Here is a 62,750-nt window from a genome sequence, read left to right on the forward strand (position 1 = left end):
TTATATTAGTTGGGGAAAAGTAAAGGCGGTTGGTCGTTGTGTTGGCTACATGACATCCTCGTTAACCGTAGGCCACAAAAACAGATGAACTTTACATCATCTGCCCTATAGACCACAAAGTCTGAAAGGGGAACTAGTTAGGCCAGGTTCACATCTAACTTTGAATTCACTTGCACCTATCCTTTGATCTGCTGTACCGTTGGGGCACTACACAAGATCTGTCAATCTTCTTTCTCCATTCTTATCTCTCATTTGTCTTTGATATAATTTCATTTGGATGTTTTTTCTGAAAATATTGAAGCCTGCCTGAGTGGACCACTCGGGGGGCCGATTTTGAGTTTGTGTTTCCACACAAACTGTCTTTGTAATCTTGTTTTATATTGAAGAGGTATATTTTAGCTTCAAACTCTACTGGAGAAATGGGGGGGGTGTAAACTCAAAACCTCTTTGGCTACGCTCATAGAATTTGCTTTTTTTATATTGAAGAGGGGGTTTCTCGTAAATTTTAGAGGGGGTTTTAAAATCAAAATCTTCTTTAACTCTGCTCTTGGAATTTGGGGATTGTCGTTTGCATTTTTTTTTTGTTTTATTTTATTGAAGAGGGGGATTTAAATGTAAAATCCCCTGTTAGGGGGTTTTAAACTCAAACCCCCCTGGTAGAGGGTTTTTAACTCGAACCCCCTGGTAGAGTGTTTTCAACTCAAAACTCCCTAGGTTGTGCTGGGGCAAGTGATGGTTTACTTTTAAAATCTCACCTAAAATAAACAAAATCAAAGCAAAAAATCAGTCACTAAAGTCCGTCCATCCTCCCTTCGGGGGGAGGGGAAATTCATTTCGGGGGGGGGGGGTTGAACCCCCGACTCCCCCCCCCCTGGCTACACCCATGACGTTTTGTGTTTTGTTACTTTCTAATTCACAATAGCAAAGCACATTTTTTCAAGGCTAATAAAGATTATTATTATTATTATGTTAGAAACGAACCAGTATTCATTCTCTGTCGCTGCCAGGGTTGAGTTTCGTTAAAGGGAAACAAAATTGATCGTAGTCCCTTTATCGGTTTCCACAGAGGAATTTTCTGGTGATCTGGCAGGTCTGCTGCAGTACCGCCCCATGACAGGCAACGAGAATGTTCCTAGGAATGTTAAGGGCCTTGAAAGTATCTGTGAGGTCAGTAGTCATTATCCCCTCAGTTTATATAACGATTGTTATTTTAGACAACTTTCCTAACCGTTTGATCTCCAAGCTTAGGTTCCCATATTTCCTTTGTTTTTCCTTTTCGGTTTTTCTTATATTATAGGGATAGTGGTACGGTGATGTCAATGATGGTAAGTTTTTTTTTTTTTCTTGTTTTTTTTTTTTTATGAACAGCAGATCGGCCATTAAAAATATATCGTTTTGTCAATCAAAATAGGCCCATCTCAGTACAACAGATGATCGGTTAACTTGAGAACCTCTTGTTGCGAGTATTTGCTCTAATGATGAGTATGACTATGAATTAAATTAGGTGTTAAAGACAGGTGTTGGTGTATTAGTTTTGCAACTTGGCTATGGCGACCTGGGTAGGCAGATTATCATAAGGATGAACATCCTGCCAGCATTTGTTCAAGTGACTATACCGCATTTTTGCATTTTCGACATTTGACAACAACATACAGTTTTAGGTTAATATTATTCTTCACATTATTATTTTTAACCCTTAAAACGCGTGTGGTAGTTTATTTATTGTAATTCCATTTTGTATGCACTCATTTTAAAACAGCTCAGCACTTTAAGGGTTAATACTATTATGAATTAAGTACTTTATAATCTAGAACAAAAAGCGTATTTACTTAGTTATGTTTAGGCAAAGATTGATGATGACTGCTTTATGATAAAGATAAGATAAAAATCGTCCTAAGTAAACAGTCAAACCTGACAGATTTTCCATGTACGGACTAAACCTTTTGCCAGGCTAACAAGGATTAGTTTTAAATTCTATTCTATCTCTTGATACCACAGTTTCTTGAGCTCGTAGGATTGTAGATCTAGCATAACAATAGTCAGCCTTTGAATTGTGTGCGTTCAATTCAATAGGAATTTTCAGCTGAAGGTAGGCTGCACTGTTAAAGTAAGAGTGTTAAAGTACTTGTTCTAAGCCTACAATTAAACCACTTTTAACTAAATTAGACACATAGAGTGTAATAGGAATAAGTTTTATCCACTACTACTTCAGCGTAAACATAGGAACTAATAATCGTCCTAAAAAAAATAATAAACTGGATGGACAACGTAAAAGAATGGGGCCGGCCTATTTCTTGATATCCCGTTAAGAACAGCTGCTGAGCGGGAAACGTGTAGGAAATGGATATATATATATATGGATACTTGCAAAGAAACAATTCGGAGTTTAAATTAGATAGAAAATCAATAAAGGGTTATTTGACGTGACATCCTTAGCTCATCGCGCCCTAAGACTCGTGACCTAGCGACGCCTCTGTTCTCAGATATATATAAAATTTGAGTAAATTAAATTACTATTCTTTTTCTAGTCAGCTTTTTTCTGCTGAGCTGTCAGCTTTTTTGCAGACTGTCCCAATGAAAAATAGTGTGCTGTTCTCTTCCATTTTTCAGCACTGCTGTACAGGGTGTTGGTTATTTTGGGCTGTAGTGATAATAGGGTCTGCCTAAGGTGGATAAGAATGGGGCATTCAAAAAGGATGTGGGTTATTGTTTCATAAGAGTGGATGGGCGCATTGGGTACAAAGGGTTAGGTGTATGGGATTTATTTTGTTAAGGTGGTAATTTAACAGAAGTGTGTGTCCTGTTCTTAGTTGGAAGATTGTTGATTGCTCGTTGCGTGGGAGGAAGTTAATACTGTCCACTTTGTTTCCCAGTAGTAATTAGTAATAAAATGGTTTTATATAATTCCAGATTAATGGCAGCGTCTGCTAAAGTGAGTGGACATTTTATTTTCTTAATTGTGGCGTACGGAGCAGTGACTGTTTTACTTTTCTTTAATACATATGGTTTAAGCAAGAAAAAGTATGCAGAGAAAGGGAACTTCTCCGAGCCTAACACTCGCTCTGCCTACTTAGAGTTCAGTGACAGACCTAGCAGCCTAGACTTCAATGAAGGGCCTAGCAGCCTAGACGTCGATCCCCGAGACTTAAAAAGTGTATTTCTTCAAATGGATACCATTCTAAATGAGGAGAAAAGATCGATCCTGTCGTTTCTATCTCAGCCAATAATCAACAATCATAACTTCACTTACCTACATAACCCTGAGAGAAAATGTATCGATACTAGGACTGAAACATTAATTGTCGTGCCGTCTGCTCCGGAAAATTTTCAAAACCGTGAAAATATACGAAACGGTGATTACGGTAATTTCACCAGAAATAGTGGAAATCAAGCCCAGCTTTTGTTTTTCATCGGGCAGACGAAATCAAATGAGACGCAGCATAAGATCAACAATGAATCGCAAACGCATAACGACATCGTGCAAGTGTCGTTTGATGACATCTACCACAATATTCGATTAAAAGCGGTATCGATGCTTAAATGGACCAGCACGTTTTGCCGCCAGGCGAATTACGTCGTAAGAGTCGACGACGACATACACGTTAATCTGACGTCAGTCCTGGAGGCTACGAAGAAAGCGCATTCAAACTATTTCAATTTCATTCTAGGCCGTCTGAGGTTCAACGATTCGCCTTTGAGAAAAAAAGGAAAAGTATATCTGTCACGTGAGGAATATCCAGACGCGTTCTTCCCGCCTTTTGCGCTGGGTGGGCTTTTGAGCTACCCGATACTGACCGTGCAACTTCTGTACCAGGCAGCACTGAGAGTGAAGCCTATTTGGTTGGATGACGTGTTTATCACGGGATTGTGTGCGCAAAAAATGGGAGTAAAGCTGTTAAGTGATCCTGCCTTTGCATTTAAACATAACGGTCAGTGGGCACACTAGTTAGGTCAGTGACCTTTGATATGATTCGTAGAGAGTATATCAACAAAATATCTGTACAATTATAGTAGCAGCCCTTTCTGTTTAACAACCGTTCTGGTTAGAACATGTTTTCAATTTTAAAGAATACTGAGATTTGAAACAATCATACCTGTTGGGAATCAAGGTATAAAAAAAGTGAAGTTCCCCTTTCAGACCTTGTGGCAGGCGATGTAAAGGTCAGATGTTTCTGTGGCCTACGGATAACGAGAGTAGCATGTGGCCAGCACAACGACCAACCGCCTTTACTTTTCCTCAACTAATGTCAAGTACCCATTCGAGCTGAGTGGACTCAGAGGCGCCGAAAGATCTCAAAATTTAAAAAAAAGTCTTCATCTGGATTCAAACCCTAGAATTCCGGTTCGGAAGCCTAGCACTTTACCGCTCGGCTTAAGGGAATCAAGGTCTAAAGAGAGCTAAATATTCGAGTAGCTTTAAAAAAAAGACGTAACAATTTCCTTCTCTGGGAGGACTTATTTTCTTACCACCTTGTCGTCATCAATTGTGTATTGTTTTGTTTTTTTTGTTTTGTTTTTTGCACATTGTAGATAACTTAGTAAATCAACATTTTCAACCACCTTAAACCGTAGATTCCGTTTGGTCTACATTTACAACGATATTTAAATTAAATGTATGTATACTTTCAAGAAATAGGGTAATCATTTTAGGATTGTAGAGACGGTATGAGATCATCGTTCGGAACCCAGGATGATCTGCTAACTACTGTCAAACAACGCAAACAAAAACTCTAAGGCCATATCACAAGGTTCTCAGGGCTCGCAAAAAAATTCCTTCAGGGAGAGGTACCAGGAAAAAGAGGAAGAAGCAGACAGAGAAAGTGATGGAAAGACAACATAAAGACAACATAAAAAAAATTGACATGCCTGCCATTGAAAGAGATTCTATCAAAATTAAAAGATAAAGAGGGATGGAGAAAGACGGTCAAAGGATCTTGTGTGGTGCCCCAATGGTCCAACAGACTAAGGGATAGGTGAAGCTGAAGGATACATTTCATACTGCAAATCTAGAACACTTGCATTTGATTTGATTTCATTGTTTCTAACATAAATTCAGAAATAAAGATCATTACGTCCAAGCCCAAAACCTCCCCGTAGGAAGGCAAGGGGTGTCAGCAGCCAGGGTTTAAATTCAGGTCCATCATGATCATTGAAGTAGCAACCATGGCTGGAAGGGGTTATGCTCTGATGCATTTCACGTCTCGATAGACCAGCGGTTCTCAACCTTTTGAGCTCGGCGACCCCTTTTTATAATCCCCCACTCTGTCGCGACCCCCCAGCCGACACACACATACAACAATAGAAGAGTAGGCAATAATAATCCATATTTTCGATGGTCTTAGGCGACCCTAGGCAAATGGTCAATCGACCCCCAAGGGGGTCGCGACCCACAGGTTGAGAACCCCTGCGATAGACAACTTTTTCCCTGTACAGCTTCTTGTATGACTAAGAGGCCAATCCTTCATACACAGCTTCGGTCACAGGTTGGGCATCTGTAATCACCAGGCAGTTTTTTTTTCACCCTTCTTTCTTCTTCTGTTGTGTAAGATTTCTAAAGACATGGAAAGGTTTTTATTAGTGCCTCTGTATGTTCGCACACACTTTGAACACTCATTATGAAAACTTTTCCCCTCACCATATGTGACTTATTAGTTCCTCGCAGGGGCGGGCTGGCTATATGGGCATTCGGGCAAATGCCCGGTGTGCCGGTACCCAAATGGGCTGGTAGGGCCACGAAAGGGCCGCATGGATGCCATTATACCAGGCATCCAATTGTTAAACCCTTATACACACTTTATAAAAGGGCCCTCTGAGTGTTGTGTTAAACATAACGTTCGCAGACTCTACAGTGTAATACTATTTTGTTGTAACACATGTACCTGATATTGTGATACACTACATCCGTAGACAGTGCTATTAGTAGGCTTCATCCTTTTAGGGCCTACACATTTAGCGATTAAAAAGCAACATAAGGCATATATTTGTATAAAGATTTAGAGTTCACTGTATGCATGGCATATCAACACATTATCAAAATTAACATAATGACTTAGAGGTCAGGTAGGCTAGGTCTAGAATGCCATCATGTGATATACAAGTTATGGGCCGGATTGTATAGAAATGCCCGGGGGCCAATTTCGACACCCAGTCCGCCCTTCGTTCCTCGTCAGAATGAAACCTAAGTTAAAACTACAAGACACAAAAGCTTTTCAATCAAAAGGTCAAGTTTCCACCAATAGATTAATTCAGTGTAATAAAATGTACCTATTGAAAGATCTAGCTAATCAAAAACTTAAAAACCTAACTTCCTGAACCTAAAAACATAATTTCACACATATTTTTTTTTTGGTTGGGGTGGGGGGAATAACAATAATAATTATTTTGTTAAATCCTGTCTTGAAGCGAGTTGTGTCCGTGTAATGTCACACTATCACAGTGACGTTCTATGACTATCGATTAATAAATAAAATTTTCCAATTAGCCAGGAAAACCTGTTTGCACTGGTGTTCAAGGTCAAACGGAAAGGTACGTATAGAGCCGTCAAGGTCTACCCACTTTATGTCCGGCAATTAAACTCCGTTAATCTCTAAAAGACAGTGTCGTGGAAATTATAGGCCTATATCTATATTGGGGGCGCGGTGGCTGAGTGGTTTAGCGCTTGGCTTCCGAACCTGGGGTCCTGTGTTCGAATCTCGGTGAAGACTGGGATTTTGAATTTCGGGACTTTTTAGGGCGCCCCTGAGTCCACCCAAATCTAGTGGGTACCTGACTTACTTGGGGGAAGTAAAGGCGGTTGGTCGTTGTGCTGGCCACATGACACCCTGCTCGTTAACCGTTGGCCAAAGAAACAGATGACCTTAACATCATCTGCCCTATAGATCGCAAGGTCTGTAAGGGGAAATTTACTTACTTTTATATATATATCTATACTAGACAGATATTACCTGCTGCCCATATAGTCACTGATATTGTGCATTAGAAACATATAAAGAAAATAATAATGTTATAAGTAAAGCGAATGCATGAATTCATGAATAAAAAAAACACTGTCACTGTCAGTATCATATGGCTGCCCGCGGGTCTCAACTCGCGTATTGCTGATATAGTCACTGACACTGCAGTGTCAGGATTTTGTGATTTTACCATCACAAAAGAGATACAAGACACCGATAGCAAAGACAAACAGACACAAACACTCTTTTGTTCCTCTGGCAATCAAATCATTTAATAAGAACAATCTGGTATAAACTTTGTCACATGTAAATTATGAGTGAGTCTGGTGTGAATGTACATTTTGGTTTCTTATAGTTATGTTTTTTGTTTAGTGTAATGCACAAATTGTAAGACAAATTTCCTTACGGATAATAAAGATTATTATTATTATTATTATTATTATTATATTGTGTATTAGAAACATATATAGAAAATAATAATGTTATAAGTAAAGCGAATAAATGAATTCATGAATAAAATATATTACGAATTCAGCAAAAATAGCTAATTGACCTGAATTCAATTTTTTATGAAAACATTGGCGAACGAATGTAGATCTGTGTAAAAATGCTTTAGAAAAAACACATTTAAATGTTAATTTGATTAAAATAGGAAATGAATGGACTATAATTAGCATGTTCATGTGTTTTATTATAAAACTATCTTTAAGAAGAGAAGTTGTATCATCTTAGAGTGGAATTAGAGTTTTAGACCTAGGAATAGAGAGATGTGTAACATTTCGCGTAATGTCTAATGAAAGAATGTTCGTCAGGAATTCTAAATTCGCAGATATAAGGAACGAATTTATGTAAAAATGCATTTGAATACACATTTGAAGATTAATTTTATTAAATAATAAAATCAATAGACTATATTTTGTATTTTCATGTGCCAAAGTAAAAAACTGTCTGCGCAAAGTGTAGTTTCTAAAATTAGATCTAGATCTAGATCCTTTCGATCTTGTCATGTAAATATGGTAAACATAGCCTAGATCGATGAAGTTATAATGCTTTCATAGAGTTGGTCAACTTATTTTTTAGGGTCTGAAGATTGTTTTAGGGCTACAATACATACACTACGGTCTATGTTAGTACCCAAGGAACATTTCGGCCAAGTTTTATCAAGATTGGTCAAACGGTTTTGATTTCTATTCGTAACATACATACACTCATACATACATACGCCTTACTTTCTACTTTATAGTATAGATGTATATATATATATATATATATATATATATATATATATATATATATATATATACAGATAGATAGATAGATAGATTTAGATAGATAGATAGATAGATAGATAGATAGATAGATAGATAGATAGATAGATAGATAGATAGATAGATAGATTTAGATAGATAGATAGATAGATAGATAGATAGATAGATAGATAGATAGATTTAGATAGATAGATAGATAGATAGATAGATAGATAGATAGATAGATAGATAGATAGATAGATAGATTTAGATAGATAGAAAGATAGATAGATAGAAAAATAGATAGATAGATATGTCTTCGATTCCGAAGACTAAGGATGATTGCAGTGCTTTACATGACTACGCAAAACCAATTGCGACCTACATATTTTTCTGCATCTCACGCAGACAAACGATCTCTTTAAACTTTCTTTCCATCTTCTGCTCCTGTCTTTAATGTGTCATAAATTGGGTACCCGCGGACTTTGTGAGAGCGCTCCGTCTTGTGATATAAGTCGGTAATCAATTCATTTTTTTTTTTATTTTTTTTTTTTTTGTTTTATTGTCTTCCAAAAAAAAATGTGTTCACCAAGAATTAATGACATTTATCCTTTCATAAATATTTTCCACGGTCATCAACGGATCGAATTACCAGGAACCGAGTGAAAGAGAAGCATAACAATATAGGTTGTTACAGAGGAGCATTGGACCGTTTCCCCCGACCCACTTACATAAAAGAGTCAGAAATTTTACAGACGTAAGTGGGATAATATTACTTCTTCTGTCACGTGACTCAAGTCAGGCATTAACTGATATCACAATGCCAGTTATTACACAAGCACCTATCAAGTTTAAAATATCTACTGTCTATCACCCATGCGTGACAGGTTGCTTAACCTTGTATGCGATGCCTATGTGGCTGCCTCTCGATGCGGTGTGAAAGAAATGTGGGTCTAAAAGTTGAATAATTTAAAATGTCTCATATACAGTACACATTCTATTAATAAAGTTTGTCTTCGAGTCAGGAGATTAACGAGGAATGTAGTATTTCTATTGGCTACGCAGCTCCAGCTGCGACCTACATATTTTGCTACATCCAGCGCTGGCATACATATTGTCCGCCGGTGGTCGATTTAGATTTTCTTTTTACCGTCTACGTCTGACCTCGGCAGCGGATTTTCTTGTGGTTTCAAATATGATGTCTGGTTGTGAACCCGCATGGACCCATGTGCTCGCTTCTATGTCAGTTAAAGCTAAATGGGGGCCTTAGATGGTCTTAAAAGCGTTGCCGTGGGGCTTCTCTGCTCACACCAAAAAAAACACTGCTTTTGACATACGTTCGTCCCCCATACGAGATGGGACCGTAAGATGTCCCTCTATACCAGCGGTTCTCAACCTTTTAAGCTCGGCGACCCCTTTTTATAACCCCTCACTCTTGCGTGACCCCCACCAACCCACACACACATAGCAATAGAAGAATTGACAAAAACAATCCATTTATCGATGGTCCTAAGGGAGTCGCGACCCAAAGGTTGAGAACCCCTGCTCTATACTGTCCATACCGGCGTTCACCAGGACATTGCATTTTGTAATTAGTGCACACATATTAGCATGTCATTAACAGTCAATTTGCTTTATTATTATTTTTTTTTTATACTTTCAGTCGCAGAAAAATGTTCCTCGTCAACGATTACTTTTAGTCTCCAAACGGGCCGACGGTTATTGTGACCGGTTCCGAAACCCGAATGAGAAAGTTTGGGTTGGGCGTGGGGTCTGTAATACTTGAATTGCTACAGAAACATCAAACCTCGAACATAGAGATAATCCAAAAAGCGATGGGGGTGGCCAATGCAAAGAAACTGAATTCTGGGGAATCAGCTAGCAGCCCAATTGCGCCGAACGACGTAGGAGGATGTAAGCCTAAATAGAGAAAGTAAAATTCCCCTTTCAGACCTTGCTATCTATAGGCCAGATGATGTTAAGGTCATCTGTTTCTTCGGCCAACGGTTAACGAGCAGGGTGTCATGTGGTCAGCGCAATTACCGCCTTTACTTTCTTCAACTTAGGGGCGCCCTAAAAATCCCGAAATTCAAAATCCCAGTCATCACCGAAATTCGAACCCCCGAACCCAGGTTCGGAAGCCAAGCCTCAACCACTCAGCCGACGAGTCCTCCTACGTCTAAATAAGTAAAATCAAATCTTTTATTAGTTATGTTCTTGATTTATTCTGTTGTTTTTGGCAATAGTATGGCCTATACCAGAAGGTCACATAATCAAATGTATTGAATTCAAATCCTTATTTCACAATGTGAACAGATATATAGGCCACTTTGATATAAATACCAGTATATAGGTACACAGGTATATAGATAGGTAAACAGGTATATGAATAGGTACACAGGTATATTTATAGATACATGGTATATGGATGTTATCAGGCAAATTAATTGGTACACAAGTTAATGATAGGTGCACTCATATATTGATAGGTACACAGGTATACAGACAGGTATGCCGGTATATAGATAGGTACACACTTATTTGATAGGTACATGGGCATATAGATAGGTTCATGAGTTATTGATATATATATTGAGAGGTGTGAATGTATATAGATAGATAGACAGGTATAAAGATAGGTATATAGTTCGGTACATAGGCTATATTAATAGGTACATGGGTATATGGATAGGTACACATTTATTTGTACAGGTACACAGGTATCTGGCAGATTACCTATGCTTTATAGTATTTCAAGTAAGCAATATAGATTATTTGACATTGGAGAAGGTAACCATTTGAAAACTGATTTTTTAAAAAATATTTATTATTATAAAACAGATCTGTGATTGAATGTGCAAAGATTCTGTGGACACAAAGCTGTATAACGACACCTTGTTTAGTCATCTTTTTTTTTCTGGAGTTCTCTCCCATCTGGTACTATCAGTGTCGGAATATTTCTATCATTTCCCTCCATCTGAAACAAACAGAAAGAAAAAATATTTCTTTGTCATTAAATTCTTTTATTAATTATTAGATCATTGCTACTCTTGTTACTCTAATGATAATTTCCTGCAAAATGAGTGGTGCTTTTCGAAATTCACACGTCACGTTGAGATGTCCATTAGGTTCCAGATTAATCCCCTTTGTGAACCTTTGACCCGGGAAAGGATTCTATCGCGTGACCAGGATGAAGGATTGATTCTTCACCGACCCTTCTGTCTGAAGACCCCTGTCACCTAGTTGATCATTTAATCACATACATTTGTTCATGGGTCACGGTACCTTGAGCCAATGCATTCGGTTTCTACCATCCCATGCGAGGCCGGAGGCCAAGCCCACTAGGGGACACTTCATATGCCTATATTGTACTATTGCGTTCGGTGGGAGCCCGTCACAGCACGTCTGGACACCGCTGCGGAACGGTGCGATGGAAGTGGACCGACTAGAAAGCCTTTCTCACATCCCCACCACGTGCAAGTACAGTCGCTAGAGCATAACTGTGGTAGCCCACTGGAGACCTTGTTTGCTCTCGTTCTTAGACATTCCCCTTCCCCGGGCGGACGTTTCCACTGAGGCGCCACGATGAGGCGTAGGGAGCTTTTTTTCTCCTCGAGGCTCCATCAAACTCGATGTATTCCAATGGTGAGCACTTTGTTTTCGACCATAATGTTTTACACTGGAGACGGGACACGAACCCAACTTTCAAACTTCAGGTTCGCTTCGGTTCCATAACAAGTGTAGTTCGGGGTCGGGTTCGCTTCGGTTCCATAACAAGTGTAGTATGGGGTTGGGTTCGCTTCGGTTCCATAACAAGTGTAGTTCGTGGTGGGGTTCGCTTCGGTTCCATAACAAGTGTAGTTCGGGGTCGGGTTTGGTTCGGTTCCGTAACAAGTGTAGTTCGGGGTCGGGTTCACTTCGATTCCATTACAAATGTAGTTCGGGGTCGGGTTCGCTTCGGTTCCATAACAAGTGTAGCTCGGGGTTGGGTTAGCTTCGGTTCCATAACAAGTGTAGTTCGGGGTCGGGTTCGGTTCGGTTCCATAACAAGTGTAGTTCGGGTTCGGTTCGGTCGTTAGTGAGGTTCGAGTAGTGTTCGTTCCAGTGGCGTAGCTAGTGATTTGGGACCTTGGGGGATTGACCTTTCCATGGGACCCCGGCATTTTGACATTCGACGTCATGACATGAGGTAATTTACTTCATAAATATATAAATCTAAATTCCGATTGGTACAGTGAATGGAAAGATTACATGGCAGTGGCGTAATATTTAATGTTTAATGTAAAACAACAACAACAGAACATTCATTTGGGGGACCCCTTAATTGGGGCTAAAATTTGGACCACCTCCTCCGCCCAGCCTAGCTACGCCACTGGTTCGTTCGGTTCGTTTCCCATCTTTATTTTACATACGTCATTATAGAAGAACAGGCACAGAAGTAAAAAAAAATAGACCGACACTCCCCCCCCCCTCGACCGACAATGGCTTTGTCTGCATCACTTGCTACAAAATATTTGGGTCTCAAGAAATTCTGCGCTCATCTTAAATCTTCCGATTAGTAAACGATGCAGTCAGTAGGAGAGCATTCTGTTTACGTTATACATTACAAACTTCCATTCGAAAGAGAAGAGAACGTATAATCCACGAGTTAATCTTACTCGTGCATGTTAATCAGAGACTTAAAACTCTGCTATCTTTGACGTTCCTTGCTTATTTAGGCAAGACGTTCCATGCTCTAACGGCATTTAGGAAAATAAAGAGCGCTTGTATGAATTTGTCCTAGCATATGGAATAAGACATTTTAAGACCAGCAGCAATATATGCAAGTGAGACCTGGACACTGACAAAGACAACCGAAAATCTACTAAATACTTGAAAACGAAAAATTCATAGGAAAATCTAAAAAGCTATAAATGGGCGTAGCCAGGATTTTTTTTTTCGGGGGAGGGGGCCCTAAATATAAATTATATATATATATACATTGTGTGTGTATATAATTAATCTTTATTACATTCTGACCCTTCATTCTTTCGGAAGATGTTTATTGCACCCGAGAATAGATTATTCCTGGAGTTAGTGTAAAAATTGTAGACTCCCCTATGCCAACAAGGGGGCCTGGGGGATGGCTGAAGCCCCGCTGCCAATATTGAAGAGATTTTTTACCTTCAAAGCTTCAAACCTAAAACCCCCTTGGCTGCACTGTATAAAAATCTCACCTAAAATAAACAAAATCAAAGCAAAATATCAGTCACTAAATTCTGACCCCCCCCCCACCCTGCGGGGGGAGATTTCATTTCGGGGAGGGGGTTGAACCCCAACCCCCCCCCCTGCGCTCCCTGGCTACGCCCATGGTGCTATATAAGATGAAATGGGGTGTAGACACGGACTAACCAAGATATATATTAATTGTATGAAGACCAACCGATAGTGGCAGCAATAAAAAAAAAGAACAGACTACGTTGGGCAGGTCCCCTTGAAAGAATGTCAGATAATAGAGGAGAGCAAATTTTATACCTGCAAAAACCGAAAGGCAGGCGACTCAAAGGCAGACCCCGAATGCGATGGATTGATGATGTAAGGCATATCTATAACAGCTTGGGATTCGGGCATGGAGACGAAAGGCTCAGGAGAGATCTCAATGAAGGATATGTTGAGGCAGGCCAGAGCCCCTTTACAGGCTGTAGCCCCACTTGGATGGATGAATGTGGAATAAGAAATGCCTTTATTTATTAAGTATTAAGTATTTTATAAGGTCGTGCACTAACTTAAGTATAGCCACTAAAGTACAAATGTTACCAATCAGCCCAGTTCCAAGCTCACATGTCCTCAGAGCTCCCTGCAGTGCTGCTACGCTCATGAGGCACTGTGATGTTTGGTTTCGAAGGGCATCAGCTTCCAAACGCCATTCTTCGAAGGACTGTGTCAGATTCTGTTCTGCTTCTTTGAGCTGACTTAGACATTGGCAGTACATGTGTTTGAGGTCATGTTTCCCTGTGCTGACATTCTGAAGACAGTTGCTTGTGTCGTTTTGTTTGCGGTGCCCGTAAGTTCTTTCTTCAAGAAGGGAGAGAGAGAGAGAGAACACGTAACATAGAGAGGTGGATTGGGAGCACGAGAGAACGAGAGAGCGAGAGAAAGAATAAAAATAGGACAAGCAAAATATTATTTAAAAAATAATGTTTAAACAAACAAAGCTTATATTAGGTATGTCAATTAGTTTGGAATTGGAATCATGTAATTAAATTTTCTGGAAGAAAAACGTACAATGCGAAAAATGGCCATCTCCTCTACCAAGGAAGCGGAAGCCACCTTAACCTGCGATATTTGCGGACGGGAGTGTCTCTCCAAAATAGGGCTCCACGGCCACATGAAAAAGTGTGCGAGATGAACCATAGTCTGGACCAGTTAGAATGGGGGAGAAAGAACGGGGCTTCTGGGTGATAGCTTTTGAATGTATTTTTAAAACAAGGGGAACGACCTGAATTTGAACTTGTACAAACCGGTTTTAAAAACTACAAAACCCGTAGTACAGTCCATCCAGTCATGGTCTGACGACACTGTTTAATAGCTAGAAAGTTGTCTGGAGCAAACAGGTAGGAACGTGACCTAGATGAACTTACAACAACCGTTAATTCGTATATCCAGTTCTGTGAAAACATGATTGTACCAAAGAAGAAAATTAAAACATTTAGTAATAATAGACCCTGGATGACCAAAGAAATAAAGGAAGCGATTCTATACACAAAAAAAAAGAATGTTCAAGAGCAGTTCTTCTGAATTCATCTCAGCCAAAAAAGCCCTTAAAAAGAAATTATTTGAAAGAAAAGAGAGATTCAAGGAAAAAATTGAAAGCTCTTTCAAGAAAAATAACTCTAAACTTGTTGGAGTGGCTTGAAACAAATTACTGGCTACGTATCCAAGCGCAAACCAATGTGCGTCGCTGACAATAACAAATTTGTCAATGAATTAAATTATTTCTACAGCCGATTAGACTGCCACAACTCTGAAAAAGACCACCATGATTTATTGGCATCATTTGAAAACAGTAATATAAACCAGTCTCAAGAACTGTTCAATAAACAAGAAGTGATTAAAATATTTAAACAAGTAAACATTGCCAAAGCCCCGGGACCCGACAAATTAAGTGGCAAACTTGTAAAGCTATGTGTGGAACAACTGGCTTATATCTTTTGTGATATATTCAACAAGGCCTGGCAAACGCACAAAATACCTTCCATTTGGAAGACATCTGAAATAATTCCAGTACCCAAAAAGAAGATCATTGCTTCCAACAACGACCTACGTCCCTTAGCACTTACATCAATTCCAATGAAGTGCCTGGAGAAAATGATTTTAAAACATCTACTGAAAGAAGTCGAACCACGTCTTGACCCGCACCAGTTCGTTTACAAGCCGTCAAGAAGTACAGAAGATGCAATACTATTCATTTTTATTCATGCTGAATTATCTGGTTGTGAATGTGTATGTGTTTCGTGTGTGAATGTTGTTCGAAGTTTTCATCTATACTGTTATTGTACAGTAGTTACGCTGATGTTGTCAACTGAATTTCCATTTGATTGGATCAATAAAATTATCTTATCTTATCTCTCTTATCTTATCTTAAAGCCTTCTCAGTCAAGTACAATTTATTTCTTTTGTTTGAAGTACCAAATAAAATATTTTTTTTTACCAATAGTTAATTAACAAGTTCGTTTTTTTTTTAAATTCATTCTTGTGTTGTCAGGTAGAAGAAAGGATTTCGTAAAATTTTAGATTGATCCGAGATTGAGTGTGGGAGAAATAACGTGTACAAACTTTTGGCCAGACAGAGTGAGTTGATATAAGCATTGTAAGTAGGCATCGTAAGTTGGCATTTTAAGTGAAAGAAAAGGGAAAAAAAGTATAAACGTCTCATTCGGAGTCTCATAACAGGTAGAATGAAAAAACAACAAGCACTACTCACTCGAGGCTATTTCGTGACAGGTGAGCACAGTAACACTGAAAAACATTACGAACATTCTCAGTCGCTCAAGGCTCCACATCCTCATCGTAAATGTGACCAACTGTCTCAGCCAGCAGTCCCTCCTGGTTGTATTGATCAATGAGCTCGATCATAAGGCCAAAGTTGCTATCCACTTTTTTAATGCTGACAATTATGATAACCGAATCCTTTACCTCGCTCCATCATTCTGTCTGGTGAAATGTGTGTGCACATTATTTCTCCCAAACCCATTATCGGATCAAGTTGAAACTTGGCAAAGGTTGTCCGTTGGCATAGACAAGGCATGAATACATTTTAAAAAGTAACCCAGTAGTAACTTAATTACTGTTAATTAATTATTTTGTTTGATATCAACAAGGGAAACTAGTCTTTCAGTATGCACAGTCCCCTAAAATAATTGTTAATGCTAATTCTGTCTAAAGCATTCTTCCACCAATTTCATACTTTAAACAATTTTTTTTATTGTAACTAACAGTACATGAATCAATTTAAAAAATACCCAATAAGTCAATTAATTATTGATAATTAATTATTTTGTTTGATATCGAATAAGGGAAATAACTTGTACATTATTGATAGATATAGTTTTAAGGGCGGAGTTTTTCTCTTTAGATAAGCTTTCTTTTTTTTTAAAGGATATTTTTAATATCTTGCTAGTTTTTTAATCGATTAGACATTTTAAATAAAACACTTTGATCTGCGGTGTTTTTGTAAAAACTTTTCTCACCTATTTTATAACAGGATTTATTTCTTAACTCTCATGTTCTTTTCTCATTTTCTCAAGAGTCAGAAACCGTAATTACTACCAACATGAATCAGATCCTATATATTATGAGATAAACCGCGTAAAGGTTTCCAGATTACGCAGTTCTCCACAAAGATATTCTTCAAAGGAGAAGTGGACCAGCATCTTGTTCAGGCATTTCGGTAGAGCATTAGATTTCGTTTTTGTATTTGAAGATTATGGTTCAGTGTTTTATGTATAATTGCTGCCTTACTTTTGAGTCCTCTATCCTGAAGGCTTTCTAAATTTAGTGATTTATTAAACGGGTTACTCTAGTCAAATGGGAATATTCGTTTGTTATGAATCTCACTGCTCTATTTAGTGTCTGTTCCAGTTTCTTAATGTTTTTTTGAGTTGAGGGGTCCCAAACGGAGGATGCATATTCTATTACTGGCCACACAGTAAAACTCTGAAGCGTCAAGCTCTCTACCTTGCGTTATCCTCAGTGGATACCAATTTCTCATTCTACTTATTTATTTTTCATCCTTCATCATTGCAAGAAAGACACAAAGATAGAGGCGAAACTTTTTTTTCCCATACGCTAGAACAAATCATCGCACAAGTGCTCCATCTTTCCTAGTGCCATTAGAGAATGGAATGGGTTGCCTGAATCAGCCAGGAAAACCAACGACTTGGCAGAGTTTAAGGTCATTGATTAACAAGCATGGCTAGATTGACACGTAAAATGCATAGGACGTAATTATCTTCTTTTTTCAAAGTAACGTCTGTAATAGATAAGCAGAAGTCTTTCCAGTGACCTTTCTGTTCTCTCATGTAGGTCCTGTGTCTATATATTTAGTCAACTCGTTATTGAATAAAAAGAAACATTTGAGCTGGGTGCGGGAATTCCCTTTAAAAGGCCGGTTTAAAATAAAAAGACGAATGCCAAATTCAATTTGAAGATGAATATATTTTTACAAAACTATAATGGTCAAACCAGAGTTTTCCCTATGTGGTCAATTGAGTAGTTTTTCAGGAGATGTTCATTAACGGTTTGTTTTCGAAATACCTGTACAGTTTCCAGTCAGTTATTTTATATTTTTTGTTACCCTTTTAATTTTCAAAGAGAAAAAAAAAGAAAGCTCATTTTTCTACTAGGATAGATATAAACAGCTAAGTTAAAAATATGAGAAACATTTTTAAGCGAAACAAACAAAGCGGCTAGCAATGGTTAGGTTACAATAGTGACATTAATGTCACCACACAGTAAAAGTATTGTAACTCTTGTTGACACATAAATCAAGAGTTCTTTGTTCTTTCCAGTGGTTTACAATCACGGGTGACAGCATTGTATTTGTTAATTTTCTTTTGAACTTTGTTCTCATCTCTACGTACTAGAAATCAATTCGATCGTTAAAAAAAGGTTTCTTAGCAATTCATCTTTTATTTTTGGACACTTTAAATATTCCATTAACCTTTGATCTTTCGAAATGGGTTTCAATCTTGTATCAAAAGATCCGAAATATTACGTTTCTTTCTATAAAACTTCTTTTGTATGGCGGAACTTTCATGTTTTTAGCATGCTCAGTACGCTGGGGTTGTTGCTGAACGCTCCGTTGACTTCTTGCGCTAAACTTCTGGTAGACAATAACACCGCTGGAGATGTATCAGATTGTAACTGGTAAAGCTTGAATAACTTCGTGTGTGAACGAAACTACATGTAACTTTTGTTATATAGACATTTCAACTTCTGATGAAATGCAATAAGAATAGCAGACTTTAGTGAAAATATAAAAAAAAAGATAACTCACTACAATAACACATCCTTTCAGTCTCACGTTCTGGGGTCGTCTGCCCTAACTGAAACAGCTGACGACAATGCTACTTATCTAGCGTCAATCACAACCAATGGCTAACCTCTTCCCACCATCACCATAGAAACACACATTCCATAACAATGGTCCAATCTCTTGTGTGGATCAGTGGAGGCGGGTGCATCTGGGAAATATGTGAGGACCAGTGGGGGGAGGGGTAACTGAGACAAGGTTTTCGTGATGCATTTAGACCAGCGGTTCTCAACCTTTTAGGCTCGGTGACCCCTTTTTACAATCCCCCACTCTGCCGCGGACCCCCCCCTCCCCCCAACAGCAATAAAAGAATAGACCTAAAAAAATCCATTTTTTCGATGGTCTTAGGCGACCCCTGGCAAATCGTCAATCGACCCCCAAAGGGGTCGCTACCCACAGGTTGAGAACCCCTGATTTAGACGCTAACCAAAAACTATCCTGCGAGACTGGGGAATTCCAACTTGTACCAAAGACGTAAGCAAGACTTTGTACAATACTAAATAGAGGACCATGAGCTACCTATCGGGGGTCAGTGTTATGTATTCTATGATGGATTGATCGTCCGTATTTCAACGTGCTTAATTTATTGTAAGTTCAGTCAAATTAATATTCAATTTTCAGAAATGGTGCATATTTGCGGTTTCTTCATCGCTTGATGACTAGTCTATTAAACTGAGTTTCACAGAATTTAACTCCAGGACAATGTATTCAACTCTTTGTCTCGTCAGTGTGATCAAGCAGAGGTATAGAGACACGGACTTGGATGCTAGATAAGTTCATGCAACTTGGGAAGACTATACTGCTCTCCAGAATACAATTGTGACTACTAGCATAATAAACAATGGAGTCAATGCTTTGAGAAAAAAAAAGTAACAATTTCTATTTGACTTCATTGTGGTTTATTGATACTAAATATTTAATTCACACACGCATGAAAACTCTGTCAGGGAAACATTATGAGATGTGGCGAGAAATGATGTTAAGGTCATCTGTTTCTATGACCAACAGTTAACGAGCAGGGTGTCATGTGGGCAGCACAACGACCAACCGCCTTTACTTTCCCCAACTAAAGTCAGGTACCCATTAGAGACTCAGGGGTACCCTAAAAATCCCAAAATTCAAAATCCCAGCCTTCACTAAGATTTGAACCCAGGACCCCAAGGTTTGGAAGCTAAGCGCTTAACCACTCTGCCACCGCGCCCCCTGGCGAGTGAATTGTGGGATTGTTTAATGTCTTTTTTTTTTACATTGAAACTTAGCAGCGACTGTGACGGAAGTATAAAAAGTGGACTTTCAAATAGATAGGAAACAAATTTTAGTTGATCGAATAGCGTCTTGTTAGGCAGTTTTATTCAATAGTGTAATACAAATATGTTTGTTCTGTTCTACCACCAGCGACAACAGTGAACAGATTTCCCCATTGTTGATAAATTAAATGTATTCAACATGCAACCAGTGTTAATCTACTCATTGAGTTAACCAACGCATTGCTGTTTTACTTGCATTCTGGTAATTGCGCTAGTTTGTAGTTACAAGTTAACTCAGAGTTTTTTTTTACTCAACACTTTACATTGAACTGAGTATAAGTTTACAAACAAGTTAAACTTACATATACAATTCACCCGGTACATAACAGCAGTAGAAATATGTGTATACCTTAGGACTCATAAACGAAAATCTCATATCATCAACATTTCACTAATAACACAATACATAAATTACTAAAATAAGTAATAAGACAAGTGTACAAAGCTTGACTAAAACAAAATTTCAACACATTAGTAATATCACATTATACTGTCCTAAAATTACACAAAAAGAATTATTATATAATATATGTAATGAAACATATGAGCTACATTAGTCATTATTGTCAATATGTAAGGTCACGATAATGAATCTATCGAGATGATAGTATATTGAACAATGTTCCCAGGTTTGAGACCCGCTCACCACCATCCCTAAGGAGGTTTAGGCTAGGGTGTCCTTTACAGTAGTATAATTTCTCAACAAGACTGACCCAAGAAAAACGATAAAATCTTTTGATGCGGAAATCTCTGTGCAGATCATCTTCAATATTTGTCCTGTTCAAATACAAGCTACTCAACCAGTCCAGTGGTGCAGGTAAGCTACTTAACCAGTCCAGTGGTGCAGGTAAGCTACTTAACCAGTCCAGTGGTGCAGGTAAGCTACTTAACCAGTCCAGTGGTGCAGGTAAGCTACTCAACCAGTCCAGTGGTGCAGGTAAGCTACTCAACCAGTCCAGTGGTGCAGGTAAGCTACTCAACCAGTCCAGTGGTGCAGGTAAGCTACTCAACCAGTCCAGTGGTGCAGGTAAGCTACTCAACCAGTCCAGTGGTGCAGGTAAGCTACTCAACCAGTCCAGTGGTGCAGGTAAGCTACTTAACCAGTCCAGTGGTGCAGGTAAGCTACTCAACCAGTCCAGTGGTGCAGGTAATCTACTCAACCAGTCCAGTGGTGCAGGTAAGCTACTCAACCAGTCCAGTGGTGCAGGTAAGCTACTCAACCAGTCCAGTGGTGCAGGTAAGCTACTCAACCAGTCCAGTGGTGCAGGTAAGCTACTCAACCAGTCCAGTGGTGCAGGTAAGCTACTCAACCAGTCCAGTGGTGCAGGTAAGCTACTCAACCAGTCCAGTGGTGCAGGTAAGCTACTCAACCAGTCCAGTGGTGCAGGTAAGCTACTCAACCAGTCCAGTGGTGCAGGTAAGCTACTCAACCAGTCCAGTGGTGCAGGTAAGCTACTCAACCAGTCCAGTGGTGCAGGTAAGCTACTCAACCAGTCCAGTGGTGCAGGTAAGCTACTCAACCAGTCCAGTGGTGCAGGTAAGCTACTTAACCAGTCCAGTGGTGCAGGTAAGCTACTCAACCAGTCCAGTGGTGCAGGTAAGCTACTTAACCAGTCCAGTGGTGCAGGTAAGCTACTTAACCAGTCCAGTGGTGCAGGTAAGAAGAAAAAGGAAGAACAAAATCTGAAAAGGTTTCACTGTGTTGTTCTAGAGGATTTAAATAGAGTAAGCTACAATAATATAACAGCAGACAGAAAATACAAAAAAAAAAAAAAAAAAAAGATCTAGCAAGTTGTAATTTTTAGAAAATATTTTCATTCCTTGTATATTCCCACAACATTTCAATACTTGGTCTGTCATAGGCGTTAACACTTAAACAATCATGGATCAATTTTCTAAAGTCATCAGGCAGGATGGCTTCATTTTCCATAATGGGTTTTAATCCTTTCTCTCCAACATGTTGCCTTAACTGTGGGACATCTAGGTCCTCGAAGGGCACCTCCTCCAGTACCAGCTCAATCAGCGTGAGGGCCAAGGAGTAAATATCAGCCCTCTTCATTTCGTCAACGTCCAGAAGCTCACCTCTAAGCACTTCCGGGGCAGAGTATCTTGGCGTCCCGACATTCCTCATGGCCTGAAAGTTGGAGGTGGTGCTCTCCATTTCAGCTTTTAGCATGCTCAAGCCAAAGTCTGTCAGCTTGGCCAGGACAGCCTCCTCTGGAACAAATGTCGGCCCTCCAGGTACATTATTCAGTAAAATGTTGCTGGGTTTCAAATCACAGTGAGCGATGTTCTCAAGGTGAAGATAGTACAAGCCACTGGAAATGTCAATCGCAATGTTTTGTTTGTCGTGATCCCCAAAATCAATCTGCAAATGGATTAAAGAAAAAAGTAAAAGGATCCCCTTTCAGACCTAGTGGTCAATAGGGCAGATGATGTAAAGGTCATCTGTTTCTGTGGCCTACGGTTAATAAGTGCGTCATGTGGCCAGCACGACGACCAACCGCCTTTACTTTTCCCAAACTAATGTCAGGTACCCACTAATGACTCAGGGGGCACCCTTAAAATCCCGAAATTCAAAATCCCAGTCTTCACTAAGATTTGAACAGCGGACCCTGGTTTGGAAGGCAAGTGCTTAACAGCCCAGCCACAGCGCCTCCCAGAGCTGTGACTTGGCAACTATTGTTCTAAACTGCCCACAAGTTGCGACATCACAGGTCAGTATTGAGGCCTACTATAATGATTGATCTTGAATCAAATCTTCTGGTAAGCCACATTTTCCCCTAAAAACTTAGTTTACAGGCATTTTCAGTACATGGACCCCTTATCTTTTCAAAAAAAGCATTTAGTTTAGTTTTAAGTGTAAGGAGTATTTTTTTAAAATATCTGTTATAGTCTCACTGTGCCTTGAGACTACATTTTATGTGTTAATAGGGGTTTATAAATTTAATAATTACTATTCCCACAATTTATGTTTTATTTATTCGTCAAAGAAGGTGAAAGGACACACTGCTAAGGGAGCAGTAAAAGTGGACAAAAATAATTTGATCATTGCTGATGCTAGTGATTTTAATAAGAGGCAGTTTAATCATCTAAAGAGTTTTTAATAAAATCCTTCATCTAGTTCAGATTCAAAACTGATAAGTAAATATTTCCAGTGCATTTTTTTACAGAAAGAAAAAGAGGGCCTGGTATGAATGAGGTTGCTTTATTTATGTTTTGACTTACTTCCTTTATATGCAGCGCCTCATGTAAGCTCAGCTCCATGTACTCCATCACGATGGCGAGGTAAGGCCGAGTCATACAAGCTCCGATGAACCTCACTATGTTAGGGTGCTCCAGCTTGCAGTAGAGCGAGATCTCCCTCTCAAACTGCCTCACTCTCTTGTTGGACATTTGCTGATGCCTGAGGACCTTCACCGCCACCAGCTCTCCCTCTACCCATTCTCCAGCATACACATCTCCGAAGCTTCCGTGGCCGATTTTCTGTGAGCTTAGCTTCAGCTCATCCACGCTGATGACACTCCCTTTGTATCTTTCAGCCGTTGGGTTCCTGTCGAATCCAGAATCATCAGCACCACCATCTTTCACGTCTTCATCTTGATCATCGTCCTCATTTTCTTCTTCTTCTTCTTGTTGGTGAATCTTAAATTGGATCATGTCATCTTTGTGCCTGTCAATGACATCGTGAGACGTGTGCTGGTGGGCATCAAAGTCATCGCAGCTCTCGTCCTCGGCTCTTCTTCGTATCTCATTCTCTCTGTTGACCATTTCCAGGAAAGCGTCAAAGAGCTCTTGGCATGAAGAATCCTTGACATACTGGTCGGCAAAGTCATCTGGTATGTCATCATTCTGTAGAAGAAATGGTTGCAAAAAAAAAGATAAAGGTGACAGTAAATAATTTTTTTGAAAAACCTCATCAAGAGAGAGAGAGAGAGGGAGAGAAACTAGAGAGGGGGTATATATAGAAACAAAACAATATACTGCCAACTTTAACATACATAATATAATTAGAATTTGTTAGTTTCTCTAGTGTAGAGGTTCTCAAACCTTTTTGACCTGAGGACCCCCTAGTCAAAACTTATCCATGGACCCCTAAGTGAAAAATCTACATAATTGCTTAGTATACAAATTAATTAGTCAACAAACACATGATAAATATATAAAACAGCCATGAGGGGCTTTTTCATCAGTCTTAAAATTATCTGATAGGATAAACTGGCTTTTAGCAAAGAAGTTATTTTAATTGTATACAATTTTCATGTTTCTGTCCACACACCCTGGGGATCCGAGGACCACAGTTTGAGAACCACTGCTTTAGTGCATATTAGTATAATGTGTTAAAAATTTAAATATTACTTGGGCACAGCATGGCCTACATTGTGCCGATGTGCCGTAAATCCAAAATATCAAAGATATTTAAATATTACTCATAATACTTACCATATCTAACTCATTCAACTTGGCCAGAAACTCGCCATGTGGTTTAGCAGAGAAGGATCCCCAGGGTTGACCGACTCTTCCCAACAGTTGGTTCAGGGGTGTATCTTTGTATACTTGCTCTTCTTTAGGGATGGGCATGCTGCCCAGAGGCATGCCCACTCTATTATGTCTTCTGTTGTAATCATTATCAGCATAGACTTTCCTTTTTTAAAAAAAAAAGGTACAACTTGATAGGTTCTAATTATTTACATATAGAAGTAACATAAGTAAGAAGCTTCATGTTGAGACAAAAGATGCTTACATATGCAGATAAAATTATAATACAACAGAAGAACTAATCTGAGACTGGTACTGTTGCAGTACATGTATTGACTTTGGAATATGTGAATGGCTGGAAGTCTATTGGGTTAGTTATGTGCTTCCAACAGTAGCCACAATTGTCTAGCGTTATAACCCCTGCCCTTCTGTCATTTGATGCACATATTGTGCGGTGGTTTGACAGCCTGCATGCCTCAATGACCCTCAGAGTTATATCAGTGGGAGCTCATCACTCCTGGCAGGTACTACCAAGCTGGACAAGTCTGTTAGGAAAGAGGCCAGATATAATGTGCACCACCCACTCCAGGACATAGGGGTTGTGCGATAGGCTCACAACCTGTCCATGAAAAAAAATACTATTACAGAAACCATAGCGAAATCACAAACACTAAACATAGTCAAAGGCAAAAGTAGATCTCCACAAAGGAGATTTATGAAACTGTGCAGATATACTCAAACTAATGCTGTAGAACTTTACTTATATATGGCTCCTTTTGTCTCGAAAGGCAATGGATGCGCCCAAGTGAGTCACTGGTTTTGGCTTAATCTTGAGACGGGCAGAATCTGGTGTGGCTAATCAAGCCAATTCTAGAACGGCAGACTTTGCCACAATTCATACATGTGTATGCCTCTGATTTAGGGCTAGCAGACAGGGCAGCTTTCTTTTTTTCCCTCTTGATTAAAGCCGCTTCAATTCTTTTGTTCTCAGCAAGGGTTGTCCCAGCACGCACAGTCTGTCTCCATGCACTCCGGTCTTTGGCTATGTTTTCCCACATACTTTCACTGATGCCTGAGGCTCTCATGTCTCGCTTGCAGACATCTCTATATGTTAGTCTTGGGCGGCCCTTGGGTCTGACTCCTTCCACAAGCTCAGCATATAAGATATCTTTCGGGATTCTACCATCTGGCATGCGGGTGACATGTCCGAGCCAGCGTAATCTCCTTTGTGTCAGGAGAGCATACATGCTGTTCATATTGGCCAATCTCAAAACTTCCTGATTGGAGACATGGTCCCTCCAAGAGATGCCCATTATGCGTCACAGGCAGCGCAAGTGGAAACTATTCAATCTGTGCTCTTGGTACATGTATGTTGACCAGCTTTCACTGCCATAAAGGAGAGTGCTCACAACACAGGCGTTGTAGACTAGGATTTTGGTCGCTGTGGTCAATTTACCATTTTCCCAGACGCGCTTGGAGAGTTTTGCCAATGCTGTGGTAGCTTTTCCTATCCTTTTTGTCAGCTCGATGTCTAAGTCTAGGTTACTGACAATTTTTGAACCCAAGTAGGTAAATTCCTGCACCACTGAAAGGGTGTGGTTCCCAATTTGTATTATAGGTATTTCTGCGACGTCTTGTGCCAGGATTTCGGTCTTGGAGAGACTTATAGTAAGGCTAAACTCTTGACAAGCAGCTGCTAAGACGTTCACTGCTTCTGTAGACCTCCTTGTGAGTGAGATACAAGTGCCGCGTCATCGGCAAACAGCAGCTCCCTTATCAAGATACGACGCCTTTTCGTTTTGGCTTTAAGACGTGCCAGGTTAAAGAGCCTTCCATCGGATCTGCTATGGATGTATATTCTGTCTTCCAGGGATTTAAAAGCACTGGATAGTACGACTGAGAAGAAGATGCCAAATAGTGTAGGGGCCAGTACACATCCTTGTTTTACACCGCTCTTAATGGAGAATGGCCTGGAGGAAGAACTTTCAAACTGAACGGTGCCCTGCATATTTTCGTGAAAAGCTGACACTAGTTTTCTTAACTTATTTGGGCAGCCGATTCTCTCTAGTACAGCAAACAGACCGCTTCTGCTAACAAGGTCAAAGGCCTTGGTCAAATCAATAAAAGCTATGAAGAGGGGCTGCTTTTGTTCTCTGCTCTTCTCCTGTAGCTGCCGCAGAGAGAAAATCATATCTGTTGTAGATCTACCTGCCCTAAAGCCACACTGCGACTCTGGATAAACACGATCTGCCAGGATCTGTAATCGCTTTAGTAATACTCTAGCAAAAGCCTTTCCGACTATGCTAAGCAGTGAGATGCCTCTGTAATTGTTACAATCAGAGCGGTCGCCTTTAGTTTTATAAATTGTAACAATGTTGGAGTCTTTCAATTCCTGGGGGACCATTCCTTGTTCCCAGCACAAGCTTAGCAGTTCATGGAGTGGTTTGATTAGGGCATGTTTTCCAGCCTGAATTACTTCAGCAGGAATGCCATCTCCTCCGGGTGTTTTCCCATGTGCAAGCATGTCAATGGCAATGCTCAGCTCCTTTACTGAGGGCGTTTCGTCTAATTTCGTCAAAACTGGAAGTGATGGGAAGTTGGAAACAGCATTTGGTGAGATGGCGTTTTCAATCTGGTAGAGTTCTGCATAGTGTTCTACCCATCGTTCCATTTGCAGCGCACGATCGCTGATGATTGAGCCATCTTTTGACTTGAGCGGAGCACACTTGCTGGTGTGAGGTCCAAAGGCTTTTCTCACAGTCCTCTTATGTTACCACAGTCGGCACAAGATTGAATATCTTCGCATAGCTCCTGCCAGTATTTGTTAGCACATTGTCTCACTACTCTTTGGGCATTGTTACGTGCAGCTCTGAGCCTTTTTAAGTTGCTTGGGGTGGGATCCTTCTTGTAGATTAGCATGTCTGCTCTCTTGTTCGTAGTGGCAGTTTCCATTTCTGGTAGACTAGCTTCAAACCAGTCTTCGCTTTTCTTGGTTTTGTTTCCAAAGACCAGTGATGATGTTTGGTAGATTGTATCACGCATAAACGTCCAGCTTTTTTCTACCTCAGTCACAGAGAAGTTTTTAAAAGCTTCCTCTAATTTGTTCTCAGATTCGGTGAAAGATCAGGATTTTTTGTGCTAGTAGTATTCAGGCATGATTTTCTTTTTCCCTGTGAAGTGTGGATCTTAGTTGGCAGCAGTCTTGTCCGGCAGGACACTAAAGTATGATCAGTATCACAATCCGTGCTTTGGTAGCTACGTGTCAGCAGTATATTTCCAATGTCCTTTTTTCGTGTCATTATCATATCCAGCTGGTGCCAGTGCCCAGACCTAGGGTGCCTCCATGAGACACAGTGCTGTGGTTTTGTTCTGAAGTATGTGTTGGTAATGCAGAGCTTATGGTATGTGCAGAATTCAAGCAGTCTTTGTCCGTTCTCATTCATCTTTCCGATTCCAAAAAGCCCAAGACAGTCTGGCCAGGTAGTGTGATCTGATCCTACTCTGGCATTGAAGTCACCTAGAAGGATCATATGTTCTTTTTGAGGAATGTTTGCAATGGCTTCTTTGAGGTCTTCATAGAACTTGTCTTTGTCCTCCTGAAGCGAGCATAGTGTGGGGGCATAGGCACTAATTAGAGTGACTTTTCCAGATGCTGTCATCATACTTATGCTTAGTAGCCGTTCCGAGCCATCAACTGGAGGGACTATCATGGGAAGAAGACTGTTCTTGACAGCAAAGCCCACACCATGTATTTGAGTCTCATCCTGTGCTTTCCCTTTCCAAAAGAAAGTGTAGTCAGTCTCGCGGAGCATGCCGTTTTCAGCCAGTCGGGTTTCTTGCAGGGCTGCAATGTCAATATGTAGCCTTTTTAGCTCGTTGTTTATAACTGCCGTCTTCCTTGCATCGTCGATCTGCCTTAGATCATCAGTGAGACCAGGACACATTGTCCTGACATTCCAAGTGGCCAGTCGCATGACAGGGATTTTCTTTTTCAGTTTAATTTTTCTTCTTTTGTTGCTTGGTGCAAGTTTCCAGCCTACTTGTTGTTTTAAACTAAGCTCTAAGCACCCATTAGAGCAGGCAGGCTGTGGCGGATCAGCACCTAACTGACTGGGGGCTGCCCAGGTTGAGGCGGGCGGTAGCTGATCAGTGAGGCGCGAAGACCTCTCCCACCGTCAGAGACAACCCGTGGCGTCCATACATTACGCCAATCAAGTTGGACTTATAACCCTTAACTGTTGTCTCCCGTGTTGTTTTAGCCGCTTTGCAGCAGCACCAGAGTTTCCTCTCCGGGGTGCATTCCTGGGCCTTGGATAAAGGGGTCATGGGTGGCCCATGCGTCATGATCCCTCTCTCGACCTTGCTGATGTGATCCATAGGAACGCATCGCATTACATTTGGCACCAACTCAGTTGCAGAAGCTGCTGGAGGGAATTTCGTAGCTGATACTCCCAACGCCTAAGGGGCTTCACTCCTGATTTTTCCTCGAGGTTGTCTCCTGAAGCCTCAGTACCGCAAGGCAGCGGGGGTTTGAAGTCAGAGTACCCCTCTCCTAGATGAACTGCCTTACTAGGCTGACGAGCTCCATCTGCCCGAAGCTCCCGGTTTCGTGGCGCCAGGTATCCGCCTTCACCCCTTCACCTGTTAGTAAGAGCAGTTTCGCCAGGCTTAATATCTAAGCCACACGAGCAGGCCAGGTGCTGGACTTAGTTGTCAGAGGCTATTTGAGACGCATGCCATTAGGAGTACTTTATAGACAATGGGAACTTAACCCCATTGACACCCCTGGCCATGACAACCCGAACTCTACTTAAACCAATGAAAAAGCAGATCTTAGAAAGAAAGTGAGATGAATTGGTCTAACCCTAAGAAAAGATGCCAACAACAGAGCTAGACAGGTCCTAGAGAGGGGCACCCCCAGCTAAAACAGAGAGAAAGATGAAGCAAGAGGACAGAACGGATCAGAGACAAGCCAGACACTGTGGAGAGTGATGTGCTTTTACTGAGTGATGGTACAAACTTCGCCGAATGCAAAAGAAGCGAAGCTGCGTCAGCCAAGAGAAAGAAAAAGAAAGCTGCCCTGTCAGCTTGCCCTAGCACAGATGCATATACATGCACGAAATGTGACAAACTCTGCTATTCCAGAATTGGCTTGATTAGTCACTCCAGATTCTGCCCCATCTCAAGAGATAAACAAAGCCAGTGACTCATCTGGGCGCATCCAATGTCTTCCGAGACAGAAGGAGCCACATTATGAATGTTCCATGATTATCCTCAATTGTTGTCGTATTCATCCTATACTAAACACAGGCATGTCCTAAATTGTAGTCATGAACACTGTCCTACAATAAACAAAGTTATACTTTCTAAATCTTTCATAAATACTTACAATAAAAATTTTAAAGACGCAAAAATTATTATGAAATAATAAGCAGCCTACTTCTTAAGAATAGTATGAATTACTTTAAACCTTTGTTGGTGTAACTTTAAACCATGTGCCCCCCCCCCCCCCCCATAAATAAATAAGTATGTGAAATCTTAAATAGAAATAAACTAACTTATCCTCGCGCTGACGTACAATGGGCTTGCCAACTCTTCCTAGCTTACGATTTAAATAGTTGTCTTTGTAGCATCTGAAACAAAATTGAAGAATGAAAAACACATTGAAAAATAAGTTTAAATACAAATTAACAGCTTCTGTAAACAAAAACAAAAAAATATTTTGTACTTTTTAAATGTATTTATTTTTAAGCATTCTACCTTGTGTTCTGTGAATTCTGGTAAATGGCTGAGCGATTATTTCTGAAAAAAAAAAAGGCAATTTTTTTTTCAAGAAAGTTAAAGCAATTATTCTCCCTAGTAAAGTTTTATGTCAAGTAACCTAGTTGTCCTAGAGATAATGCACATGACATATGAACAACTTTAAAATGTGCAAAAGATAACACATATCTTAAAAGACGTTACTTCAAAAAAGAAGATGATTGCGTCCTAGGTGTGTCATTAGATCAATCTAGTCTTTCATGGTAAAAAATGGACTTCATGGACTTAAAATCTACAAAGTTGCCAAAGATATGAAACCATCTTAACCATCTTACCCTTTACTGTCATCACCAAGTCTGTGTACAGCAGTTCCCTTCTCTAGACCCACACGACCCAGACGTCGATTAAGAGCGTTGTCGGCATAAACATTAGAAGTACCAGCCTCCTTAGCACTTGACCTGAATGTTTTGGAATTGATAAAGGCAGTTCAAAATTGTTATATAGCTATAATAAAATTGCAAACAAAGACACAACTTCAAAAAATGTTAATTTATTATTATAAGCAATATAACTTTTAAAAAAATCAATTCCTACTTTAAGTTTAAATACAAGTAGATCAATTCTGATCTGATAGAATAGAACTGGATCTGACTAGATCGTTATTGAAAAAAAAAAGTCCAGTATAAGGATCGAACCCACGACATTCACATTATCAGCACAAGCTGGATCAACTTTGCTGCAGGCTTCAGGGGATTCCAGTCTTATAACAATTGACCAGCGTTTGAGATTAGCCGTAGTACATTGATATGTAAGTTTAAGATTGTGAAAGAACATTTCCCTGTGAGGAAATCTCAGCTTATAATTTTTAAGAACCAAACATTTTTTTTTAAGCCTTTGCCATTTCGATTAAGAGATAAGAATATTACAATTCTTTTTTTTTTTTATGGTGGTGGTGGTGGAATTAATATTGATTAATAAATAGGATTTCAATGACTACATTTAAAAGATAAAGAGAGAAAAAAAAATTGTTTACCCTCGGCTCTCATTGACTTGACTGTGTACAGCAGTTCCTTTTTCTAGGCCAACTCGACCCAAACTTCGATTGAGGGCATTATCGACATAAACATTAGAACTAAAACTGTTGGCACTGGATCTATATGTGAACACACAAAAAAATAATCCTTAAGTCTTTCTAAGTTCTTTAAAAAGAACAAAATAAGTTTTATTCAAAATCTCTTTCATACCATTTCTCTAATGTTGTCAATATCTAATTAGTAGGGTTTAAAAAGGTTGTTTTTTTTTTAAGTCTTTCTAAGTTCTTTAAAAGAACAAAATAAGTTTTATTCAAAATCTCTTTTATACAATTTCTCTAATGCTGTCAATATCTAATTAGTAGGGTTTAAAAAATGTTTTTTTTTCTATATGCCCAATAGAGGCTACTCCAAACCACATTTTTTTGTACTTTTTGCTATGTTAACGCATTAAAGAGATACTTATGCAAAAAGTTTTGAGACTTTAACTCATCTTTGTATTGTTCTACATTTAGCCTCTTGCCTCAATTTATTTCTAAGTTAAAAATTGTTATCATTAGTTTTAGATGTAATAATTGGTTGGGTTAGTTCCAATCAGGAATCTTTTTATGCAGTTTTAGTTCAGGAATTTTTTAGGTGAAGCAGTCTCTCGTCATATTTACCTTTCAAAGGTAAAGAAACTGCAAAGGTAAAGAACTGCAAAGGTAATTGGATTCATGTTGTAATTACAACAGTCTATATTCATTTCACTTCATGAAATTCTATTTGAGGCCGTAAAGATGATCTCACAGACTACAGGATATACCAGAAAAGGTCATGGCTTTCAGTGAAGCAGGAAATAAAAGCAGACCTCAAAGTAAACCACCCAAAAAACAAAAATACTTAAAGTAAACAACAAACCAAATGGAGACATATAACTGGATTCTCAGACCATAGACCAACTAATAGTTTTATTTACCAAAGTCAGCATGTCAGGTGGAACAGATGGAGACATTAGATGTCGAATAATCTAGAACATTAGACATTCACCCACCTGAGGACAATATGGATATCTTCCCACATTTCTAAGAAAACTAAAATAAGAATCCTTAACTCTTATGTCAAGGCAGTACTACTATATCAGGGGTTCTCAACCTGTGGGTCGCGACCCCCTTGGGGATCGATTGACGATATGCCAGGGGGTCGCCAAAGACCATTGAAAAAATGGATTGTTATTGTCTATGCATCTATTGCTGTATGTGTGTGTGTGTGTGGGGGGGGGGGGGGGGTCGCGGCAGAGTGGTGGATTGTAAAAAGGGGTCGCCGAGCATAAAAGGTATAGAACCGCTGTACTATATTGTCTGAAACATGGAGACAGACCAAACAAACAACATATCTTGAAAATACAGTGGTGTGACAAAATAGAAAACACAGAACTATGTCATATGGGCAGACAGAGAAATATAGAGGAACAGATCTAGATCTTAGAAAAAAAAGTGGAGAGGGATTGGTCACACCCTAAAAAAAACATGCCAACAACAGAGCTAGAGAGGTATTAGATTGGAACTTTCAGGGCACAAGAGGCAGAGGAAGACCAAAAAAAACATGGCGATACAGTCTAATAGATGAAACTGAGAGAGCTGGGACAGATTGAAAAGACTAGCTTTTCTCAGAATGTGTGAAGTGGTTGTTAAGGAAAAACTGGTATAGAGTTCAAGCTTTGGTGGAGACCCTGAAGTGTAAGAATAAATTTTAATGTCTTCACCTTGTCTTATTAGAAGCATGGTGGCCATTCAGTAAAGCACTTCGCTTTGGAACTGCTGAGCATCGGATTTTAATACAGTCCAGTTGAGGACAGAGTCCACATAACTCAAACTTAGTTGGGAAAATGTAAAAGGCGATTGGTCATTGTGCTGGCCACACGACACCCTCATTAACCGTGGGCAGTAGAAACAGATGCCCTTTACATCACAGATAGATTGCAAGGTCTGATAGGGTACTTTACTTTATCTTGTTTCATTTAACATTATATATGAATTTCTTTACAATATATTCATACTAACAAATTTTGGGATATTTTGGATATTTGGCACTATTTCCACTACAAAATATAAAAGATGTACATTTTATTTACTTAAACTTATGTTGTGGCAATCTACTGAAAGTTCAGAAAAAAAAATGTGTATATTTACCTATGACTTGTGTCACCTTTACTATGAACAGCTGATCCCAGTTCCTTGCCTACTCTACCAAGGCTTCTGTTGAGAGCATTGTCCACGTAAGTTTTAGAAACAGAGCCGGACCCACTGGATCTGAAATTAAATAAAAGTTAAATACAAAGTTACTTTAAAGTTTTACTATTCTTTTGACTATATCTGAAGTAGATCAGCTAAAGGTCAATTATACTTTTTTAATTCTTATAAATTATAGCGACATTACTGCAAAAGAGAAAAAGGTAATATTTAAATATTACGCTGTACCATAGATCTAAGTTTTAAAACTATCTTTAACTTTTGACAGGTTTTGTAGCCAATGATGAAATTAAAAATTAAACAAAAATAAATTAAATAGATATCTAGCATAAAAATGTGATATTTTGGGTTTTTGGCACATTGGCGCAATTAGTTAAACTAGATATATTACCAAAATGAAAATAACTAGATCTATTCTAGGTCTTGAATAAAACTGGAGCATTTTTTTCCACCAAAATAATCCCAATTGGATTATATATTATATATATATAGAGAGAGAGAGAGTGAGAAAAAATTATTTAAAAACAAAATATCATAATAGTAATATAGATCAAAGAGGTGTCATAATAAATAAAAAGTTATGAGGAATCCTCATATTCATTAAAAAATCAAAGAATTTAAAAAATTTTAATGCTAGATCTATCTTTTGTAGTAAAAAATGAATGCAAAAATTACAACAAAATAAATAACTTTTTATTAAATCTAGATCTTTAGGAACAAAAACCTTTCTAGATCTAAGTAGAATTACAGATTTATGTGAATCAAAATGGAGCATCTTTCCACTCAGTAAAATGCTAATAGTTAAAAACTTAAAAATGAAAAGTTATCATGGAACCCCAATTTGATATTAAACAAAGGATTAGGATTTATTAAAAGAAATTTTTACAGATCTATCAAAAGGAGCACAAAACTAAAATGTTATAACTAGGTCAAATCAAAAATTGTGGTTCTCCAGTGCTGGTCACCAAAAGGTATTGGTTCACTAAAAAGTCAATATATCTCAAAAAATTCTAGACTAATTGAAATGTCACAATTTTCATTTCATTTAGAAATGGTTAAAATGTATTGTGACAGATTGAGCTTGAAAGGTACATCTACAGTGTAATTTTAAAATTATATTATAGTAAATGTTTGAAATAGTACACAAAATGGTATCTTTTGATGTAAAACAGAACACCTGGGATAGGTTGAAGTAATATTGTACAACAAGGAGTTTCGAACAGACATTTTTGTTGAAATGAGTTTTAAACACTATAATGGCACAAAGGAAGATGGACTTACTTTGTACAAATTAGTCCTAGCATATATATATATATATATGAAATTTATATAAGAAATATGTGTGCCTTTATGTTTGTGTCTTTCCAAATATTTTTATTACAAAGCTTTTATCTACTCACTTTGTCTTTATCTCTGGTAAAAGTGTGTACACACATTATTTTCCTCACACTCACCCTCTGATTAAGTTGAAACTTTACACAATTTTTATTGGCTTAGACAAGACATGAGTAAATAAAAAAAAAATTTAAAAAAAAAATTTTAACAGTCAATTACTTACAGGTTAATAATTATTTACCAACAAAGGAAATTAATTCAGTATTCACAGATATGGCTAGATTTATAGGGTTTAGTCCCCTTAAATAATTGTTCATGTTATTTCTCCCACGATTCTTATTGTGGTCCACCCGTAGCCTATATATACCCAAACCCCAAAGTTGTACCATCGCAAATTATTATTAACAAAAATATTTTTAAAAATTTAGTTTGTACTTATAACGTCACTCCCCCACCAACAGAGATAACTTTTTATTCATGATCACAGGCCAAGGTGTACGCAAATTAAATTTAGCACAAGACTCTCCCTCTACCATAGGCTAAATAGATTGATATTATATACATATATATCTTTTTATTATTTGGGTCTAGATCTATTGATCTTTGTGTTGATATAATAATGAAAAGAATATCTTACCTTTAGCTTAGAGGAAATAATTTAAGATCCCCTTAGAAATAATTTTTATCTTGTAACAAACACAATTTTGGCACAGATTGTCGCCTTTATGTCTGTCTGGGTCAGTGTTAGGTCAGAGTAATGTCAGTCAGTTTCAATAATTTAAAAAAAAAAAGGTTAAGATAAAGATGTTTCTTTTTTTTATGATAGAGTAACTATATTTGAATGTAATATAGATCTATATAAAATGATATGGTAAAGATCTGACTTCCCTCCAAAGTCTCTCAATGTTCTGCAGGTGGGCATTGATCTTAGGGTCCACAAAATTAAAAGATGCTGGAAATCCTCATTAGTGAGACAAGAGTGTATGCTTTCCAGCAATCACCTATAATAGTGGTCCCAGGGTCAATGTTTGCTAAAAAAAATTAATGAGGGTAAGAAGCGTTGAAGCATCCATCAAGATGACTAGATACAAAAGAAATTTTTGGTACCTCATTCAATACCACTAAAAATTCAACTCCCTTCTATTTGCCTTCCTCTGTTTCACTTCAACCTCCCATTTTTCAGTTCGCCAATCTCCTTTTGTGGCCTCTTAATTTACCATCTCTAGTTTGAAGCATGTAATCTGCAGAGAAATGAGCGCCAGTCAATAGATCAACATGTTTTTCTGCTGATGTCCAAATCAGTTGCAATTATATTATTTCTTGGGGAGTAATCTAGTGAGACTAAGTTGCCAACTCTTCTCTGAGAGATATGTGCATTGTCAAACCAAACCATGTTGGTATGTAAAAATGGCACAGGATAGAAAGTAGCGATGTCCCAAAGAATGCTGTTGAATGCCCCATCACTTGTTTTGCCTCTTCGCCGTCTCAACAGAAATTCATCGATATGACTCTGCATTAGGTCATCAAATGTTCTGCTCATCCGTTTCAATTTCTGTTTCATTGATTTCCACATTTTTTCAACATGGTTAGTAGTGGGGTCGGTTGCCGGATCAACAAAATGCATCCTATGGTTGACGACATTGTGTTGATACAGGCCAATGGGAGATTCCATTATGAGCTGCCCATGCGTCCCAATGGATCATGGTGCCAGGCTTGATGAACTGCTGAACAATGGAAAGCAGAGTATCAGCAGAACGATCTGCAACAAATACCATGAAGCCCTTGTTTTTGCGCGGGTCAATGACCCCCCAAAGACCCATTTTGGAGGTGTGTAATAACCGACATGATTCTTTCTTCTGGCCCCAACCATCTCAACTATTTCCGCAACATGTCAAACTCCACCAATATGTATGGTGTGGAGAGTGAGATATCTCGTGCATATCTCTCCTAAAACATTGTACCAATCAACTACTGTCTTACTGAAGAATTTTAATGTCTCCAAAACCGTTTTGTTGGGAGAGGACATGCTCCAAAAATAGACAAGCAAAACAAATTTGCCTAAAGACATCTAGATTTGGAAAGAAAACTTCCTTCCGTGACAGAAAACTTTCTTCCTTTGTTAGTGGAGCATCTAAGGACGACGTTGCTATCTTTTTTATCGGGGCTGGGCTGCTGATCTCAGACATCTCATGGCCACATTCAGGGACAGGACAATAAGCGGTTTTGAAGGAACTCTCGAGCAGTTCCTACTTCACTCACAATGTTGACAATCTCAGTGGTATGTATTGTACTAAAATAAAGCAATAAAAACTTCATGACACATACACCTGTATTTCACAATAAAGAGCTCGAAACATCAAACAGCGGACCTGGAGGAAGATGGATCTCCAGCTGTTTGTACCAATCAACTACTGTCTTACTGAAGAATTTTAATGTCTCCAAAACCGTTTTGTTGGGAGAGGACATGCTCCAAAAATAGACAAGCAAAACAAATTTGCCTAAAGACATCTAGATTTGGAAAGAAAACTTCCTTCCCTGACAGAAAACTTTCTTCCTTTGTTAGTGGAGCATCTAAGGACGACGTTGCTATCTTTTTTATCGGGGCTGGGCTGCTGATCTCAGACATCTCATGGCCACATTCAGGGACAGGACAATAAGCAGTTTTGAAGGAACTCTCAAGCAGTTCCTACTTCACGCACAATGTTGACAATCTCAGTGGTATGTATTGTACTAAAATAAAGCAATAAAAACTTCATGACACATACACCTGTATTTCACAATAAAGAGCTCGAAACATCAAACAGCGGACCTGGAGGAAGATGGATCTCCAGCTGTTTGTACCAATCAACTACTGTCTTACTGAAGAATTTTAATGTCTCCAAAACCGTTTTGTTGGGAGAGGACATGCTCCAAAAATAGACAAGCAAAACAAATTTGCCTAAAGACATCTAGATTTGGAAAGAAAACTTCCTTCCCTGACAGAAAACTTTCTTCCTTTGTTAGTGGAGCATCTAAGGACGACGTTGCTATCTTTTTTATCGGGGCTGGGCTGCTGATCTCAGACATCTCATGGCCACATTCAGGGACAGGACAATAAGCAGTTTTGAAGGAACTCTCAAGCAGTTCCTACTTCACGCACAATGTTGACAATCTCAGTGGTATGTATTGTACTAAAATAAAGCAATAAAAACTTCATGACACATACACCTGACCTTCACAATAAAGAGCTCGAAACATCAAACAGCGGACCTGGAGGAAGATGGATCTCCAGCTGTTTGACACCAGGACCATTTAGATCTACAAGACTTGGAAAACTGCAAGTTGCAGCAAAGATGATAAACATCAACTGCGCCATCTTAAGAATCAGCGAGTCAATATGGACTTGTTGCGGGAAGTTAGCGGTGAATATGCCACACTCTTCACAAACCTGCATTCAACGTCATAAGAGGTCCTCATCTGGAACCTACAAGGAAAGAGAGATGGCCCAGAAATATATATGGCGCCAAGATTTGGATGCAGAAGCCAAGCATCTTGCCCAGAAGGATGAGACAGCTGGCTGGTGTCCTATACCCCAGACGGAACCAAAGGCAATAAGATAATGATAAAGTCACATAAGTATGCGGTTCATTTCTTTATGAATTGATATTTTTTATAAAGAGTCTTGTGGGTATAGAGTACCTATTTAATGTCTTTACACACTAGCCCGCTCACATCCGTTATTCTAACCATTCGTCCATTGTCATTATGAAAAGTAAAGAAAACTAAAACAGATGCAAAATAGAGCTGTGAGATTAACAAATTTATAAAGTAATAAAAGTAATTAAAGCAGTCCACTATCTACAGTGCCACCAGAAAATTTCTTTTATCTTATTAGTCTCCATCAGTTTGCCATCACCATCGTGTTGGAGCTGGTCTTGCTTCAAAAATAACAAGTTGTAAGCCATATATCTATATGAATTCACTTAAAGAAAGTTGAGATTGTGAAAGATACATTTTTTTTGCACATCCCTAAATTAGCCTAAAAATTCTAGATTTAGATTCTAGACCTACTTAAACACTTTAGTTAGTTACTAACCTAGACCTAAGTTAAAATCATTGGCAACAATGGTCATTGACTAGATAGTTACGTAGTAACCGTTACATGATAATGATGGTATTACTATTTATTACTATTAGTAGTAAGTAGTGTACCGTAGTACTAGATAGTAGATCTACTACTATACTAGTAAATACTACTAGATCTAGTAGTTAGTAGATTTTATATAATATTTAATAATATTAATATACTAAATATAGACTAGATTAGATAGTAATAGTATAGTCTAGATAGTATAAATATAAATTATAAATACAGTCTTATACAGTATAAATACTCAGTGAGTATAACCACTATGAATGACTATAGTATAAGTATAAGTACGCCTATTAATCTAGGTTTAGAGTTTAGATTATTTAATAGCTAGATTCTAAAAAATTCGTAGCAGTCTGACTTCGTCATTAAAATGTTGTCAAAGTCTGTGTCAGCTGACAACCTGTGCAGTTACTCGGAGAAATATCAGCAAGTGCCATAATAACTTAAAATAGATCTAGGTCTAGAGTTTAGAGTCAGTTTAGACACGAGATGATCATCATTATTATGATGAATTGTTTGGAAAACAAAAATGCTTGAGTCTAAATATATTTTAAGAGTAATATCCCTTTAAAAAAAAGTATCGCACAATTTAAATTATAATTTCTTTTAAATAAAATCCTAAGTGAAAGACCTATATTTTTGATAAGGTACTCCAGCATGCAGCAACTTTAAAATTATTTTCAAATTATCTCTTGATGGGTTGTTTATATAAAAGAACATTTACATTATAGTCAATATATTTGTCACGTTTCAGTGCGCAAGCCAGGAAAGGGGGTCTGACCAGGTCATTAAGTCACAACAGGGGAGGATTGGGTGCCTAATTCGGCCCTGCCATTACTTACTATCGGCCTACATCTTGCAATCCACATGACAGGCATTCATTTGTACCTGCCATCATAATATGAAGACTTAAAGTTTGGTAAGTATCGAAAACTGAGCTCATTCACACTTTAACTGACGTAGCCACTGAAGGAGGTCATAGCATATATTAATTGGTCCGAGTAGAAAACTTTATTACATGATTTTGAAATCAGGCCTATACTTGAAAATACTAAAAGAGTAAAGCATAACACTTGAAAAAGGAACGAGCTAACTATTCGCTGACACATAGTCCAAAACAATTTCTTTTAAAACGTTTTTATCCATAGCCATTAACATTAAAAGGAGATCTATAAAATTATTTAAGAATTTACTGTCATTTCAAGTGGCCCATTTGGTGGCGGCCCCATCGGCCCAGTCTGTGCCAACTGACCGGGCATTTGCCCGAATGCCAATATAACAAGTCCGTCACTGAGTCACCTTGAGTATGGGTAAGAAACCTGCGTGTTTATTGTTAGATTTAAAAACCTCAAAGACCTTAAAGCGATATTAATGTAAACAAACGTAATTTAGAATTTTTTAGAGAAAGGTAAAGGATTCAAAAGCTTGAAGAAAAGAAAACATAGACGTAGGTCTAAATACTCCAGAAAACTAACTAGCGAGATAATTGTCATTGTTTAGTGGTCATAAGGCCCGTATAAGACTCTGGCCCACAAAACACCCCAATAGAAAGAAAACTATATGGAGAGCTCCCTGATTTTGGAAATCACTGCGCAGTTCATCTCATGTATTGGTCTAGTCAACTGAACGCTCCAACATAACAATGAGAACGAAGAAGAAGAAGAAGAAGTGGTCATAATTCCGTAACGGATAGTTATTGATTGTCAATATCTTCATTCTGCTTTATCTATTTGGCAAAATTCTATTTGCTCAAGTTATTTATAGGCCTATGTACGTTTGTGTATCGCAGGATTGCTTGCTTGATTGAACTGAGTTTGAAAAACTTAAAGTGAAAATATAATCTACGCTGTGTCTCTTCAGTGTGTTCAAATCAAGTCATAGAGGCACCTCCAAACTACAATGTCATCTGATTTGTAAATCATCAGTGACACTCTTTTATTGAATCAAAGAAAGAAAAGAAAAGAAAAAAAAAGTTTTGATCATTTTGCTCACCCCCTTCTCTCTCTCTCTCTTTCTGTCTGTATCTCTGTCTGTCTCTCTCTCTCTCTCTCTGTGTCTCTGTCTTTCAGTTATACATACAGTCATTATCTTCCAATTAATTTTCTATAATTAATATGCACATTGTTTGTTCATCTTAATTCAGGTGGTGAGGTATAAACATTGTATCTCTTTTAATGGATGGCTGCTTGGTCGTGCGGTTTGCACGCTGGACTGTCGTTCGGACTTATCGATGGTCCCGGGTTCAATCCCTGCCCGCTCCCATCCCCTGTCGTCCAGCGGGAGGTTTGGACTAGGAAGTAATTATCTTCAACTCTGAAGGAACATCCGAAATAAGTAAAACATTTTACAAACATTTTTTAAACATTTCTCTCGGCATTTAGTGTAGGTTCTCTATCCACTAAATAGCAGCACCTCAAACTGTCCAAGAGAGTTGACAACACTAATTGTGATAATACATCAGATGATGTCAAAATTAATAACAATATCACATTACATTACATCACATTACAGTGGATCCCTGGACACATTGGCATCATGGGAAATGAAATGGCCGATAAACTATCAAAGGCAGGATCATCTATGGAACAACCAGATAGACCTGCTAACTACCTCACCCTAAGGTTAATGTTAGTCAACAATCAAAAAGAGGAGTGGGTCAACCAATGGGCATCGGGAAACACAGGCAGAGCCATGTACAAAGAAATGACCATGCCTTACAAACTGGACAGTATTAACTTCCTCCCCTGCAAAGAGCAATCTACAATTTTCCAATTAAGAACAAAACACAAACCTCTTTTAAATAACCATCTTAACATAATAAACTCCACACAACTCCCCCTTTGTAGACACTGCACCCATATCCTTTTTGAATGCCCCTTCCTAATCCACCTTAAGTAGACCCTACTACTCCTACAGCCCAACATAACCAACACCCTGTACGGCAGTGCTGAACAACTGAAGAGAACAGCACACTATTTTTCCTTGCACAGTCTGCAAAAGAGCTCACAGCTCAGCAACAAAAAAGCTGGCTAGAAGAAGACAAAAATTTATCTCATTCTTTTGTTATTTACCCCCGACTCGTGTCGTCCTTGCTGTGAACAGCTGACCCTAGCTCTTGGCCTACTCTTCCAAGACTTCTGTTGAGAGCGTTGTCCACGTAAGTTTTATGTGCAGAGCTGGACGCACTGGATCTGAAATTAGAAATGGAAATTTTCAACTAATTAGAAGCGGCGTTTGGTGTGGCATATGGTGCGGCCGCCTCTAGCCCCAGCTCTTGAAAGAACTCTTCAGGCCAAGATTTGTCCATATACGTTGCAGCCTAGACACCCAGCAGTTTATTGCATGTCTTATACTGACCTTTTTTAAAGAAAATAAACAAGTTGTAACCAAAACAAAATCAAAATGGTCGCTCATTTAAAACTTCTAATTCAGAAAATTATTTTTCTATGTCAGTGTCTATGGTCTTCTCAATAGAAATAAGATGAAAACTTGGACATGGCCGGAACTATGTTGCTCATGATGCAGTTCCCTCAAGTCCACGCAGCCTGCGTGTCCAAAGGACAGGTACCGGATGGAGTTTGGAATCATCAGCTTCACAGGATCTGCCATGGTGTTGCTCTGTATGCTTTAATCAAGGTGTCATCGTCTCCAAATTTTTCTCCAATGTTGACCTTTCCCAAGTTTTGGGTAAAGCCGTAAGGCAGACGAGTTGGCTACAGGCCTCACATAAAGAGTTGGCTACAGGCCTCACATGAAGAGTTGGCTACAGGCCTCACATGAAGAGTTGGCTACAAGCCTTACATAAAGAGTTGGTTACAGGCCTCACATAAAGAGTTGGCTACAGGCCTCACATAAAGAGTTGGCTACAGGCCTCACATAAAGAGATGGCTACAGGCCTTACATAAAGAGTTGGCTACAGGCCTCACATAAAGAGTTGGCTACAGGCCTCACATACAGGCCTCACATAAAGAGATGGCTACAGGCCTCACATAAAGAAATGGCTACAGGCCTCACATAAAGAGTTGGCTACAGGCCTCACATAAAGAGATGGCTACAGGCCTTACATAAAGAGTTGGCTACAGGCCTCACATAAAGAGTTGGCTACAGGCCTCACATACATACCTCACATAAAGAGATGGCTACAGGCCTCACATAAAGAGATGGCTACAGGCCTCACATAAAGAGTTGGCTACAGGCCTCACATAAAGAGATGGTTACAGGCCTCACATACAGGCCTCACATAAAGAGATGGCTACAGGCCTCACATAAAGAGATGGCTACAGGCCTCACATAAAGAGTTGGCTACAGGCCTCACACAAAGAGATGGTTACAGGCCTCACATAAAGAGTTAGCTACAGGCCTCACACAAAGAGATGGTTACAGGCCTCACATAAAGAGTTGGCTACAGGCCTCACACAAAGAGATGGTTACAGGCCTCACATAAAGAGTTGGCTACACAAAGAGTTAGCTTACAAGTCACGCACGGAGTTGGCCACAGGCCCCCACACTAAGAAACGGCCCCAAGGCCAGGCATATTTCTCACGCCTCAGCAACTAATGAAGCCTTTATAAAATAAAATGCAATATTCTTTTTAGACTATCAAATCAAATTAGCAATATGTCAATCACATGTCAATCATATTTGTTTGTTCACATTATAGTTAAATGAGTGTTAATAAAAAATTTTAATTGCTACAGCCTACTACCAAATGTCATTTTCTGCCTCTTTTTTTTTTCACTCTCTCTCTATCTGTGACTCTATGTATAGGCCTATCTCTCTCGCTCTCTTTATCTGCGACATTTTGTCTCTCTTTGTCTCACTCTCTATCTCTGACTCTATAACTCTCTTTTTGCCTCTGTATCTATTTGTGTGTGAGAGAGTATATTTATGTGTGTATGTGTGTGTATATCTCTCTCTCTCTCTCTTTCTTTAAGTATGGTTGATTTTTTATAAATCTAATCTATATTCACATCCTTAAAAAAAAAGAGTTTACCACAGGCACCACACGAAGAGTTGGCCCACCATAAGAAAAAATAATAAAAAAAAAACAACTAAAAAAAAACATTTAAAAAAATATACAAAAAAAAAAAAAAAAAAGAGTCTAATCTCTTTTCAAACTATAAGAAAGACTTCCCTGTTTCGCAACAGAGTAGGCAGCCGTAGGGACGATGATACCATTGAGGACATTAATTAGTCTCCAGGCTGATTTGTTTGTTTTACACACTTTTGGATAAAAACTCCAAGGAAAAGTAAAATTACAATCTATCCTTTTATTAAATCTATCTTAAGTATGTATAGTATTTTATGTGTAATTTTTTTATCTATTTAGTATTTATGACCATTCAGAATCATTGGTTTATAAGTGACCATCAGACCTCAGGAGTAAGACGAACTCGATTTAGAGCAAAGATGGCCACCCTTTTGTTTCCCACGTGCCAAGTATTATTAATACAGACAGCAAAGCATATAGTTTATATATATATTTACCTATGACTGGTGTCGCCTTGTTTATGAACAGCTGACCCTAGTTCTTGGCCTACTCTTCCAAGACTTCTGTTGAGAGCGTTGTCCACGTACGTTTTATTTGCAGAGCTGGACGCACTGGATCTGAAATTAGAAATGGAAATTGCAACTAGTTAGCAGCGGCGTTTGGTGTGGCATAAGGTGCGGCCGCATCTAGCCCCAGCTCTTGAAGGAACTCTTCAGACCAAGATTTGGCCATATACGTTGCAGCCTAGACACCCAGCATGTCTTATACTGACCTTTTTTTTAAAAAAAATAAACATGTTGTGACCAAAACAAAATCAAAATGGTCGCTCATTTCAAACTTCTAATTCAGAAAATTATTTTTCTATGACCGTGTCTATGGTCTCCTCAATAGAAATAAAATAAAAGTTTGGGCATTAGATATGGCCGGAACTTTTGCCCATGATGCAGTTCCCCCACGTCCACGCAGCCTGTGTGTCCAAAGGACAGGTACCCGATGGAGTTTGGAATCATCAGCTTCACAGGATCTGCCATGGTGTTGGACTGTGTGCTTCAATTGTCACGTCCCCAGTGACACCGCATTCTTCACAAAATGAGGACATTGTAACTATCTCAAATCAGGTCAGCGCACCCACGCTTAAATGCCAGAAAGACGCCGATTAAAACTTAGTTCAAGGCTACAGCATGGAAACATAATTAACGTAGGTTAAATTACAAAAACAATTAAAAGGAAAATTAAATATAAACGGGTCAAGGAGTCCAGTATGGGTATTGAGATGTCACGGTTCTTTATTCTAAAGAAAGATGTAAAAGACGGAGTGTTAGCTTGAGAGAGAGAGAGAGAGAGAGCGCTAGAAAGTTAGACTTTGAAGTCGCTAGTTTTAAAGTAAATATTTACTCATTGATCATTTTCACTGAATCCTGTATCTGTTTTATATATCTTTGTACATACATTTATTGTTTCAAGTTCAAGTTTACATTAATTAAAACTCAAGAAAAACATAACAGCACTTTGTTACTTCATTGATTATAGAAAGTGTAGGTACCTCCAGATCCGCGTATGCCACAAGTTTAAAATCATCAAGATCATCAAATCAAACAAACATAATAAACACGTGACATCAATCAAGGTGTCATCGTCTCCAAATTTTTCTCCGATAATGACTTACAAACCTTTCCCGAGTTTGGGTAAAGCCGTAAGGCAGACGAGTTGGCTACAGGCCTCACATAAAGAGTTGGCTACAGGCCTCACATAAAGAGTTGGCTACAGGCCTCACATAAAGAGTTGGCTACAGGCCTCACATAAAGAATTGGCTACAGGCCTCACATAAAGAGTTGGCTACAGGCCTTACATAAAGTGTTGGCTACAGGCCTTACATAAAGAGATGGCTACAGGCCTTACATTAAGAGTTGGCTACAGGCCTTACATAAAGTGTTGGCTACAGGCCTTACATAAAGAGTTGGCTACAGGCCTTACATAAAGAGTTGGCTACAGGCCTCACATAAAGAGTTGGCTACAGGCCTTACATAAAGAGTTGGCTACAGGCCTCACATAAAGAGTTGGCTACAGGCCTCACATAAAGAGTTGGCTACAGGCCTCACATAAAGAATTGGCTACAGGCCTTACATAAAGTGTTGGCTACAGGCCTTACATAAAGAGTTGGCTACAGACCTCACATAAAGAGTTGGCTACAGGCCTCACATAAAGAGTTGGCTACAGGCCTTACATAAAGAGTTGGCTACAGGCCTTACATAAAGAGTTGGCTACAGGCCTCACATAAAGATTTGGCTACAGGCCTCACATAAAGAGTTGGCTACAGGCCTTACATAAAGAGTTGGCTACAGGCCTTACATAAAGTGTTGGCTACAGGCCTCACATAAAGAGTTGGCTACAGGCCTCACATAAAGAGTTGGCTACAGGCCTTACATAAAGTGTTGGCTACAGGCCTCACATAAAGAGTTGGCTACAGGCCTCACATAAAGTGTTGGCTACAGGCCTTACATAAAGAGTTGGCTACAGGCCTTACATAAAGAGTTGGCTACAGGCCTTACATAAAGAGTTGGCTACAGGCCTTACATAAAGAGTTGGCTACAGGCCTTACATAAAGAGTTGGCTACAGGCCTTACATAAAGAGTTGGCTACTGGCCTTACATAAAGAGTTGGCTACAGGCCTTACATAAAGAGTTGGCTACAGGCCTTACATAAAGAGTTGGCTACAGGCCTCACATAAAGAGTTGGCTACAAGCCTTACATAAAGTGTTGGCTACAGGCCTCACATAAAGAGTTGGCTACAGGCCTCACATAAAGTGTTGGCTACAGGCCTTACATAAAGAGTTGGCTACAGGCCTTACATAAAGAGTTGGCTACAGGCCTTACATAAAGAGTTGGCTACAGGCCTTACATAAAGAGTTGGCTACAGGCCTTACATAAAGAGTTGGCTACAGGCCTTACATAAAGAGTTGGCTACAGGCCTTACATAAAGAGTTGGCTACAGGCCTTACATAAAAAGTTGGCTACAGGCCTTACATAAAGAGTTGGCTACAGGCCTTACATAAAGAGTTGGCTACAGGCCTTACATAAAGAGTTGGCTACAGGCCTTACATAAAGAGTTGGCTACAGGCCTTACATAAAGAGTTGGCCACAGGCCTCACATAAAGAGTTGGCTACAGGCCTTACATAAAGAGTTGGCTACAGGCCTTACATAAAGAGTTGGCTACAGGCCTTACATAAAGAGTTGGCCACAGGCCCCCACACTAAGAAACGGCCCCAAGGCCAGGCATATTTCTCACGCCTCAGCAACTAATGAAGCCTTTATAAAATAAAATGCAATATTCTTTAGAGACTATATCAACCTAGATTTGCAATATGTCAATCACATGTCAATCATATTTGTTTGTTCACATAATAGTTAAATGAGTGTTAATACAAAATTTTAATTTTTACAGCCTACTACCGAATGTCATTTTCTGCCTCTTTTTTATTCACTCTCTCTCTCTCTCTGTCTCTGTGTCCTTCTTTTTGCCTATCTCTGAAACTGTCATTCTCTGACTATCTTTGTCTCTCTCTATCTGTGACTCTATGTATATCTCTCTCGCTCTCTTTATCTGCGACATTTTATCTCTCTTTGTCTCACTCTCCATCTCTGACTCTATAACTCTCTTTTTGTCTCTGTATCTATTTGTGTGTGTGTGATAATAGCCTATTTATGTGTGTGTGTCTGTGTCTCTCTGTCTCTCAAAGTATGGTTGTTTTTTTATAAATCTAATCTATATTCACATCCTTAAAAAAAAAAAAAAAAAAGAGCTTGCCACAGGCACCACACGAAGAGTTGGCCCACAATAAGAAAAAAATTAAAAAAAACTTGAAAAAAAAAGCCTAAAAAAGAAACAACAAGAACAAAAAAAAATATACAAAAAAAAAAAAAAAAAAGAGTATAATCTCTTTTCAAACTATAAGAAAGACTTCCCTGTATTGCATGAGAGTAGGCAGCCGTAGGGACGATGATAGTATTGAGGACATTAATTAGTCTCCAGGCTGATTTGTTTGTTTTACACACTTTTGGATAAAGACTCCAAGGAAAAGTAAAATTACAATCTATCCTTTTATTAAATCTATCTAAAGTATGTATAGTATTTTATGTGTAATTTTTTTATCTATTTAGTATTTATGACCATTCAGAATCATTGGTTTATAAGTGACCATCAGACCTCAGGAGTAAGACGAACTGGATTTAGAGCAAAGATGGCCACCCTTTTGTTTCCCACGTGCCAAGTATTATTAACTCTTTCTCTCCTTAATTATTTTCTACGTTCCGGCGGAATTATTCATTTTACTCATTTGTGTTTCACTCCCCTGTTATGATTAAATTTCCATTACTTTTTGTTGTATATAATCTAGAAATTTTATATAATTATATAAGAATGCATGCTCTTTTGATATAGCAAAAATTAAAGTTTATAAATCCAAAAATTAATTTAATTCAATGGGTCAAATTAACGTTGGTATCGTCAGTTAGGAGAGAAAGAGTTAATACAGACAGCAAAGCATATAGTTTATGTATATTTACCTATGACTGGTGTCGCCTTGTTTATGGACAGCTGATCCCAGTTCCTTGCCCACTCTATCAAGACTTCTGTTGAGAGCATTGTCCACGTAGGTTTTAGGAACAGTGCTGGACGCACTGGAACTGAAATTTATATGTAGTCTTATAAACAAAATCGCTTCAGGTTTTATATAAAAGTAAAAGTTAAAGTACCCATTTCAGGCTTTATGCTATATGGTGGGACTCATCTGTTTCTATAGCAAACGGTTAACAAAGGTATCATGTGGCCAGCACAAAGACAAACCACTCGTACTTCCTCAACAAGGTACCATTACAGTTGGGTGGGCTCAAAGGCATCCTAAAAGTCTCGAAGTTCAAAACCCTAGTACCTTACCACTCGCCATCTCACCCCATAAATTAGAGATGGTCAGTAAATTGAGATGGTCCGTAACCCAGAGATGGTCAGTAAACCAGAGATGTTCAGTAAATCAGAGATGGTCAGTAAACCAGCGATGGTCAGTAAATCAAAGATGATAAGTAAATCAGAGATGGTCAGTAAATCAGAGATGGTCAGTAAACCAGAGATGGTCAGTAAATCAGAGATGCTCAGTAAATCAAAGATGGTCAGTCGGGTCCAGAATTAAGGATTTCGTCAGTAAATGAAAGATGGTCAGTAAATCAGAGATGCTCAGTAAATCAGAGATGGTCAGTCGGGTCCAGAATTAAGGATTTCGTCAGTAAATGAGAGATGGTCAGTAAATGAGAGATGGTCAGTAAATGAGAGATGGTCAGTAAACCAGAGATGGTCAGTAAATCAGAGATGATCAGTAAATCAGAGATGATAAGTAAATCAGAGATGGTCAGTAAACCAGAGATGGTCAGTAAATCAGAGATGATCAGTAGATCAGAGATGGTCAGTAAATGAGAGATTGTCAGTAAACCAGCGATGGTCAGTAAATCAAAGATGATAAGTAAATCAGAGATTGTCAGTAAATCAGAGATGCTCAGTAAATCAGAGATGGTCAGTCGGGTCCAGAATTAAGGGTTTCGTTCAAATTTTTGTTCCATCATTTTTGATAAAACATTTATCTACTATATTAAAATCGTTACTTCAATCGAGAAGAGAATTGCGTCCTACACATTTCACGTGTCAATCTAGTCATGCATGTTAATCAGTGACTTAAACTCTGCGAAGTCTTTTTTTTTTTTTTTTGGGGGGGAGGGGCTGATTCAGGCAACCCATTCTAATTAGGGATTCTAATTATGTATTCTCTTTTCTTTCTTTAATAGCAAGCGTGGCTTTTCCTCTGATATTTCACCATTCGTTCAGTCTTCCACATCATCATCATCATCATCTTTACATTCCTTTGCGTTCCTCGTGGAACATAGGGCCTCAGTAAAAACACGCCACTCTCCACGGTCTAGATGTTTCATGGCTAGTCAGTTCTTTCCTGTCCTCTCGGCTTTATCTAGTACACTGCCTCGACACTTTCTTTTTGATCTTCCTCTAACACTTGTGGGTTGGGGAGGGTTTCCACTTTCTAGCTCTGTTGTTGGTATCTTTTCTAAGGGTGTGACCAATCCGTCACCAATTTCCGTTTAAGATCTGCACCTCTGTATTTCTCTGTCCACCCATCTCTTAGTCCAGCGGTTCTCAACCTTTTCAGCTCGGCGACCCCTTTTTACAATTGCCCACTCTGACGTGACCCCTCCTTGCACACACACACACAGGAATAGAAGAATAGACAAAACAATCCAGTTTTTGGCAAATCGTCAATCGACCCCCAAGGGGGTCACGACCCACAGGTTGAGAACCCCTGTCTTAGTCTTTCACACACAGTCTTTGATGCTTTTTCTTTCTTCATTCTTTGTTTCTATCTATTTAAAAAAAAGGTATCAATTTAATTTTATTTCTACCCCCGACTCGTGTCGTCCTTGCTGTGAACAGCTGACCCTAGTTCTTGGCCTACTCTACCGAGACTTCTGTTGAGAGCGTTGTCCACGTACGTTTTATGTGCAGAGCTGGACTCACAAGATCTGAAATTAGGAATGGAATTAAAAATATGTTTAATAAATAAACAACAAAGCTAAGTGTAATTGTATCAATTAGTTTGGATCAGTCAAGTCTAATTGGTACTACTCCTATACATGATAAATCTGTGCCATTAGAAATATTTTTACCACTTGTTATTGTTTAGCTTTCAACTTTCACAATGGTGTGGTAATAAACATGGGCGGAGAGGGGTGTCAGAGTTTAGTGAATGATCTTTTGCTTTAATTTTGTTTATTTTAGGTGAAATTTTAATACTAAACCATCACTAGCCCTAGAACAGCCAAAATGAATTACGCATAATAAGAGTTGCGATGACATCCTAGTACAACTTGGCGCCACACTTTCATGGAGGTCCTTAGAGCAGGTGGGAGGGGCTTCAGACATTGGCAGTGACAGATTTTTGCGGAAACAGCTTGCCAGCTAATGCGCCGAACTGCGCGGGAGGGTCTAAGTCTGTAAGAATAACACATTAGGTTTTTGAAATTACATTTATTAATTGCAAAATAATGCATTCAGTTGGCTTTCAATACCAGAATCAGTGCTTGGTGGCAAGGGCGATGAGTCTACAAGTTTTTCACTAACTCCAGGAAGAATCTATTCTAGGGCACAATAAACGTCTTCCAAAGGAATGAAGGGTCAGAATGTAATAGAGGTTAATTATGTACACACACACACATCCATCCTACAAGCATATTTTTATTTCGGGGGGGGGGGGGGGCGGGGGGGTGGGGGAGAGAAAAAAAAAATTACACACCCCCCGAAAAAAAAATCCTGGCTACGCCCATGGTAATGACAGATGTAGCTGTTTATGTGGAGTTATTACCTTATTACATTTTGTAAAAGTTTTGTTCTCCCACTTGCCGTTATCGGATCACATTGAAAATTTGCATAATAGTTCAAAGTAGATGACAATATATGAATCAATATAAAAAATTAACCTTTTAACAAATCAATTAGTGGTAAGTGGTAATTAATTATTTTTGTTTTCTTAAAAAGGGAACTAAACCAAGCAGTATTGAAATATATGTCAGTAATTTGGCAGTTATTTTCCTTAGATAAACTTTTTTTGGATGGCTGCCTGGTCGTGCGGTTTGCATGCTGGACTGTCGTTTGGATTTATCGATGGTCCCGGGTTCAAACTTTGCCCGCGTCCATCCCCTGTCGTCCTTCTGGAGGTTTGGACAAGGAAGTAAATTATCTTCAACTCTGAAGGAACATCCGAAACATGTGAAACATTTTACAAACATTTTCTAGACCTAGTCTAGATTCCAGATCGATATCAAAAGTGTGCTAATATTATATGATATTACGATGATAAGGATTGCATGTGTGTGTTTCATTACTTATAAAATACAGATGTTACTTTAAAAAAAAAATAATGACTTAAACTCTGATAGGTCGTTGGTTTTCCTGGCTGACACGGGCAATTCATTTCATGCTCTAATAGCACCAGGGAAGAAGAAGCATTGGTATACATTTGTCCTAGCATATGAAACGAGTAATGTGCCTTTATCTTTTGTGTCTTTCTGAGTATTTTATAGGGTTGTATTTGAAGATTATGATTATGGTTCAGTGTTTTTATTTTTGTATAATTCAGTCTTCTATCTTGAAGGGTCTACATATTTAATGCATTTCTGTGTAACCGTGACGAAAGTAGAGCGGATGTCTTTGGTTGTGTAGACTGAAGAGTTATTGTTAAAATATTATTGTATAAGATCTGGAAAGAGGTGAGACAAGCAAGAGACGTGAAACCAAAAGGACGTTTATTTATAATGACTGAAATCTAGTTTTGGTTATCATTTCATTTTTCTTTTCTACATGTATCTAGACTTATTTTGCATCTGTGTAAATTTATAAATAATAGTTATATTCATTTTTATTTTAAAAGTAGATTGTTTAAGTTTGTTTCAAGCTCTGCATTAAGAATTGATTCATCGGTTTAGCTGTACCAGTTGTTAGGGGCTACAAACCAACGACAGAGCATGAACAATAGCATTAACATTGAGGCCAAAAACGAGGATAACACCAACATTGCCGTCGCATCTTTTTGGAGGACCTCAGTATAACAATCGGTAAGAGGCTGCCAAAGATTGCTAGAAACCGAAATTTATGCAGCCTTTTACAGCCCGAGCACTGATAGGCGCGAGGCGATCTAAGTAAGTGGAAAGATTAAGGGATTAAGTATGTCGTAGATCTAGATGGGTCACGAAGATAATGCCATAATAATCTTTTGTATTATATTCCTTTTTTCCCCCTTACTCTGCTAAATACACACACACACACAAGGTTTGTTCTCGCCCCATTCTCATTCCTAATTATTTATTTTTTATAAATGTTAAATCTATTACACAGTAATATGACATTGCTGACATTGGTTGGTACCTACAAGATGGCGGATTTACAATTGTCTACATCTAGAAACAATATTGAAAGTAGATTTTTTTTTTGTTTCTGCAGCAGGCTCTGTTTACGATTTTCATACCAACAAAATGGCGGAACCTATTTCAATAGCTTTGAAGTAGGGGCTTAGCTAGGAATTTCCCATCATTCGGGGGCATGGGGACTTAACCTCTTTAGGGGGGTCCCTGCATTTTGAGAATTATTTAATGTTAAAAAAACAACCCTCATTTGGCCCCCCCCCCCTCAAGTGGGGGACGGGGGGATTTACAAGTTCTCCCCCTCCCCTCACCCTAGCTACGCCATTGGGTCTATTTGTTGTTGTAACAAAGGATACAGTTATGTGTTTAGTTTACCTATTGCTGCTTTTACTCCCAGATGAACCATAGGCCAGGCCAACTCTTCCTAAATTTCTGTTGTGAGAGTTATCGACATAGGTCCTTGAAGTGTTGCTGGAAGCACTCAGTCTGTTACAAGCAAAACAAAACATGCTGTCTTTATTGGAGAGAGTTTGTGAGAAACATAGAGAAAGAGGGGAGAGAGAGAGATAGAGAGACAAAAAGTAAGAGAGAAAGACACGAACTAAGAGAGTGAGAGAGAAAGAGATTTAAAAGAAACGAATATTCCAGTTTGGGGGCATGTGGACTTGACCTCTTAGGGGGGGGGGGGGCCTGCATTTTGAGTAATATTTAATGTGTGTGGTGACCCAACTGTCTAGCAGACCAAGTGATAGGTGAAAGTAAATGTGAAGTTAGATGTGAACCTGGCCTAACTAATGTCTTACAATGAGTATCTAATTGTTTTTTATAGGGTCAATCTCTTATTCAAAGCCTCAAGAAAAAAGAGTCCTTTAATTTACTGTTCTTTATTCTATGGTCACATTGTCACTTACCAATTTGCGCGATAATATGAAAAACTACTTATATAATGCTGTTTTAAATTATGTTCTACTTATATGAATACTAAAAAAAATTTCTCTTTAAAAAAATGTAAAGTTTTTTTTGTTTTTTTTTTAAATGTAGTAGTTAGTATGACAGAACATACATAACTTAGCAATAATCTAAATCAGTGTGCATAAATGTGTTAAAAAATGGTAAATCGTCATCTCCCTTACTAAAGAGCTTCGGTATTTGTTTCTATTAATAGTGAATAGTTGTAAAAATGGTGTATTTGTATAAAAAAACTGCTTGCATAGTAGATTTTAAAAATTTGACTTTTCGATTTCAAAAAAAGAAAAAAGTAGCCGTTGTATCAGAACTTTGAATGGTCTAAAATATTATGATGTCGGATTTTCACTATCTTTTCTAGTTTACGAGATCTAAACGGGACGGACGGACGGACCGATGGCCGGAAAGACAAACCACACAAAACTAATAGCATCTTTTCCCCTTTCAGAGGCCGCTTAGAATATTTCCAATCGCACAAATGTATCATTGTTAGCCTAGATCTAATAGCACCAAGAAGAACTATTCATTTTTTTAAAGGTCCAAAACTTAAGTGACTTATCATGCAGTTCGTGCAGTGGCGCACCTTCCGTGTACACAAGGGACTTTGTTATTCTCCAAAAAGTCTAAAATAATCCGTGTTTTTTTTTCTTGTTTTTTTTTTTTTTAAGCGGCCTCAGTATTATGAAAAGCCGCTATTAGTTTTGTGTTGTCTGTCCGTCAGTCTGTCACATTTAGATTGACAAAACTAGAGAGAGAGTAATGAAACGCTGATATCTCTTTATTGCAAAAAAAAAAAAATTTGTTATAACTTTAACAGTTAATATATATCTTTGGGAAAAAAGTGCTAACTAATGGGCAACACTGAGAAAACTATAGCTTAATTTTTATAATTTTTTTAAACATATAATAAAAAAAAAGTAATTTAATCTTGGCTAGACAATTTTTATCTAGTAAAACATATACATCAGCGGCTTTTCCCATTTCTAGCCCTTATCCATTAAGGGAGGGGGTATCTAGGATAAGTTTCCGTGCTTCCTTTTCAATAGCAATTTTTTTTTTTAAAGTCTAAATTTGAACTCTAGCATCCGCGATGGAAAGCCGACATGTTTGCCACTGAGCTATTAAATTACTGATAAATTAGTAGATTTTATTAGTCTATTGTTAAATTAAAGTATTAACGAATGACCTAATTCTCTACACAAGGACTATCTCCGCTTAGCTTAGTACATTTTCAATGTAAAAAAAAAAAACTAATTACAACTAAAAGATTAAATAATTGGTAACTTTTCCTTATTGATTCGTATGTTGTTACTGGCAATAAATAGTTGTGCAAAGTTTTAACTTAATCCGAGAATAGGATGTGGGAAAATGAACGTGTAAAAGATTCCACCCAAACAGACGGAATGTGTTAACTCTTTCTCTCCTAACCGACGATACCAGCGTTGATTCCACCAGAATGTGGTGAATAATTACGGAGAGAAAGAGTTAATATATAAGCCTTGTGAAGAGAAAAATCGATCCAGGTCAATTGTCTAGTCTGGTAGGCTATCTGAATAAACGAAGAAAAGGGGGATGGATACTAACGTCCTGCCACTGTCTGGTCTGTGCACAGCTGTACCGTATTCAGCACCAACTCTCCCCAGACTTCTGTTCTGAGCATTGTCCACGTAGGTTCTCGATCTGTTACTGGACGACGTTGAATTGGAACTGCAAAAGAATAGGCTACATATTTGTGAATATATACATTTTTTTTCAACAATGCTTTACTGTTTATTAACAAACAAACAAAAATCGGCTACCATCATTGAAACTATCCCGTAATATAAGGAAAACTGAAAAACAAACAAAATATAGGAACCTAAGCTTAGAGATTAAGCGATTATGGAAGTTGTCTATAATAAAAATATACCCTGTTGTTATATCAAACCGAGGGAATAATGACAGCTGACATCACAGCAACCTCCAAAACCCTTAACAAACTTAATACTTTTACCAGATACTAGCTCTGGCTAACCCGCGAGAGTTGAGAGAGTTTTTCCGGGATGTGACCGTTTGTTGAATGCTGACAATGTTTTGGAGACTGACGTGAGAGCTGAGCTTTGAGTGGAGACCAAAGTCAAAGGGCCGGGAATCCCGACTGCCCAGTTGACTAAAATACTAATACTTATCTACGAAAATCTACTGACACACATTGTTATACAATTAAAGGTTTTTGCCAAGTTCTGAATATTTCTATGTATAGAATTCATAGAATGAGCTTCTGTGTCATACCGAAGTCCAAACAGTCTAAACTATCAATATTCAAGTGTGTATAAGTTATAAGAAGGCTACCTAGAAGGATAATTAAAGAAAAAAAGTAGTTCCCTTTTTAGACCATGCGGTCTATAGGGCAGAAGATGCTATGTCATCTGTTTCTAAGGCCGATGATTAATGAGCAGGGTGTCATTTGGCCAGCAAAACGACTAATTACCAGGTACCAATTAGAGTTGGGTGAACTCAGGGGCGCCCTGAGAATATCGAAATTCAAAATTCCAATCTTCACCGAGATTCGAACTCAGGACCACAGGCTTAAAAGACAAGCGCTTAACCACTAAGCCACCACGCCCAAAAGAGGTGCGTACCATAAAAAAAAGCACTCTCTCTATATATATATATATGTACACACACACACAAAAATTTAAAAGCTGACTTACCTTGAATGGACAGCACTACCAAGGGCAAGGCCAACACGACCTAGTGACCTGTTCTGGGCATTATCAACGTACATTCTTGGACTACTGCTGCTAGCTACACGACTGCTACCACCCACGTGACCGCTAAAGCTAAAGCCAATGAAAACAACAAAACATTTAGTAAGTAGGTCTCAGTTTTATTTTTCAACATTAAATCTTTATTCTTCCGATGCACACGAATGTACAAACAAAAGGCCGCTCAACAAGTGCATCTTACATTTCTCCTGGTCTTCCCAAGATGTCAAGTGTTTCATGACGTGATTTCGTTATAATTGTCCTGGTCTCCCCAAGATGTCAAGTGTTTCATGACGTGATTTCGTTATAATTGTCCTGGTCTCCCCAAGATGTCAAGTGTTTCTTTACGTGATTTCGTTATAATTGTCCTGGTCTCCCCAAGATGTCAAGTGTTTCTTTACGTGATTTCGATATAATTGTCCTGGTCTTCACAAGATGTCAAGTGTTTCATGACGTGATTTCGCTATAATAGTCCTGGTCGTCACAAGATGTCAAGTGTTTCATTATGTGATTTTATTAATTATAATTTTCCTGGTTTTTCCCAAATATGTCAATTGTTTCGAGCAACAAGAGCAGTGAGTGGTCAGATTAAACGGATCTGACTCTGTACGTATTTGAACGATTGGGGATTACACTTAAGAAAACTGATATGACATGCAGGAGAAAAGAAAAAAAAAATGAAATTTTAAGTCACCTATTATTAATATATATTTATAAATCTCAAGCACGGCGACCGACCGCCTTTGGTTTTGCACACTAATGTCAGGTACCCATTACATTTAGGTGGACTCAGAGGCGTCCTAATAACGCACGAAATTAAAAATTCCGGTCTTCACCAGGATCCGATCCTGGGCCCTTAACTTAATCTGCCCTATAAACTTTACTTTTTATTTTACTAAAATGAAGTTTATACAACTGAGGATATGTATTATCGACGCAAGAATAGAGCCATTGGAGAGTGTATTTGGGTGATAAGGTCAAATGGATCTTTCTACCTGCTTGCGCTGCTGGGGTTGCGGCTGTGTACAGCTGATCCGTGCGCCAACCCAACTCTCCCCAGCTTTCTGTTCTGTGCATTGTCCACATAGCGCTTAGACATGGCTGTAGAAATAGAGAGAAAAAAAAAGTGATTTTGAAACAAACAGTTACCTTTCATTTCATCTTTTCTATTTTTGGGCGGGGGGGGGGGGGGGCGGTGGCTGAGCTGAAAAGCGCATTGCTTCTAAACCTGGGGTCCTGGTCTCCTGGATTCGAATCTCGGTAGAGACTGTGATTTTGAATTTTGGGATTTTCAGGACACCCCTGAGTTCACCCAACTCTAATGGGTATCTGACTTTAAGTGGGTAAAGTAAAGGCGGTTGGTCGTTGTGCTGGCCACATGACACCCTGCTCGTTAACCATTGGCCAAAGAAACAGATGACCTTAACATCATCTGCACTATATATCGCTAGATCTGAAAGGGGAAATTTACTTTATTTTAAACTTTATTTTATTTAAGGTAAGATAAGATAATTTTATTGATCCAATCAAATGGAAATTCAGTTTGACTACAATTGACAACCTCGGCGTAACTACTTTACAAAATTAATATGGATGAAAAATTCGAACTTTCACTCACGAAACACATAGGCCTACACATTCACAACCAGCGCTTTATGAATTTGACTTCTATGTACTTCTCGATGACAGCTGACCTTGTAACACTCAGACCGATAGTGGGATAAAGGAGTTTTTAAATCTTTCTGTTTTAGTCCTAATGTAAAGGAGGCGACCACTTCGTTCAGATTTTATGTAACAGTGGTTTAATGGGTGCAGGTTGCCTTTAAGAATCGTGAGTGTTTTGGAAATCCATCTTTCTTGAAAAAGCTCTTCAAGAGATGGTAGCTGTATTTGAGTAATATACGATGCTTTTTTAATTAGTCTATTAAGTCTATGACTTTGTGCCCGTGAAGTGAAGTTTTTAGGTATTTAGTTCAATATTTCAAAATACTTACTAACTCCAAGGTGGCCGTAGCGAGTCCGTCATACTCAAAAATTACAGTACAATCTAATAACTCGCAATAAAAGCATTGACCTGTGTTTAATGTGCATACAGATTATCTAGACCAGTGTTTCCCAAACTGTCTTCCGCGGAACCCTAGTGTTTGGCGAGACCTGAGTAGATGTTCCACGAACTACTTAAGTAGCAAACTTGTAGGCCACCCACCACATGGCATTAATCTCTCTAAAACAAATGTGCAAATTGTTCCGCTGAATACTCCGAATGTGCTAAGTGTTCCGTTACGGAAAATGTTTGGGAAACACTTATCTAGATTTCTATCGAATATTTAACTCTTTCTCTCCCGCTAGACGATACCATCGTTGATTTGACCTCATTAAATTAAATTAATGTTTAATTTTATAAACTTTATTTTGTGTACTATAAAAAGAGCCTGCATTCCCCTTGAATTCTATATCAAATAAAACATTTCCTGATAACAAACGACAAAGCTATTGAAGCCCAATCATAACAGGGGAGTGAAAAAGTAATGAGCAAAATGAATAATTCCGTCCTAACATGGAAAAAATAATTACGGAGAGAAAGAGTTAATAACACGAGCTTGGCATCTCTTCTTTATAAAGTAGTATAGTCTTAACAATAGTATTGAAGAGAACGATATTAGTGGTATTGCTCATTTCCCTGGATCCAATTGTCGGTGATGTAATCTATGTTTTCAATAAAATGTAATCTATTGTCTAACACAGTTCCAAGGTACTTAAAGCTTTGAACTATTTCCATGTTCTCCACAACCACAGAAACATCATTTTCTTTCTTTTACTTTCGGAAGTCGATAATCCTTTTTTTTTTGTGTGTGTTGTCTCCCGTGGCCTTTGTAGGTGACCTCCATGAACAAGGATTTCTCCATAAAAATAGGACCGCCCCCCCCCACACACACTTAGAGGGCTGAGTGGGGAGGGCAGTATATGGCAAACCCCCCCCCCCCGGCCATTACCCCACTGAATCGGACAAGAAACCAGAAGTGGAGCGACATAATATGAAATTTATATATAAATTCTACTAATTTTATTCACAAACTATGATTTCTCCATAAAAGTAGGATCGCCCCAGACTCAAAAAGCTTATAGGTGGAAGGGGCAGTAGAGGCATTCGCCCCCTCCCTCAAACAAATCTGCCAAACTAGAAAAGGGGGGGGGTGAAATAATCTAAAATAGGTTGAAATATAAATAATTAGTATATATTATTAACATAAATAATAAATTCGTATACAAATTGTGTGAATTCTATACTAAAACTCGTCCGCCCCTGACCCAAAACAACACAGACTGAGAAAGACGAAAGCAGGCTGAGAAAAATGAACACAGACTGCTAAGACAAACGAACATGGGCAAGTGAATATGACCACAGACTAAGACAGACGTAAATCTATCTAGATTTTTTATTGTGTTCTATTAAGGTCTTATATTGTCGGAATTAATTATTGCACATGTCTCATAAACAGAATTATATTTAGATCTAAAGAAAGGCAGAGCAAGCTATTACCATATTATTTACTTTGATATCTAGACCTTCTATTTAAAAAGAAAAATTATCCATTTAAATTCCTATAATAAGTATCCTTACCTTACGATGCAAACTAATTTTCATAAATAATTAAATTCATTACACTTTCCTCTCAAGTCACTGAACTCTATATTAAGATATACTAACACGTCTATGTTTCGGATATTTTTTTCTACGAATTAATGTATTGTTGACAAATGAACTAGTTTAGTGCTGTTTTTGGGACGTTCCACTAAACTGAAACTGAAACTAGGTCACATCTAAAATTAGAATCTCTCTGACATCATCGTTTAGGACTGTTTGGAACATAGACTTATATATTTATATTATATCTATCTTATCTTCTTATATAATACAGACGTTACTTCAAAAAAGAAGATGATTACGTCCTACGCGTCATGCATTTAGTCATGCATATCAACCAATGACTTAAATTCTGCCAAGTCACTGGTTTTCCTGGCTAGCTCAGGCAACCCATTCCATGCTCTAATAGCACTAGGAAAGAAGGAGTATTTGTACAAATTTGTCCTAGCATATGGGATGAGGAATGTGCCTTTATCTTTGTGTCTTTCAGAGTATTTTATTAAATTTTGTTTTTGTATTTGAAGATTATGGTTCAGTGTTTTATGTATGATTGCTACTTTACTTTTGAGCCTTCTGTCCTGAAGGCTTTCTAAATTTAGTGATTTTACTAAAGGTGTTACTCTAGTCAAATGTGAATATTCGTTTGTTATGAATCGCACTGCTCTATTTTGTGTCTGTTCTAGTTTCTTAATGTTTTCTTGAGTTGAGGGGTCCCAAACAGAGGATGCATATTCTATTATTGGCCTAACCAAGGTTAAATAACATTTTAGTTTTATGTTCTTATTTGATTTATAGAAATTTCTTTTAATAAATCCTAATGCTTTGTTTGATTTTTTTGTAGTTTCATCAATATGTGGATTCCATGACAGTTTTTCATTTATTATAACACCTAGGTATTTTGCGTTTTTAGTCTGTGTTACTGGTTTGCCATGAATAAGATAAGTGGAATTAATTTGTTTTAGTTTTTTTATCTAGACTGGAACTGGAGATCTTTTAACACTACAAAAAATGTCGTGAATTTTTTTTTAAAATATAAATCAAGGCGTGGTGTAGTATGGAACTTATAAGAGATTGTGTAATCCAAACCTATGTAACATATAATTTAATTTTTAGATTTAGATCTAGTAACTGAACATCATAAATAAGAGTACCATCGTCTCATAATTTTTATTTTGTAATTTTTACATATAGCCTATAATCTAGAAAGATCTAATTAATCAATCTATTTAAATGTAGGCCCTACCTAAGATGATAAAATCAATAGACATGAATTATTTCGATTACGGATTTTTGAAACATGATCTCAATGGAAACTAACAGGAAATGGCTTTGTTTCATATATTTGCGTGAACATATAGTTCTAAAGAAAATCCGAGAAATGATTTTGTATTATTTCTAAACTTTGAAAACTAAAGATAATTACTTTTCTAAGACAGAAAAGATTGATTGGGGCGACTTCCCTTACAGCTTGAAAAAGAGTTACGTACATACATATCTCTCTCTACAGTCTATTGTCCTACTTGCCATCCCCTAAGGACGCCACTGCTACCGCCAATAATATCTCTCAAACTTCAATATCGGGCAGTCTCATCCCTCTTTAAATTAACTTTATTTAAACGCTTAGGCGCTTTTTGCAGTTTTTTTTTTTTTTGGGGGGGGGGGGGGGGATGGGTGGTCATGTATAACATCAAAATCAAATGTAAATAACTGATAGGAATTTCCAAAGCTGTATGTTGAAAAATAAAGAATCACTAAACATTTCTGCTAAAAGCTAAATAGCAAATAAATGAGGTTGTGTCTTCATGAGTTGTATTTATTTACTTAACCATTGCGTGTTCACTATATTCAAGATTTTATACTTATATGACAATTTAGAAAACATGACTGGACATGGGAAGCAACTCCAGCAATTGAGCCATACATTGCTAGAATATAGTTGAGACAGTTTGTGAAAAAAAAAAAAAAAACCGTCCTTGGTTGAGCTAGTTTCTGTTTCACCAGATGAGAAATGTTATGGCAACCTTTGTAAGAGCAGCAGCAGAACCAATGTCCTCTTCTGCATCAAGTTTATACTTCTGTATTTAACAAGTTAAAAAATCCCGTTTCGCAAAGATACAGTGTTGGAAATTTAATTCCTTGCTGTAGTTCACATTCAACACTAGAGGGCGCTTCAACCTGTGATTTTGTTTTTCCTATTTGAACGAAAGAAAAAAATCGTTTTCGAACTGTACCTCAGCTAACTTGAGTGTGAAGTAGCAGAAACATTTTTGGATTCATCAAATTCATTACAAAGCTTTGAAAACAATCGAATGATTGTTTTAAAAACTCGAATTCACAAAATTCAATGGGCTAACATCGTTTTTTTTTTAATTGTATCTGTCA

At 38.3% G+C, this 62,750-nt stretch overlaps 4 protein-coding genes across 5 annotated transcripts; 2 read left to right on the top strand and 2 right to left on the bottom strand.

The window, feature by feature from the left end:
- Positions 1–1,427: 1,427 nt before the first annotated feature.
- Positions 1,428–7,398, top strand: LOC106052699 (beta-1,3-galactosyltransferase 1-like). The gene is made up of 2 exons (XM_013208133.2): positions 1,428–2,089; positions 2,911–7,398. The coding sequence occupies exon 2, from the start codon at positions 2,915–2,917 to the stop codon at positions 3,944–3,946; it is 1,032 nt and encodes a 343-aa protein (XP_013063587.2). The 5' UTR covers positions 1,428–2,089; positions 2,911–2,914; the 3' UTR covers positions 3,947–7,398.
- Positions 7,399–11,018: 3,620 nt separating this feature from the next.
- Positions 11,019–16,330, bottom strand: LOC129924077 (uncharacterized). Its single transcript, XM_056017887.1, has 3 exons — positions 16,164–16,330; positions 13,997–14,254; positions 11,019–11,177 (listed from the first exon to the last, which is right to left on the bottom strand). Exons 1-3 carry the CDS (start codon positions 16,246–16,248, stop codon positions 11,164–11,166), a joined length of 357 nt encoding a protein of 118 aa, XP_055873862.1. The 5' UTR covers positions 16,249–16,330; the 3' UTR covers positions 11,019–11,163.
- Positions 16,331–20,818: 4,488 nt separating this feature from the next.
- Positions 20,819–21,868, top strand: LOC129924041 (protein SPT2 homolog). The gene has a single exon (XM_056017657.1). The coding sequence runs from the start codon at positions 20,819–20,821 to the stop codon at positions 21,866–21,868; it is 1,050 nt and encodes a 349-aa protein (XP_055873632.1).
- On the bottom strand, positions 21,531–60,482 carry LOC106052697 (uncharacterized). 2 transcript variants are annotated; one of them, XM_056017225.1, is made up of 17 exons: positions 60,345–60,482; positions 57,718–57,823; positions 56,669–56,797; positions 55,560–55,682; positions 53,385–53,495; positions 50,496–50,615; positions 48,603–48,722; positions 44,536–44,655; positions 42,120–42,239; positions 33,522–33,641; positions 31,353–31,472; positions 30,655–30,777; positions 30,320–30,361; positions 30,118–30,192; positions 24,524–24,725; positions 23,309–23,932; positions 21,531–22,448 (listed from the first exon to the last, which is right to left on the bottom strand). In XM_056017225.1, the coding sequence occupies exons 2-17, from the start codon at positions 57,819–57,821 to the stop codon at positions 21,882–21,884; spliced, it is 2,820 nt and encodes a 939-aa protein (XP_055873200.1). In that variant the 5' UTR covers positions 57,822–57,823; positions 60,345–60,482; the 3' UTR covers positions 21,531–21,881. The 2 variants fall into 2 exon arrangements, with proteins under 2 accessions (XP_055873200.1, XP_055873201.1); XM_056017226.1 differs by lacking the exons at positions 44,536–44,655; positions 48,603–48,722; positions 50,496–50,615.
- Between the last annotated feature and the right edge of the window lie 2,268 nt (positions 60,483–62,750).

This window comes from Biomphalaria glabrata, chromosome 18, assembly GCF_947242115.1.
Source record: "Biomphalaria glabrata chromosome 18, xgBioGlab47.1, whole genome shotgun sequence".
Lineage (NCBI taxonomy): Eukaryota > Metazoa > Mollusca > Gastropoda > Planorbidae > Biomphalaria > Biomphalaria glabrata.

Excerpts from the sequence above, each read along its gene's own strand:
- LOC106052699 (XM_013208133.2), top strand. The coding sequence starts at position 2,915 with ATGGCAGCGTCTGCTAAAGTGAGTGGACATTTTATTTTCTTAATTGTG.
- LOC129924041 (XM_056017657.1), top strand. The coding sequence starts at position 20,819 with ATGCGGAAATCTCTGTGCAGATCATCTTCAATATTTGTCCTGTTCAAA.
- LOC129924077 (XM_056017887.1), bottom strand. The coding sequence starts at position 16,248 with ATGAGGATGTGGAGCCTTGAGCGACTGAGAATGTTCGTAATGTTTTTC. Across the intron at positions 14,255-16,163 it reads CTGTCACGAAATAGCCTCGA|AAAGAACTTACGGGCACCGC; the intron begins GTGAGTAGTGCT and ends CCCTTCTTGAAG.
- LOC106052697 (XM_056017225.1), bottom strand. The coding sequence starts at position 57,821 with ATGTCTAAGCGCTATGTGGACAATGCACAGAACAGAAAGCTGGGGAGA. Across the intron at positions 42,240-44,535 it reads CAAGGCGACACCAGTCATAG|ATCCAGTGCGTCCAGCTCTG; the intron begins GTAAATATATAT and ends TTCTAATTTCAG. Across the intron at positions 23,933-24,523 it reads AGTTGAATGAGTTAGATATG|AATGATGACATACCAGATGA; the intron begins GTAAGTATTATG and ends TTTCTTCTACAG.